Source organism: Somniosus microcephalus, chromosome 6 (assembly GCF_052327205.1).
Source record: "Somniosus microcephalus isolate GS21.2 chromosome 6, FLI_Smic_1.0, whole genome shotgun sequence".
Lineage (NCBI taxonomy): Eukaryota > Metazoa > Chordata > Chondrichthyes > Squaliformes > Somniosidae > Somniosus > Somniosus microcephalus.
In genome coordinates this window covers 247805121-247877209 of record NC_140992.1, presented here as the reverse complement: position 1 = coordinate 247877209, position 72089 = coordinate 247805121, and the positions used below count along the sequence as shown (strand labels likewise).

Sequence of the window (72089 nt, the reverse complement as noted above, 5' to 3'; positions counted from 1 at the left end):
TACAACATTTCTTTTTACTCCCTCCACTTGAATGGCCCCCTGTACCACGGTGCTGTGGCCAGGTTGCTCATCCTCCCTGCAGTCCCCGCTCCCGCCCTCACAGGGAGTAAGAACCTCGATCCTGCTTGACAAGAGCAAGGGCTGCGGCTCCTTCAACACTACATCCTGGATCCCTGTACCTTCCTCACTTGTAGTCACACCGTCCTGTCCCTGACCATGGACTACATCTGCAGTAATTAATTTCATAGGTGTGACCACCTCCTGAAACATAGAGTCCAGGAACTTCTCCCCCTCCCTGATGTGTCGCAGTGTCTGAAGCTCGGTCTCAAGCTCTTTAACATGGAGCTTGAGTTCCTCTAGCAGCAAACACTTATCGCAAATGTAATCAGGAAAGGTGAGTCCAATGGCACATTCAACTATAGCTTGCTGTGCGTGTCACCCCAACCCCCTAACTCTGCCTTCCCAAGCCTACTCCTGCACATCACTGCTCACACCACCATTGACATGCACCCTCATCTTAATGCCACTCCCTCATAGTCACTCTCAACAGATGTTGTGCATCCATCTGCTCCACTCATTCCCTGACTCTCACTCAAAGGTCTCTTGTTTCCCTCCTTGCGGGAGAAGAGAGGACAGAACACCAGGGAGAGGCAGAGAACCAGAGGTGGCCCTCCAGTCATTGCCACGCTCACAGCTGCAGAGGATGATGCACTTGAGATAAGCGGAGTGTCGATGAGCCTGGTGGTGGGAGATGGAGAGATGGGGAGCTCCCAGCTACCTGTTGACAGAATTAAATATCACACAGCCACATTGGATACAATAGTCACTCATGTTGGCTTGAAGTCAGCAGCTAGTGAAATACGATCACGTACATAATGTTAACTTCAAACATTCTTACCATGGCAGTTCTAATTCATGTCTTTAATCTCCCACAGGCCCATCAAATGTCCCACAGGAGGTGATGCAGGAGGAGGAAGATGACTCCTCAGAGGAGGTCGCTAACTCTAAGGGAGCACCATCACAGGACTCATGCATACCAGTGTGGGTGGGCCATGAGAGGGAAGGTGGAGAAAGGGGACATAGAAGTGGGGACTCTGCTCAAAGCGCTTCCAGTTCTCACCTGTTGCACCCCCCCCTCAACCCCCCACCCCACAGTCAGTGCCTCACATGCTGCCTCGTGTCCCGATGGCCTAGTCTGCCCCTGCACAGGTGCAGGTGAAGCAGTCTTTGGCGGGCCCTCACAGGCTCCAAAACCCAGAGGACGTCGACCAAGACCATCTGAGCAGTCAGAGCAGGGATGTGAGCAGCCTGCCTGCACCTCTGCTGAAGCCACAAGGGTTGCAGGACATGGGAGATGTGGAAAAGGAATATGAAAGATTAGTAGTTGCACAAGGATATGCACATGGGTATGTTAGACATGTTACAATGATAAGTTAATGAAGAAGTTTTGAGCCACATATAAAATTATTTCTTTGCACCACTTTCCAGTCTTTTCCATTTTTGCCTGCAGCCTGGTAACTGGGCTTCTCAGTTCTGATGAATGGTAGGACAAGACTTAAATCTGAGCAATGGGTGTCTGTGAAAGGGATGCTTTGTTGATTGCAGGACTGCTTTGTGCTGGGGAAGGGGTGTCAAGTGGGTTCAGCATGTGGCTGCCAGATGGGTACAGTGGTGCAACCTAATTAAATCTTGCCATGATGAGTACATCCTGGGCATCCTGGCCAATGTGCGTCACTGCTGGTGCCATGATCACACGATGTTCCTCCTCCTCCTCCGAAGACGAAGAAGAAGAAGCTGTGCGCTCTGTGCCTTGCTCCTCCTGCAGATCCAATCCTCGCTGTTGCGTGCTGTTGTGCAGCATGCAGCAAACCACAGCACGATGGCATAGTGGTTAGCACTGTTGCCTCACAGCGCCAGAGACCCGGGTTCGAATCGGGCCTCGGGCGACTGTCTGTGTGGAGTTTGCACATTCTCCCCGTGTTTGCGTGGGTTTTCTCCGGGTGCTCCGGTTTCCTCCCACAGTCCAAAGATGTGCGGGTTAGGTTGATTGGCTATGATAAATTGACCCTTAGTGTTAGGGGGATTAAATACGTGGGGTTACAGGGATAGGGTGGGATATGTGTTGGTGTAGGGGTTACGGGGATCAGGTGGGATATGTGTCGGTGCAGGCTCGATGGGCCGAAATGGCCTCTATCTGCACTGTGGGGTTTCTGTGATTCTGTGATTCTGTGATTCTGCTGACCCTGGCTGGTGCATATTGAAGGGCGCCTCCAGATCTGTCGAGGCACTTGAAGCGCATCTTCAGCATCCCGATTGCTTGCTCAATGAACATATCTCGTCATCATATGGCTTGATTGTCACGCTCTTGGGCCTCATTGCTTGGGCTCCTCACGGGTGTCACCAGCCACATCTTAAGTGGATAGCCCTTGTCTCCAAGCAGCCAGCCAGTAATTCTGTTTGGAGGTGCAAAGAGATCAGGGAGGGTGCATCATGGCAGCACCCTGGGAATCTTGCACACACCTGCATAATTGGCCCAGACTTTCCAATCGCAGGCGGAGGACTGCGATCTGGAAAAATCTGCGCCTTTACCTGAGGCTCCCAGGAGGCACAGAGTTCCGCTGCTGGGCCTCTCCAAGCTACCGGTGCACAGGGCCCTCGTATCCCAGAGGCGCAGGTAGTTCGCAGTGTCCCTGGGATCACATGGGCCATGGGGAGCCAATCACAGAAAGGAATCTTCATTCATACATTTGACAGGAAGACCTGTCAAATATATGAACGGAGATCACCCCCAAAAACATAGTAAAACTTCAAATACATTTTTTTTAATCACATTTTTAAAATAACTTGAAATTACATAAATTAACTATTTTAAACAAAAATTTAACATTTTGAAAAAAATAATTAAACTTTTTAACGGGGCTAAAAATAAACTTACCTTTCTTTAAAGTATTTTTAAATGATAAATCAGTGGAAATTTTTTTTTTTTTACATTTTTCAACTCTTATCCTACGCCTGCTTTTACCAGGCGCAAGAATTGTAAGTGTTTTCTGCGGGCGGAGGATCCCCAAAAAGCAAAACTCTCCACCCGCAGAGGCCCTTCTCCAGGGCAGCCAGAGGATCTGTCAAGACCATTCTTGACAGATCGGAAATGCCGGTTTCCAGCGCATGTGCAGTGCATGCCTGAAACCGGCATTTCCGATGTCCCTACGGGTGAGTACACAGCGCGTTCCCACCCGTAGGGATCGGAATATCCGGCCCAATATCTTTTTGTGATTGCAGACGAGCTGCACGTTGATGGAGTGGAAGCCCTTACGGTTCACAAACACTCCTGAGTTATCTGGGAGTGCCTTGATGGCCACCTGTGGGCAGTCAACGGCGCCCTGCACCTGTGGGAAGCCAGCCAGAGCCGAAAACCCGAGCACACGCTCATTCTGACTGGCTTCATTGATGGCAAAGTGTACATAATTGCCTGCCCTGGCAAACATGGCATTGGTCACCTGTGTAATGCATTTGTGGGTGGCTGACTGCACTATCCTGCAAATGTCTCCTGCACATCCCTGGAAGGAGCCTGAGGCGAAGAAGTTGCGGGCGGCGGTCACTTTGACAACCACTGGTAAAGCGTGGCCACCAGGTCCAGTTGGCAGCAGGTCTTGTTCCAGCAGGGCGTAAATGTCTGCCACGACCTGACGCGATACTCTGAACCTCCTGAGGCACTGGTGTTCGGACATGTCAAGGAAGTTGATCCTCTGCCTATATACCCCGTGTATCGCCTCCTATGAGCTTCACCTCTGTGCTCACCCCTCTCTCCTGTGGAGCGGCAGGTCTGTGAGCAGAAGGCTGCTGCTGCTCCTGCTAGTGCCGCCTCTCATAGAAACATAGAAGATAGGAGCAGGAGTAGGCAATTCGGCCCCTCGAGCCTGCTCCGCCATTCAATGAGATCATGACTGATCATCCAAATTCCGTACCCTGTCCCTGCTTTCTCTCCATATCCCTTGATCCCTTTAGCCTTAAGAAATATATCCAACTCCTTCTTGAATATATTTAATGAATTGGCCTCTACTGCCTTCTGTGATAGAGAATTCCACAGGTTCACCACTCTCTGGGTGAAGAAATTCCTCCTCATCTCTGTCCTAAATCTACCCCTTATCCTTAGACTGTGACCCCTGGTTCTGGACTCCCCGACCATTGGGAACATCCTTCCAGCATCTAGTCTGTCTAGTCCTGTTAGAATTTTATAAGTTTCGATGAGATCCCCTCTCATTCTTCTAAACTCCAGCGAGTACAAGCCCAATCGACCCAATCTCTCCTCATACGTCATTCCTGCCATCCCAGGTATCAGTCTGGTGAATCTTCCCTGCACTCCTTCCATGGCAAGAACATCCTTCCTCAGATAAGGCGACCAAAACTGCACACAATACTCAAGATGTGGCCTCACCAAGGCCCTGTACAACTGCAACAAGACATCCTTGTTCCTGTACTCAAACCCTCTCGCTAAGAAGGCCAACATACCATTTGCCTTCTTAACCGCCTGCTGCACCTGCATGTTCACTTTCAGCGACTGGTGCACAAGGACGCCCAGGTCTCGTTGCACTTCCCCTTCTCCCAATCTATTGCTATTTGGATAATAATCGGCATTCCTGTTTTTGACACCAAAGTGGATAACCTCGCATTTATCCACGTTATATTCCATCTGCCATGCTTCTGCCCAATCACCCAACCTGTCCAAATCATACTGGAGTTTCTCGGCATCCTCCTCACAGCACACACGCCCACCCAGCTTTGTGTCGTCTGCAAACTTGGAGATATTACATCTAGTTCCCTCGTCCAGATCATCAATATATATTGTGAATAGCTGGGGTCCAAGGACCGATCCCTGCAGTACCCCACTAGTCACTGCCTGCCACTCGGAAAAAGAGCCATTTATTCCAACTCTTTGCTATCTGTCTGCCAACCAGTTCTCTATCCAAGTCAATACCTTACCCCCAATCCCATGTGCCTTAATTTTACACGCTAATCTCTTATGCGGGACCTTATCGAAAGCCTTTTGAAAATCGAAATACACCACATCCACTGGTTCTCCCTTATCTATTTTACCAGTTACATCCTCAAAAAATTCCAGTAGATTAGTCAAGCATCATTTACCTTTTGTAAAGCCATGTTGACTTTGTCCGATCTGGTCACTTTTTTCCAAGTGCTCTGCTATTACATCCTTTATAATGGACTCTAGCATTTTCCCCACTACCGATGTCAGGCTTACCAGTCTGTAATTCCCCGTTTTCTCTCTACCACCCTTTTTGAACAGTGGGGTAACATTAGCTACCTGCCAATCCATGGGTACTGTTCCAGAGTCTATCGAATTTTGGAAGATGACTAGCAATGCATCTACTATTTCTAGGGCCACTTCCTTAAGTACCCTAGGATGTAAATTATCAGGCCCTGGGGATTTATCGACCTTCAATCCCATCAATTTCCCTAACACCATTTCCCTATAAATACTGATTTCTATCAGTTCCTCCCTTTCATTAGACCCTATGTTCCCCGACATCTTTGGGAAGTAATTTGTGTCCTCCTTTGTGAAGACAGAACCAAAGTATGTATTGAATTGGTCTGCCATTTCTTTGTTCCCCATTATAAATTCCCCTGATTCTGACTGCAAGGGACCTACACTTGACTTCACCTATCTTTTTCTCTTCACATATCTATAAAAGCTTTTACAGTCAGTTTTTATGTTCCCTGCAAGCTTACTCTCATACTCTATTTTCCCCCTCTTAATTAATCCCTTTGTCCTCCTTTTTTGGATCCTAAACTGCTCCCAATCCTCAGGTTTACTGCTTTTTCTGGCCAATTTATATGTCCTCTCCTTGGATCTTATGCTATCCCTAATTTCCCTTGTTAGCCACGGTTGAGTCACCTTTTTTGTTTTATTTTTATGCCAAACTGGGATGAACAAATTCTGTAGTTCATCCATGCGATCTTTGAATGTTTGCCATTGCCTATCCACCGTCAACCCTTTGAGTGACATTCCCCAATCAATCCTACCCAACTCGCACCTCATACTCCTGCTGTTGCCGCTGGTGCTGCTGCTCCCGCTGGTGCTGCTGCTCCTGCTGGTGCTGCTGCTCTTGCTGCTCCTGCTGGTGCCACTGCTCCTGCTGGTGCTGCTAGTGCTGCTGCTCCTGCTGGTGCTGCTGCTCCTGCTGCTCCTGCTGGTGCCACTGCTCCTGCTGGTGCTGCTGCTCCTGCTGGTGCCACCTCTCCTGCTGTTGCCGCTGGTGCTGCTGGTGTTCATATTGGTCCTTATCTGAGGTCCAAGATGAAACACCCATGCTGATCTGATATATGACAGATGTAACGTGGAGATCAGATGCAGAAACCTGCAAAGTAGTGAGAGTGAGCTCCAAAGTATTGAAAACCACCTCCAAAGCTGTAGAAACCACCTCCAAAGTTGTAGAAATCACCTACAAAGTACTGAAAGCAAACTCTCAGAACAAGTACTGTGAGCAAAAGCCTTTCACTAAGGCAAGGTGAGAGGCCTCAGTACTTATGCGATTTTTTTGTCTGTCATTTGTTCAGCCCCCTCAATTGCCGCTGTGCTCTCTCCTTGCTTTCACTGGCGAGGTCCAGGAAGCCCGGGAAACCTGTGCACTCGCAATGAAAGTTGAAAACCTCTGTTAAAAAGCTTTAACTAACTCTTAATGAAGGAAAGATTAGAAGCTTGGTCAAATAGCTAGGTTTTAAGGAGGATTTTTAAAGGATGAGAGGGAGGCTGTGAGGCCGCTGGGATTAGGAAAGAAATTCCAGAGCATGCACCTCGTCAGCTGAAGGCACAGCCACCAATGATACATTGAAAGGGTGAAGGGATGAACAAGTCAGTCCGAAAAACAGAGAGTTCAGGGGAGATGGAGTGCAGCAAGGCCATGGTGGGATTTTAACATAAGGATGAGAATTTTAAATTTTTGACACTTGAAGCCAATGTAAGTCAGCAAGGACAGGAGTGATGGACAAGCAGGGGTTGGTGCAGGGTATGTTACAAGCAGAAGAGTTTTGCATGAGTTGAAGTTTACATAGGATAGGAGCTAGGAGGCCAGCCAGGACAGCATTGGAATAAGCAAGTCTGGAGTGAACAAAGGCATGAGTGAACATTTCAGTAGCAGATGGGTTGAGGTAAGGAGAGAGGCAGGCAATATTACAAAGTTGTATCTAGGTGGTCTTGGTGATGGAGAAGATATGGGGCCAGAATCTCAGCTTGGTCTTGAATATGTTGCAGAGCTTGCAAAGAGTCTGGTTCAGCCTGAGACAATGGCCGGAAAGTGGGATGGAGTCAGTAGTACGGGTATGGAGTTTGTGGTGGGGGCTGGGGGCTGTATACGATGACCTTGATCTTCCCAATGTTTAGAAGTAAAGCTTGATGTCATCAGTGTACATGTGGAAGCTGACTCCAGGTCTACAGATGTTATTGGCAAGCAACAGCATCTAGACAAGGTAGAGCAGGGGGCTAAGGATGAATCCTTGCGGAACATCCTAGGGTCTTAAAAGAGGTGGTTACAGAGATGGTGGATGCACTCGTTTTGATCTTCTAGAATTCCCCAGATTCTAGAATGGTCTCCGTGGGATTGGAAGGTAGCAAATGTAACCCTGCTATTCAAGAAAGGAGGGAGAGAGAAAACTGGGAACTATAGACCAGTTAGCCTGACAACAGTAATAGGGAAAATGCTAGAATTTATTATTAGGGACATGGTAACAGGGCACTTAGAAAATCATAATGGCCCAGAAATTGGTGTCGGGGGCTTCCCGCGGGTGCAAGCCCCCGACCTACACTTACCTAGCGCGCCGACAGTTGAAGCCTGGGCCTGCGTGCATTTCCTCTCTGTGGCCCGGTTCAGCTCCCGGCGCGCTGTGCTTGCGTGATCCAGCGGCGTAGTTAGTGCGATGAGCCGGCTGGGATCACGTGAGCACTGGGCAACCAATCGGAGGTTGCAAAAGTTCATTCATGAGTTTGATAGTAAGAACTGTCAAACTCATGAAAACTCCGGGCGCCCAAAACAGTACTTTAACTTCAAATAAAAGTTTAAAAAACATCCCACTAATTACATTAACTATTAATAACTCTAAAAAACTAATTTAAACAATTATTCAAATTTTTGAAAAAAATAATTTTTTTTAAATCGGGTCTAAAAATACACTTACCTTACTGTAAATTCTTTAAAAATAATAAACCTGTGGGAAAAAAATTCTAACTTTAATTAATAGACCACTTACCTTTTAAAACTAAGTCCTTACGTCTGCTTTTTTCATGCGTAAAAACTGGAGGCCTTCACGCACGGGCAAACCTTAAAAAAAGAAGGAATTTCAGCGCGCACGCGCAGACTCCTGCGCGCACGCGTTCGACCTCTGAACCCCTTGGTTCAGAGGAAAGGAAATGCCGGTTTTCCGCGCATGCGCTGTGCATGCTGAAAACCGGCAATTCCATCGGGCCCATGCAAAGTTAGAGATGTAACAGATTTTAAGCAGGAGCAGAGGCAGGGAAAGGGGGGGGGGGTAGAAAAGAACAAAAGGGAGGATCTGTGATAGGGCGCTGAGCCTGAGCTTCCGGTCGCCTGTCACTTTAATTCTCCACTCCACTCCCACTCTGACCTCTCTGTCCTCGGCCTCTTACACTGTGCCAATGATGCTCAACGTAAGCTCGAGGGACAGCGCCTTCTGGACTCAACACTGTGTTCAACAATTTCAGACTATAACCTATGCCCCCATTTTTTCAGGCGGCAGCTATTGATGATTCTGCCATCCCCATTTGCAACATTTAATCCCTCCTGCCTTCCACCCTATCACAGACCCTCCCTTTTGTTCTTTCCTCCCCTCCCCCCTTTCCCTGCCTCTGCACCTGCTTAAAACCTGTTACATCTCTAACTGTTTCCAGTTCTGTCGAAGGGTCACAGACCTGAAACGTTAATTCTGTTTCTCTTTCCACAGATGCTGCCTGGCCTGCTGAGTGTTTCCAGCAGTTTCTGTTGTTATTTCAGATTTCCAGCATCCGCGGTATTTTGCTACTGTATTCCCTAGAGTTTAGAAGAATGAGAGGTGATCTCATTGAAACGTATAAAATTCTTAAAGGGCTTGACAGAGTAGATGCTGGGAAGATGTTTCCCGTGGCTGGGGAGTCTCGAACCAGGGGTCACAGTCTCAGAATAAGGAGTCAGCCATTTAGGACTGAGATGAGGAGAAATTTCTTCACTCAAAGGGTTGTGAATCTTTTGATTTCTCTACCTCAGAGGGATGTGGATGCTGGGTCATTGAGTATATATAAGACTGAGCTCGATAGATTTTTTGGATACTAAGGGAACCAAGGGATATGGGGACTGTGCGGGAAGGTGGAATTGAGGTAGAAGATCAGCCATGATCTTACTGAATGGCGAAACAGGCTCAAAGGGCCGAATGGCCGACTCCTACTCTTATTTCTTATGTTCTTAACTCCCAAAATGATGGTGCAGGGGTGGGAAGAGAAGTCATTGGTAGAGTTGCTCTAGCTATGATCATATAAGTAAGAGTAAAACCAACTGATGCCAGTCCCCCTGAGCTAGACAGTGGAGGAGAGACGTTGGTAGAGAATGGTGTGGTCGGCCATGTCAAAGGCCGCAGAGAGGTCTGAAAAGCAAACAAAACCCATGGAGGCCGAATAAATGAACACCAGTAAAAAGTAAGAATAGGTTGAACAAAGTAAACAAGTTTCCCTGATCCTGCTTGCCTCATGGCGCTTCCCTGCGCTGCTTGAATGTCCTCCGTGTGTCTCAGGACCAAACTTGGACTTGGTACTCAAGGTGCAGTCTGACCAACGCTCTCTAAAGGTTAACATGCATGCAATGAAGATAACAACAACTGAGGTTTGTACAGCTACTTTCATGTAGAAAATGTTCCAAGACAGAAGGAGGAGAAAACAACCAAATATATTCGATAAAAAGAATAAAGGAATGGACGTCAAGCCATGGTGGGAGCAGTAGGAGGCGTGATGGAAAGATTGGCTTAAAATATGTATTTTAAGATGGATGAGAGGGTGACGTAGGGAGTGAGACAGGTGATGTTCTGGCTATGGGAGTAAACGGATAGGATGAGGGATTTGAAGCTTGGCTGTGGGTCAAGCAGGCCATTAAGGTTTTATATGGCCTGGTCAGCCTGAGTGAATGGTTGGAGAAGGGGATGGAGTCAATGACACAGGCACGGAATTTACGTCGGGGGACCAAAAACAATCTGGATTTGTTCTTCCCAATGTTCTTTGAGAGAATTTTGATTCATATACAAATTGATATCAGACAGGCAATCTGAGAGGTACCTGTGGGGCTGAGGAAAGTGGTGGAGAGGTGGACAAGATCACTAAAGCACCCTGAGTCCCTGAGATTTTATATTTAGCTCCTTCACATTATCAGGCATACTAACTCCTGCATACCTGTACCCAACCGCCTCCCGCAATTATATAATCTGCATCTATTGCTTTTTTTGGGGTAAAGATTGATTTTTTTTAAGGGACTATTGGTGAGGCTCGCTCGTTAGCTTAAGTGCAAGTGCCGTTTAAAATGTGAATGATAACTTTTGTCATTCATTATTTTGCATTATACCCTTCATAAAATATAATATTTCAAAGAGGAAAAAACTGACAAGAAAGGTTTAATAATAACCTTGCACACCAGAGAAAACAATGGATACCCATTAGAGAATAATGAGTATTTGGGAACAATTACAAGACAATAATCTAATCTTGGGACTCAGGTGACATCATAAACAGTGACAGCCAAGCTTGACTGGTTTGTACTAGTATGTGAACCCTAACATTGGATTAGGGCACTGTGAACGCTCCCTGGTATCTATTCTTATTCAGAATATATATTCTGTTCCAATTTTATATAGAGGCTGTATTTTGTGTCTTGGTCAGTTTTTGTGCTAGCAGTTCCTGTCACGATACTCTGTGTCCTTGATGAATGATGACATTCACACACCAGGATTAATGATTGTGACGCCAATACTGCAGGTTTATCGAGAAGTAATTTGCTGTTGATTGCTGGGAAATTCTGAGTACATATTAAAAGAAATAGCCAATTCGACAGGCGCATTCTTATATATGGACAGAATTTCCTCCTCGAGATTAGTCACACTGATCATGCAGCTAGTTAATGCCAGTAAAATATTTATTGTTAAAATTCCTGGATTGTTTTCATAGTGTGAGCTGTGATATTTTAACAGCTGTCACAAGTAAGTGCACTCGCTGTAGTTTCATCATAAATTTCTTAGTATTTTAAAATATGATCAAAATGGATGATACAGTATTAGTGTAAATATTGTCTGGGCATCTTTATTTACTGAGGTATGTGGATTCATTTCAGTCTGTTTAATTTTTGTAGAGAATATGTGGAAGATTTTGAGAAAGGCATAAGTACATTAAAGGGCTTATTCTGTAAATTTGCTTTCTTATTAGTTTTGAAAAACTGTCTCCGTAGGGCAAACAAAAGAAAATGCTGTCTCTTTCAAGGGGAGTGCCTCCTTGAAAAGATATGGAAGCACACAGAAATATGAAGGAACTAGCTCTCCAGAGCATTTTGTAAATATATACATTGATATTATTACATTATAACAAAATTCTTTAGGGGTTTTATATTTTACCATTTATTTGTCATGGGAAAAGTAGTCATAAAAGTATTATGTATACATAAAAGACTATTTTTAACAAAAATGTCAAACCCATTGCTTCCAGTTTTCTTCTTTACCAGAATTCCCTGCAAGGAATTCTCCACTGTGCCCTCCAGGATTCTATTGCAACACATGCTTTGACAATGCTAAATATCTAGTCACGGCAATCCATTATTGATTTCCCCAAACAGGTGCACAGAGAATTGGTACCTGAGTTGCAAAGTACCCATCCTCATGCCACATCCAGGACGTGTTCTCTCATTGAAACTAATGAAAATATAAAGGAACAGTTAAAACAATGGCCTGCTTAGAGTAGTATATCTGCCATATGTGAAGCAGCACCCAATTGTTAACAACGGGCGAAACAAGTCATCACATAAACTCTTCTATAGTCAATTCACTTTTCCGTAATAAAATTTTTTAAAGTCACTTGAAAAGGAACATTCTATTTTGTTAGTTTACCAAGAACTGAATATGATTTGCAGCGATTTGCATCAAAACATTGAATCAAAAAAATCTCACTATTATTATGTGATCACTCAGTGAAAATGATGCATGGCCATTCCAGTCATTCATTCTCTCCGCAATGTCGGCAGTACCCTTCAAATTTTAAATTCAACTTTCATTCTAACTGAAGCTCCATTAACCCTTCCTTGGCAGTGAGTCAAATATACTCTTTTTTTTTATCAGCATTCAAAGTCTCTTGTGGCACGGAAAGAGTTAAAGTCTATGGAGTTTGACCCCTGATAGGATAAACATCATTATAACAAGTACCTGCTTACAGCAAACAGATTAACAGGCCTCACAGCTCCATTTTTTGAGGAATATTAGCCGCCAGTGTCACAAATCATTCTGCTGTAAATCTCCGGGCACTCACAAAAAGTGCCTGATGCAATCAAAACTTCAGAGCTGTGGTTCATGAACGTGGGAAACAGCCTCGACACTTCATTTTATTCACCAGCCTGTCGTCAATGAGCGTAGTCAGGAAAAGAGCTCAAACCTGGGTTTTAGCTATAAGCAGATTTATATCAAGTAATATTATTGTTTGCAGCTGTATAATCAAAGATGATTATAAACTGAAGTGGTGAGACATACATTTGAATAAAACATGAAGGCAAAGAATCAAAAAGCAAAATTAATCCAAAACCTTGCAGCTGAAGGTTTATTGTTAACTAATGATTCACTGGTAGCTTTCATTGTAGGGTTCTCAGTTTAGCGCAAAGATACACTTGGATAATTCAGCTGTATTCCTGCACTTTTCTTTTATGTAGCTGTTTTGCAATCATTGACTGATTAAAAAAATGATGTAGCACGGATTATTTCAACCTGAAACCACCGTTAGTAGATCTTTTCACATCCTTTCTGTAGCTGAAAATCTGCCAGTCACAGTGATGGATGTGATATGAAAATAAATCCAGTGGTTGATGATTTAGGGGAAGAATTGCCTTTTTTTTTTGTTGGGGAATATGTGAATGTGTGTAATCAGCAGCCAGCTGCCCCATTGCAGATCATTTATCCAATATCTGCATCGGAGGATGACAACATGATGAATGGCAAACAAATGCATCTTTTATTGCCTGTACTTTTCGGCAGATTCCTGGACAGCTGGATACAGGAATTCATAAAATTTGTTCTGCTTCTTCTTTTCTTGTGTAATAGGATCTGCAGAAATAATTCAAAGGCTGAAAGGTAATTTACTAGCCTTTCACAATGAATGCAAGGTGCCCTCGAGATGAACTAATCACACTTAAAACATTATATCTGTTTCTAACACACAATCTTTTGTGGATGTTTCAAATTTTGGTCCAAAAAGGTTTGCACAAATAAGGTTGTGCCTTTTCCGTCAATATTTTTTGACACCACTAGCTCTGTTAAATTCTGCCGTTAGATTATATAGGGAAAACGGTTGAAACATAAAAGATTACAGTGGAACCGTAATAAAAATCATTAACGTTTTCTGACAAAAGCTTGATCTGTGGTAAAATAATAGAGTTCTTTAAAGACAACTACGAGGAATAATGTACATACATGAGGGAGTTGCGAGGCAGGAATATAATTAAGCAGTTCAGATGCCGTCATAAACAACAAGAGTACAGATTGAGTGAGCACTTTATACAAGGTAGTTAAAGCAGGAGATTGTATCACTGATTTTAACTCCCAACTACTCATCAATTTTTAAATATAATTATTATACCTGGGCTTGTTTTTGATACATAAAAATTGTAAATTAATAGCAATTTGCCATCACTGAGAACTGTTGTAGACCATCACGGATTAATGTCAGTAAGTACATGTTACAGGAGCTATGATGTAAGTAAATACATGATACCAATTATGAAACCAAAGGTCACCTCCACCCTCCACAAGCTGCATTTGAATTTATTCTTCAGCTCCCACAAACACCTGTGTCCTACCAACCAACCTGGATGCCACCTCAGGCTAAGCCCAGGAGTGTGAAAACTTGGTGTAGTGCACGACCTCAAGCTCAGGTTTCTTCCCCCATATCTGATCCATCACCGAGACTGCTTTCTTTCATCTCAATAATATCGGCCATCTCCACTGCTATTTGTCCCCCTCTGCAGCTGAAACTCTTATCCAAATCTTTATTACCCCAAGGGTCACCTCCACAAGCAACAGTTTATACAAATTGCCATCGTCCTTGTCCACACTCATACCCCCATTATCCCTCTCCTCGCCAATCTGACTGGCTCCCTGTACCCAGCAAATTGACTTCATGATGCTCAACCTTGCCTCCAAATTACTCTTGCTTTATCCCACCAAAAAGTCAATGATCTTCTCTAGCCATACATCCAGACATGCATCCTCCACTCCTCCAACACTGATCATGCTCCTTTCTCCCTTGGTGCTCTGTTCCACCTTCAGTTACTATTCCCCCATCTTCTGGACCTCTCTCTGTCAGCACTTCTGTTTTGTCCCCCACCTCCCAACCTACAAAAGCCTCTTTAAGACCCTTCTCTTTAACCATGCTTTTGTCGCCCCAAAGCCTCTTTTTCCCTTCCCCCTCCTGCTCATTTGTACTCTTGGGCTGTGCTTTTCTGCCTGGAGGCGGGTTGGCGTTGTGAACGGTAGTGGGCGAGTTCCGGTTCCATTGCTGGCCCCAGCCAGCCTGCTGACACAATTTTTGGCTAATTGGGCTAGTTAAGCCTGCCGTTTGAGTTACCCGCCCTGATCACAAGGTGCGGGTCTGGTCAGCTGCTCTGCTGACGCGTTTGCAGCTGGTGTATTTAAGGGGGCCATTTCCCCATTAGATCTCAGGTGGTTTCTGGTGCTTCTGACTGCTGCTTCTCACCACGATGTGTGCAGAGAAACAAAAGTCAGCTCCCCGCTTCAACGATGACTCCCTCCATCTTCTTTTGGAGGGAGTCAGAGGATGTCGGATGGTCCTATACCCAGGTGATGGAAAAAGGAAACGTCCTCAGCAGACAAAGGCAGCCTGGCTGCGAATAGCTGAGGAGGTCAGTGCCAGGTCCATGTTCAGATGCACCTGGGCCCAATGTAGGAAAAAGTTCAATGATCTCCTGTGCTCTGAGTGAGTACAAAAGCACACTTATCTTAATTCTGCTGTGCCTGTCATCACATCCCCATCATTGTGCATTGCCAACCCTACTCCTGCACATCCTGACTCAACCCAACAGCCCTTGCACCATCCCTTATCCCTCTCTCCCTATGCACAGATTCACTTCCCCATCTTACTATGCACCCCTCACACCCACCCTCAAGGTTATACACTGACAACAACTAACAACTCAAAAGGAGGGAACTTCATATTGAGAACCCACTCCTTCACAGTCTCCCTCTAAACATCTATCCTATCCATTCTTTACACGCATCCCATCACTCTCACTGAAACTCCACTTCTTTCCCTCATTGCAGGAAAAGAGAAGCCACAATAAGAGGAAGAGAACAGGAGGAGGACCACCATCCTTATCACAGCTGACCAACACTGAGGAGGCTACTCTGGATATTGTGGGATCAGTGGAACAGCTTGAAGTGGGGGACTGAGAGACGGGCTCAGCTGAACAACCTAGTGACAGAATGCTTCTCCATCCATCTTATCTGGTTTTCATGAGTGACACATAAGTCATCTGATGTCAATAGAAATTGAATGCTCATCATGTGCACAATGGGATGTGTCTGCAATCTACATATCACATGTGTAACTCATGTCTTTACTCTCCCACAGGACCATCAAGAGGCCCCCTCCCTACTGTCCAGGAGGAAGAGCAGGAGGGCTCCTCAAAGGATGCTGCATCCTCTGAGGGAGCAGCATCAGCAAAAATGAGCGCACCCAGCACTAGCGCAGAGGCACACACCTCGGTGGGTCGTTGGCGAGATAGAGTAGTGTTGTCACCTGGTGTATCACAATGCACGAGTGAGCAAGAGCAGATGCTGGAGACAGGGAGAGCAGTGGAGAGTCCTCGTCGGAGGCCGCAGGACACTCCTAGCTCTGCTCAACTGCATGTAGATGCTGAGCCTCAGGGGCCATCCAGAAAGAGAGCGGTGCTGGAGTTTCAGGCACAAGCGCCGGAGGCTCTGACAGGGTTTACAACCACGGTGACTGCGAGTGTGCAGAGAATGGAGGAGTCCATCTCAAATATGAGCACTGCCGTGGTGCACACATTGGCGAATGTAGGTCCAGCCATGGAAAGAATGGCAACCTCCATGGAGAACATAAATCAGCAGACTCAAATGAACATAGTGACTCTTCTAAATAGATGGTCAGCTATGGAGGATAGATGGGCATCTATCATGGAGAGGAACCAGAAGTCCATGGACGTCCCCATTATGAGGACTGTCAGTACAGAGACGGGTCCTCATGGCCCCACTGATGTGCAGCAAGGTGCTCTCCAGCTACTTGCTAGCAGAGAAGTGTGGGTGGCCCATGAGAGGGATGATGGTAGGAGGCGACATGCAAGTGGGGGCTCCTTTCCAAGCGCTCCAACTTCCATCCCCTTGCCAACCCCTCGGCCAGAGTTCCAGAGGACTGCTGGAGCAGTGATGGCCGAGTCTGCCCCTGTGCAGCCGCAGGAGGAGCAGACTTTGGCGGGGCCTTCAAAGGCTTCAAAACCCAGAGGGCGACTGCCAAAGGTGTCTAAGTAGGCGCAGCAGGGAAGTGAGCAGGCTGTCTCTACACCTGCTGAAGCCACAGTTGTAGCACAATGTAGAAGCACACGTAAGAGAAAGCTGACACATAAATGATCATAAGGGTACTCACTTGGGTGTTCTGATAGAATTCAATGTTAAGTTTCTGTTCTTTTATTATGTCGGAATAAATTAATGTTGTATGAATGTTTGACATCGTTGCCATTTGTGTGCTCACAATTTGAGGTGGCACAGTGAAGGGTGAGGACGCCTTTTATGTCCAGCAATGCAGGTGACAGTGGATATAGAGTTAACACCAGACACTTACAGCCTCAAGACAGAATGGCCTAGAAATTCGGTTTTGGCGCAGCGAGGGCTTTAGCGCCGGAAGTTAGTGCCGGCGCTAAGTCCCCCTGCGCGCGCCAAAAATTCAGTAGCGCCACGCCCAAACGGCTGCCGGCGCTACTGAGGGGTCTCAGCGCCTCAAAACTGGCGCCACGCGCCGCATTGCGGCGCTATTCCGGCGCTGCGGCGCCCGCTGCGGTGCGGCAGGCTCGGGAAGTGCAGGCCTCCTCCTTCCGTTAAGGAGGAGCTGCCTGCACCCGGCCGCGGCCCGCGATAATCTTTTTAAAAATGAGCCCGGCACCTCGGACAAGTGCCGGGCTTGCTTCTGTTCCGGGGGGGGGTGGGGGGAAGTCCGGGGAGGGAGCTGCGGCCAGGCGGCCGGCGGGAAAGCGGCCGGCCGCCGCGGGGCCTTTAATGCGCCGGCGCAAAGTTCTGTAAGGCACCTCTGCCAGAACGTTGCTTGCGGCTGCCACGGGCGAGGCGGCCGCAACTCAATTTCCGAGTTCGGGCGGGTTACCATGGCAACCGGGACGCTGCGCACACCGATGACGTCATCGGTGCCGGCGCAGCGCTACCGGCCTAACGCCGATTTAGGGCCCCTGTCAATTTCTAAACTGGCCATAACTTCGGCGCTAGGCCCTCTAGCGCCTCAAAAGTGGCGCTAAGGCCAGTGAATTTCTAGGCCAATGTGTCTTCCAAATCGTTAAATCAGCAACCTCTGACTTGAAATTGAGCAGATGTGAGAGTGCAGCTTTTAGACTGCAGTTGCAGCTGTGAAGTTTCCAGCTCATTGGTCCTCCCGACACACTTACCTGGCATGATCTCCGAACGTCGTGAAACGCGATTAAAATGTTGGGAAATGGGAAAAGGCTCTCAAAATAGCAGTTAACAAGCACTTAACAAAGAGTTAAGTGCCTTAAATCCCTTACCCGCCGCTTGGTGTCGGGTCTATTGTGAAATTTGAAACTCACATGGAGGCGGGTTCGCAGTGGGTTTGCAACCCACCGTCAATCATTGCGACTTTAACACCTGACCCGCCTCTGAACCCGCCCTCTGAGCGCTGGCAAAATCGCGGCCTTGGCCTGCTGTCAGGTAAAGTCTTTCAAGAAATGCAAGTTGTTGTTGAATGTGATGTTCAGAAAAGTAGAGTCTCTATGCGCCATTGCATTAGATTCGATTTTTATGGTCTACACTCATAGATGTAGGCTTCTCAGCAGCCAAATTGCTAAATTAGGGTCACATATAAGACATGTGGTATACTGTATATTTAGAATCTTTTAAATTAAAGGTGTACTTACACTAAAATCTCACATCAGAGGAAGAAGTCTGATTACATTTTGCTTTGTTCTGCAGTCAGGTTACAGGTATAACTCCAGTTTTACACTGCATGAGCTTAGCATTCACGAAGCGAAACTGAAGCTAACCCTGTAGTATAAATGCACCCCTCACCTCCCCCCACCACACCACCCCGCGCCTCCCCCACGCCCTGCAGATTCAAATGGCCTGTACTCAGGGGACGGAGTAACACAACGGGTGAGCACGCAACCCTTTTCCCCATGGAACTTGGACGGAAATCCAAACTAGATTTAAGGAGTGAAAGACTTTTCCTTCTTAAAGCTAGAATAGATGTACGTAAATAATTTGGGAAACGTCATCCAATTCAGATTGGATGAAGGTCCACAGAACCAAAACGCCCCACAATTAGGCATTAACAGATACTAAAGGACAGAAATTTCTCTGCGCTCTATTTATAAAGAATTAGTTAATGGGAGTGCTAAGCGGTATAAATTCATTTCTGTAGGCCCCTACAAGATCCGTTTACTAACCCCACTATATATTCCTGCACAGAGAACAGATACAAGAGGAAAGGTGGGAGCACACCACCATCTGCTGCAGGTGCCATAAGAGACACAATCCACCAACATTTCCAGAGAAAGTAGGATCGTACCCATGCCCCTTTGCCTGACTATCCCCTTCCACATGGTCTTAAAGCATGTAAAGCTAATGTATTAATGAAAACCAATATTAAACAATTAGTAATCAGTTTTTTTGTGGCATTCAGCAGTCATTAGGGCAAAAGAACCTCTTTGCCTTTTCCCCAGAGATGGGATGGAACTAGGATTTCCAAAGACAAAAGCTATAAGTGTAAATATGATTATTCAAAAAGTATTTGTTTGGTATATTTCCATAGCTTTTGATAATTCTTTTGTTAACACGGCATTGATTCAGCAGTTGATCCAGATTATGCAAGAGATGAAGATAGTGAGAAATGGTAGAAGGAATGTAGGAATCCTCAAAAAAAGGTTGATCCTAAATGCCAAAGTAGTCACCATCAGTGTTCTAGGAAACCTATATCAGCTCAGGGATTGAATATTGTTATACTTTTACCAAGACGGGGGAAAATGCATTTATTGCTCCTGAACCGGTATAGCCAAAAGACATTAAGACCAGTGGGCTAGAGGAGAATGGCCTACTCCAAAGCAGAGACCACCCTACAAGAGTGAAGATTGTCAGCCTCTAGAGGATCGTGAACAGAGGAAAGAATTTAACTTCAAGAACACACAAGCTGTTCAACAAGTCTGTACAAAATAGCCCTGACTTCCCTTGCCTGCGGAGCTCTTTCGGTGACAATGTCATCAACTGGAATCCCTTCTCTACTATGTAGATTTAACCCTCACTTGCTGAGCCAAGTTTGTGACCACATGAATGATGCTATGGGAAAGATCTGGGTTGCTTGCTGGTAGCCCAGTACAAATTTACAAGATCTTTGTGTGCTCTCAATAATCACTAGGATTAATGTCATGAGACATCTATCTTTGTTACAGTTGCCTCCAGAACATAAGAAGAAATTCTTGATATAAGCACGTTTTAAACACATTTCAGAAACATTTGCAGATCAGAGAAAAACAAACTGCATTTCTGAACATTTTCTGTAAATATTAATTTGATGAATTTTTATAGATGTTTTATTCATAAATGGTGTGTTTACAGATCTCTGATCCAAATAATGGAATGTTTGGCGCATACTGACCTTTACTAATTTAAGTTGCTTCTTAAAAATTATTTTTATTTTTATTGTATTGCTTGAAAACGTTTTTAAAATGGACCATTATGAAAGCACAGGACACTTTGTTACTCGCCATTATATCTTGCGAGCTGTCTCCTACCTGTCTGTAGAGGAAGCTAGCCAACTACTTAATAATCCTCCAACAGGGAATTAAGTCTTCAATTCCCAGGATCATTTCAGCCTTAAACACGATGTGATTTACCAGAGAGTCACAGGGCTCATATGAATGTTTAGCTCCATAGCTCAATATAAACACACACAAACTAAATATCTGTTGAAATTTATCATCAGTTATATTGACTTGAGATAGTGAAGTGAAACTCATGCAGAAGTATCCCAAAGGTTTGAAAAGAACCTGAGGCAAAAGATAGTTAGCTACTGGCAATGGGACAACTTTGCTACTAGTCCCAGAGTCCCTGCAACTAAAATCTGACATCTCCAGTCTCCTGGCAGCTTTAATAATTGGAATCTTTGAGTGATGGCCACAAATACGGCTTGTTTTCACAGTAAATCACAGAGCCAATATGCTTTTTTTTCTCTCTGACACAATGTAAGTGCATGTGCGAAAAAAATCTGTTGAGAAGCACCATTGTCTGCTGCAAAAGTAAACATTTTTGTTTGACACTTTAATTAGAGAGCAGGCTTTAATTGTGGTAATTCAAGAGTTTCTTGCACTTTGGGTAACATAGGAAGGGAGGATGGAGCCCCTGTGGTGCTCCTGGCCATGCACTGTATTCCAGGGTGATACATTATGTTAATAGCAAAATATATTATGTGTTAGATAGTCCAAGTTACTCTGTAGTGCAAGAAAACAAATGCAGGATTTTGTGGGGAAAATGTCTCCCATTTTCTCCTGAAGGTGATAATTGTTACTAGGGTGTTCTTCTATAGGCACTGAGAGTCATCCAGTACCTTACCCAAAGGACCAGTCTTCATGTGTGAGTAATCATTGTTGGGCCATCACAACTGAGCCCAAGCTTATCCTCACTTTTCTTTTTATTATTCATTCTCACGCTATGGATGTCGCTAGCATTTATTACTCATTTCTAGTTGCCCTTGAGAAGGTGTTGGTGAGCCTTCTTCTTAAATTGCTGCAGTCCCTGTGGTGAAGGTACTCTCATAGTGCTGTTTGGTAGGGAGTTCCAGGATTTTGACCTGGCGGTGATGAACGGCCATATATGCCCAAGTCGGGATAGTGTGTGACTCAGAGGAGAACTTGGAGGTGGTGGTGTTCCCATGTACCTGCTGCCCTTGTCCTTCTAGGTGGTGGAGGTTGCGGGTTTGGGAGGCGCTGTCAATGCACGTGCATTTTTCAGCAGGAGTCACTTGATCGTGACCAGGAGTGTGAACCCTGGCTGATTTTTCCACTCCTCAGCCCAGGGATGCTGAAACCAAATGTAATACTCGCTCACCACCCTGACTGAGGTCAGCTAACTCAGAATAGACTGATGATTGAGCCTGGTACCTTCTTGCACTGTATGATTCAGTGCTACAACACACAGTGCCCTTTTCCACTGAGCCATCCCTACGGAGGACTATATGAAACCAACAGCTTTGAAATAAATAATTAAAAACTTAGAGATTTAAATTAGCATTAGAAATAAATTGCAACTTCATTTTATTGAAAAACAAATCTGTAATGTAGCAATTCTAAAGTATCAGGTTTACTCAATCCTGTTAAGTTCTCTACCAAGTAGTGCCCTCTTGTTTTTCAAATGCCAAATGTGCCACCTACTCTTTAGTGTGCTGAACTATAAAAGGTCATCCAACAGGCCTCTTGGCCCTGGAGACCATGTTGACCTTGGCAATTGAATCCTGCCAGATCTTGTTGCAAACATGCTGTGGTCTCCCTGGGATATCCTAATGCATATACGTCTAAACAGTTGTCCCTCTGGCTAGTGACCTCAGAAATTAAGATTTTTAGCACATCAAAGCTATATTTTGGCAGGCCCTGTCTTCCCTGTGGCTCCACAGCCACCGTATAACTGAAACCTGCAGTATTCCTGCAGCACGCCGGTTTAAATTCTCATACAATCTTCATTTGAATGTTATTAACATAGCCATTATTGTCCAATTTCCATTTGCTTGCAAATCCCAGATTTTTTTTAGCAAAACCTTTATGAAATGAAATCCTTTTGGTATTAAAGAAGGGTTCCTCAAACCTCATTCACTCCAAAAATAGTGAAATCCTTAAATAATAGCTTGGTGCCCCTTATAATTCCTTTTAGAATCCACTCCAGAGGAAAGCATATCTGATTTGACTGCAATGCCAATATGTCAAACGACATCTTTCTTCTATCATATGGAATTATAGCTGCAAATATAAAAATCTTACAATATCTTATTTGAAACTAAACGTTGCTTATTTATTTTTAAATGCTCAGCACACTAAATATCGTCAATCTGTTACCAAATTTCAACTACAGATCGTAGCGCTTTTTACTTTCCATTGACCAAAGTTTCTCTTCATTGACAGTGCTGTTCTTGTTTAGATTGAATTGTTGAATTAATTATTAAATGGACTGTGCTAGAAATATCTTTAAGCAGTAATTTTTTTATTCTTATCTGGAGTTGGTACAAAATATTTTGGCAAGCTAGTTATTAGAATTCAAATCTATGCGCGTCTATTTATATATAAGCAACTGGTTTGTCCATCTCAACCTATTGTATGTAACGAGGTTCCAGTACAATTGCTTGGTGCACAACTGAGGGGCATACTTGAAACCCCTGGAGACTATTATCCTGTTTTACTTCATCTTTGTTCTAACCTTGAATCTATAAACCTCATCAAATTCCGATGTCATACATCTTGAATTAGTTTGTTAAAGTCGAATTGCCACAACTGAATAAAGCACAGTAGTTGTATCTTCAAAAGATGTTTGTTTAATTTATGTGTAAAAAAAACATGGTATAGAGCACATTAGATTGCAGTAACGTGGCTGAAGGTTCAGATAATGTTTTAAGCTGTGAAAATGAAGCTGAAGCCGTTTTTCTTTGTCACCTGAACCCCAAGGTGTGTTATGTCCTTGAAACAGATTTCAACCCATTACAGTATATAATGTGTACAGATTGAGCTCTTAGGCTTTTTTCATTCCGCTTTGGTTGATGTTTCTTTTGTCAGCAGGGTGTGGGGTGTGGGTGTCTTGGAGACAACAATGGACTACAGGCTCCTTTGAACAGTTTTTTAAAAATAATATAAGTATAAACTGTTATACCTTTGCAATGAGTTGACTGTGTTCACTTTTTTTTTGTTATTTGAAGAAGGATATTGATCTATTGTAAAGTTAATTTTCTAAATTATCAATTGCATTCACATATGCATTACATTACAAATTCATTCTTGCCTTGTAAGTTTCAATAAGTACTAAAGGATGATTAAATATTTTTGTTAGAAAGCTTATTTTTCCTTTTCTGTGGAATATATATATTTTCAATATATGCAAGAAGCAGATATTTTAAATTTTAGAATATACTTCCAAACCAATTTTTCCTACCACGGTGGCTCCTTTTGTCATAGGGAGCAATGTCATTAGCAGTTCTGGAATCAAATGAAAAATAGTTCCAGTGGATGACCTTTGATCCCTCTTAAATTGCAGTGTATACTCCATGGTTATGAAGCAGGGAAATATAACAAAGCATTTTATTTAATTGTGTTAGACCATAAAGGTTTTCTAACAGATTTTCTACTTACGAACCTAAAAAAAATTAAACGTTTAGAACAATTCTCATATTGTACTATTTGCAAGTCCCTTTAATACTTTCAACATTTAACACCAACCTGCCTTTGTCCCTGTGGTAAAAGCATGATAAAAATGGCCCAAGGTATATTCTTGCTGTTTTTTGATCAAATGAGAGGCGGCAGGAGCTGAAGCCTTTCAACACAGATGCTGAATGGCTGATGCAGACCTAGCTAACAATTATTTTTTGTTTAAACTATTTTTGGCGAGATAAAATGGTGCAAAATAAATTGTAAAAAATAGATTTCATCCAAATTATTCCATTTTGCGCTGATTTATTTTGACCTAGCCTCTAGAAAATATTTATTTTTCTGCTTCATAATTGCTAAAGTAGCTGTTCAGGAATCAAATACAGCAAAATATACACATTAATTGGAAGACAAATACAGGAAAGTATTGTTTGTCATTAATGTGGTCTCATACCAATGAGTTGTATCACTGAGTCGTGCAATATGGGTTTATATTTGCGATTACCCAAACTGATTCAGCAATCTCATCTGGAAGTTTAGGAGGGAGTGTTCAATTTAGACATCGTGCTTATTCTACGCTGGCCTGTACAGTTAGAGTAGAAGTGCTTTGCTGTTCAGCAGCCATTACCTTTGGCCACTTCTGCCTCCAGCAGCCGGTATTCACATTGGCATCGGAGGTGGCCCTGCAATCCGAAGCATGGCTCAAACTGCTTATTTTGTGGCACTTGACACCTGTATACTTTGGGAGTTTACACCTAAAATTCAGAGGTGCCTTCAGCAGAAAACATAAATGTGTAATCATTCATACGTTAAAGCTAAATGTGTTGAAGTTTAGATCCACATTCCTATAATTTCCCACCAACTCTTTCTTCAGCCAGAGCCAGCACGCACACCGACATTCATGGCATGGACACGATGGGCCGAATGGCCTCCTTCTGTGCCGTTAACTTCTATGAACATTCAGAAGACAGCTAGAAAGATTAATGTTCAGAAAAAAGGAACCTGAAATGTCAGTGTCAAAAATTTGGTACTGAGGGGAAGAAAATATTTATGCGGATTTATTAGTCATCAATGGTTTTAGATAAAGGTATTGAAGTTTGGTATATGGGGGAAAAGAAGCAAGGATACAGCATGAACGACCACATAATATGTGACTGAACATCAAATAATAGTCAAAGCAGAAATTAAAGGGAGATGTTACAACCTGATTTAACAAATAAAATCTGCTGTTTTCCAGGTTTCATTCTGCTGTTCCTCGATGGCAGGTTCACAATCTCAGCTAAACATAGAGAGAAGCAGTGGTCAAACTAAGGGAGGGAAGCAATTTTAGAAGGTGAGTCACCTCAGGCCAATCTCACACACCTCCAAGTGGCCAGTTACAGAACTGCACTGACAGAGACTTCAGAACAAATTGTCTGAAGCCTCGCAGTTGGTTAAGTTTGAGGAAAGGGACAGGATTAAGGAAGAGATCTTTCCCTGGAAAAAAAGAAAAATAGGAAGCTCTTAAAAGTTATGAGAGCAAAATGCTACAATTTCCAGTAAATCAGAAACACAATGGGTTGATTCTTTACCATGCCTCTAAATGTAGGTCACACACAATTTATACTCAGTGGGACTTGGATATGATTTATATAAGTCCTTGAAAATACTGGGAGGAAATTACATTCAGGTGCCCCCTTTTCATTTAATAGCATAATTGACTAAAAATAATGGAATACTTGTGTAGTTGATTAATGGCTAATTAAATAATTGTTGAGTTTATGCTTGATAAAGAAAAATTTCATAATGTATAATGTTATAATGATCAACAAATCAGCCTGTCCTCACAGCACACCAGCTATGCTATAAAAATGACATTAAAAGGAAATTACCTTCAGAGGATTAGAAAAATGTAATTAGCCAAACTATATAGTAAAAAGAGTACGGAATTTAAATTCATATTTCTGTAAACACAACATTGATAAATGTACCAAACTATATTACCAACATTCTTATAGAAATTATAATCATGGCTATTGATAATTATCCACTTCAAAGTGACAGGTAATTGTTGAGGATACAGTGTTCTCCATTTTACTGGTATGTTGTTTATTAAGCTAATTTCAATTAGAATAACTGATTTTTTGATTACTACTAAAATCAATTTATGTTTTTTTGCCATTTCCTTGAAACAGGTTTTAGGAAATGCTGGGCGCTAAATGAAAGCTTGAATGTATTAGAGTGTCTGCTCACCTTTATTGTTATCTGCAGTTTGCCATCCTAAGCCATGGCAACAAGCAGGAAGCGATGATAACTGGATGTATTTTAATGTATTTTCTTCCAACAAACATCTAAGGCGATGCATTTTGCAATAAAATAACTCCAAGCTGAATCAATCCCTTTTCACAATGTACCCTAGTGCAATGTTATGGAGATTTGCATTACAGCGTTAATTTTACTGGAGTTAGGAACAATTGCATCTGACTAGAGCGTGACAAAATTGATAAAATATATGTATTCAAGATGTTTACTTCTTATAACAACGTTAAAGCAGACAGTAATTTACAATTTTCTTTAAATGACATAATGAATTTAAAGAAGTACTCCAGGACAACACTTTACAGCAGCTTTATCCTTAAGTTCCATTTGTAAAACATCCCTGTTAATTAAACAAATTGTATAAGTGCACAAAAATGAGAAAGAAAGAAACTTGCGTTTAAAAAGCTTCTCATCCTTATGACATTGAAAATACTTTGCAGTCAATGAGTTACCTTTCAAATACAGTCACTTGTATTGTAGACAAACACAGCAGCCAATTTTTGCACAGCAAGGTCCCACAAACAACAATGAGATGAATGAGCATAAAAACATAGGAATTAGGAGCAGGAGTAGGCCATACAGCTCCTCAAGCCTGCTTCAATAAGATCATGGCTGATCTTCAACCTCAACTCCACTTTCCCGCCTGATCTCCATATCCCTTGATTCCCCGAGAGTCCAAAAATCTATCAATCTCAGCTTTGAATATACTCAACGATTCAGCAGCCACAGCCCTTTGTGGTAGTGAATTCCAAATATTCACAACCCTCTGAGAAATTTCTTCTCATCTCAGTCTTAAATGGCCTAGCCCATATCCTAAAACTATGTCCCCTAGTTCAAGACTTTCCAGCCAGGGGGAAAAACCTCTCAGTATCTACCCTGTCAATCCCCCTCAGAATCTTGTATGTTTCAATGAGATCACCTCTCATTCTTCTAAACTCCAGAGAGTATAGGCCCAATCTACTCAATCTCTCCTCATAGGACAACCCTCTCATCCCAGGAATCAATCTAATGAACCTTCATTGCACCGCCTTATCTTTCCTCAGATAAGGAGACCAAAACTGTGCACAGTACTCCAGATGTGGTCTCACCAAAGCCCTGTACAATTGTCCTTACTCTTGTACTCCAACCCCCTTGCAACAAAATGTAAATCTGTTTTTGGTGGTGTTGATTGATGGAGAAATGTTGGCCCTGCTCCTTCAAATAATGGCATGAGATTTTCCATGTGCAGCTGAAAGGCCAGTCAGGGCCTTGGTATCAGAATATTAGATATTTCTCCCTGAAAGATGGCATTTCCAACATTGCAACACTACCTTTGTACTGCAATAAAGTGCCAGCCAGCATAAAGATACAATGGCATATTTTTATAGGTCAAACTTTCAAGTATAGGAAGACAGTAGAGCGATCTTGATGGGTATCGCTTCAAAAAAAATTCGTTATATTAATTAGGAATTTTAATAAAAGACAACCAAAGGGTTGAGCACCATATTGAGCTTGAACACTGCCCAATCACCTCTGGGGTGTCTTTTGAACCCACCAACATTGTTTCCTTTACCCAGTTCCAACATAATATCAATATTGCATCTTGGTTGGAAAAATGGATGTCATGCCATGGAGGACTGGATGGAATACTTTTTGCAGTCAAAGCTTGAAGCAACATTCGTGGTAGGTTAGCATATTGCCTTTCACCCTTGGAACATGGGTTTGAAACTAGCTCACAGCCAAAATCTCTGCTGGCTGTAGGTCCCTACAGGAAATGAAATTAGGCAGTCTCAGTACAGTTCCTATTGGACAAAGCCCACAATTTGGTAGAAGTTTGCAACCACAATATGGCATAAACTTGCACATTCATTCAGAGAGGCCACAGAGATGGATAGTATGGGAAGTGGAAATGTAACATTAGGAACACTCTTCTAAGGTTGAGGCTGAAGCACATTGTTAAGAGCTTTACTAAGCTACTGTCTGTATTTTAGTATACCAGAGAGGTGGAACAGGGTGCTTGAAACAGCAAAGTGTTCCATTCCCCAGTGTTAACAACCTTCACATTAATGAGCACAAAAATCAATGTAAAAAAACTTGAATGGGACCTTTTGTGTAATTCAGAAGTAGAATCAGGAGTCTTTTGACTTTTCCTCCCTTTTCAAGCATTGTTCCTTCAGCTGTTATATTTCCTATTCCATCATCTAGTGCTGTTATTAGAAAGGAGGGTTCCTCAACTATTATGATTTGGCAGATCAATTGGAAGTACAGTTAGAAGACTTTCTGCTGTTATTGACTCACTGTCATTTGGAGAACTCTTTCCTGACACTAGTGTTTAAAGATAAAGGAGACACAGAAGGTCCAAAGGAAATAATTTGGGCCTCTAAGTGCCACTTGGTGACTAAAGTAGTTTTCCTAAAGTTGATATTGATCTAAATTTGGCAGCTTATTTTTTCCATGTCTTCATTTTGACCTTGCAGTTTTTCTTTGTAAAACCTTTGAGGTATCATGCTTCAAAAAACTTCAATGAGTGTGGAAGTCACGGTTTCCGCTATTTGAAATGATGTTGAAAATGTCTGCTTTAATTTTGGGCTTTTAAAATTTGAATATGTGAACTGGCGCTGAAAATGTCTAGCAAATCTATATTGCCATGTTTATCAATCCACAACCTTCTTTTTGGCACACGTACTCTTCTCTGAAAAGATCAAAAAGGCAAATTCACATGGCATTGTGCATTATTTAGCATTTTAATTGTCATTTTTATTTTAGAACAATGAAAGGCTAAACAGGAAATCAAGCAATGCTGATTTCTAAATATAACTGGGATATTTAACCACAAAAAAGGCATACACTTCTTGATGAAAAGATTAATTTCAAGGACAGTGCAGTAAGTTGGTACGTTAATCATAGAATAATACAGCACAGAAGGAAGTCATTCAGCCCATTGTGCCTGTGACGGGTCTTTGGTAGGGCTATCCAATTAGTCCCAGTCCCCTGCTCTATCCTCACAGCCCTGTATTTCTTTTCCCTTCAAGTATTTATCCAATTCTCTTTTGAATGTTACTATAGGATCTGCTTCCACCACCCCTTCAGGTTGTGCATTCCAGATCACAACAGCTCGCTGGGTAAAAAAATGTTTCCTCATGTCACCTCTGGTTCTTTTACCAATCACCTTAAAACTGTGTCCGTTGCTTACCGACCCTTCTGCCACTGGAAATAGTTTCACCTTCTTTACTCTATCAAAACCGTTCATGATTTTAAACACAGTTATCAAATCTCCTCTTAACCTTCACTGCTCTAAGGAGAACAACCTCAGCTTCTCTAGTCTCTCCACATAACTGAAGCCCCTCATCCCTGATACCATTCTGGTAAATCTCCTCTGCACCCTCACCAAGGCCTTGACATTCTTCCAAAAGTGTGGTGCCTACAATTGAACACAATACTCTAACCAGTGTTTTATAAAGGTTTAGCATAACTTCTTTGCTTTTGTACTCTATTCCTCTACTAATAAAGCCAAGGATCCCATATGCTTTTTTAACAGGCATCTTAACCTGCCACCTTCAAAGATTTGTTTACGTACAACCCAGGTCTCTCTGTTCCTGCACCCCCTTTAAAATTGTACCTTTTAGTTCATATTGCCTCTCCTCATTCTTCCTACCAAAATTAATCACTTCACACTCCATTGCATTAAATTACATTTGCCATGTGTCTGCCCATTTCAGCAGTCTGTCTATGTCCTCCTGAAGTCTGTTACTATCCTCCTCATTGTTTACTACATTTACGAGTTTTGTGTCATCTGCAGACTTTGAAACTATGCCCTGTATACTCAAGTCCAGATCATCATTAATATATATCAAAAAGAGCAGTGGTCCTAATACCGACCCCTGGGGAACACCACTGTATATCTCCCTCCAATCTGAAAAACAACCGTTCACCACTACTCCCTGCTTTCTGTCCCTTAGCCAATTTTGTATCCATGCTTCCACTGTCCCTTTAATCAGATGGGCTTTAGTTTTCCTAACAAGTCTATTATGTGGTACTTTGTCAAACGCCTTTGAAAGTCCATATACGCAACATCAACTGCACAACCCCCATCAGCCCTCTTCATCAAAGAACTCGATCAAGTTTAACAAATCCGTGTTGACTTTCATTTATTAGCCCATACTTTGCCAAATGCCAATTAATTTTGGAAACCAGATGTTTCTCTTCGGGGATAGAAGGCCATCTACGGAACAAATTAACATAGGGTCGTTCTCATTCTCTTTCTAGTGGCTTACCCAACAGTGTCATTGACAAAGGCATGGAGAGAGGTTGCCTCTTCAACTTCACAGAAGAAGAATGGTTATAATTGTGGGGGAGGATCTAAATAGGGAATTAAAAATAGTTGCAAGAAATGTTTTCTTTTGAAAATATTAAATTACATTATTATATTGAGTAGCTTTGACTTGATCAGAGTCTATAAGGTCCTGACATTCCAGCATAAGTAAAATTTAGCTGTTGGTTAGCAAGTTATCTGGCATTCATAGAAACCCCTGACCATGCTTAGGAATCTCTAATCCAAGCTCCTGAGATATCCACACTGGTAAAGTTTCTGTTTGCCCAAAACAGAGTGCACAGGGTAGATTTTCCTCAATGTAGTGTCTGGGGAATGCTCAGTTCCCAGATAGAGCATAGAGGAAAAAGGGCAGGAGATCCATTACATCAGGTCTTTGCACTCACTGCACTATGCTGGGATATCATGAGGTTTCTTTGATGAGTCTGTTGTAATACAGGCCCTGTATAATGATTTAAATGATGCAGGAAGGGGCGTTTGTGGCCTCCTGCTTCACTTGCCTCATCATTGGATGCCAGGTGCAGGGGCGCCCAGAGAAACCAGGTGTACTCCTTGCTGTTGCTATTAGAACCTTCTAGTTGCTTTCCAGCTTTCCTTGATCTATGAAGAAAGCAGATAATGTATCATGAATAGATAATTATCCATTTAGGTACTGTATTATCATTCTTTACGTTATTATCCATTTGTGTATGATCTGGGCATATGGAAACATTGATGTAACATGCCCTCCAAATCATAGAATATTTGATTAATTTACTGCCTACCACTAGTTCTACACTCTCCTTCAGTCTCATTAGCATTTTACTTCTGGGCTTGGCATCCAATGTGAGGCAGCGGAGGTGATGAGGACCCGCGTGATGCCATCTCAACTCGTCTTTAAAGGCCCAATCCAAAGATGAAATTTGGATAAGTTGCAGTTGGAAACAAGAGAAGACAAGGTGTGACAATGGATGCCAGATGGACAAAGACTGCGCCGCGGTTCAGTGACGCCTCACTTGATGTGCTGCTGGGGGCTGTGAGGAACCAGAGAGAGATGCTCTTCCCCAGCAACAGGAGGAAGAAACCTGCTGCTGACACCAAGAAGGCATGGCTGGAGGTGGCCAGGTAGGTCAGCAGCAGGAACATAGTGCTATGCTCATTGATTCAGTGCAGGAAGCCCTTTAATGACCTAACCAGTTTAGTTGCACAGTCACCTACATCATGCTGTGTGCATCACCCCACCCCCTCACTCTACCTTCTCAAGCCTACTCCATCACATCACTCCTCACACCCACTTACCTTGCACACACACATCCTTCTCTTTCTATGCACTTCCTCAAATCGCCATCTATCCATTCACCACTCCCACTCACCCTCATCCTTGTGCAATTTCATGCCTGTCCCTTATAGTCACCCTCACCAAATGCACTGCATCCATCGGGTGAACACATGCCATTACAGTCACTCATAGTTCTGTTCTTTCCCTCTTTGCAGGAGAAGAGAGCACAGAACACAAGGAAGAGGGAGAGAATCGGAGGTGAGCCTGCATAGATTTCCCAGCTCACAAATGCAGAGGAGGAGGCACTGGAGATCAGTGAAGTTTCGGTGTCCCTGGCCATCAGAGACAGGGACCTCCCAGCTACCGGGTGACACAATTAAATATCTGTAACTGCATAGTCTGGCATAACCCTCACTCTACCATTACCATCAAAAGAGGCGACCAACCCTGGTTCAAAGAGGAGTGAATAAGAGCATGCCAGGAGCAGCACCAGGCATACCTAAAAATGAGGTGCCAACCTGGTGAAGCTACAACACAGGACTACATGCATGCTAAACAGCAGAAGCACCATGCTACAGACAGAGCGAAGAGATCCCACAACCAACGGATCAGCGCAAAGCTCTGCAGCCCTGCTACATCCAGTTGTGAATGGTGGTGAACAGGAGGGTGTAGCTTCACGAACATCCCCATCCTTAATGATGGCGTAGCCCAGCATGTGAGTGCAAAAGACAAGGCTGGAGCATTCGCAACCATCTTCAGCCAGAAGGGCCAAGTGGATGAACAAACCCTTTCCCACTAGCAGGTAAGAAAGCAGCTGTGAGTACTGAGTATTTATTGTGGTATTTCCACGGGTTTGATTTAGCCCCCTCAATTGATGTCATGTTCTCGCCTTGCTTCCACTGGCAAGTTTCAGGAAGCCCATGAAACCCATGGATGTGCCATTAAATTTGAAAGTGAGTTGAAATATAGTTCCAATTGAGCGATTACCATATGTTAATAGCCAACCTTTGTCTCCCGAGCAAGCAACCTAACGAGCTTGAGTTAAACACGGACGTCAGTGGGTTGGAGCCAGCGTGAGTTAAACACGGACGTCAGTGGGTTGGAGCCAGCTTCCCGATGCGCTCGCATTTTTGCTGGTTTTAACCCCCCTCCACCCGCACCCAAACCCACACACTCCTGCAGGTTAAAATTCCCACCATAATATCTGGGACACCACTACCCGTTTCACACTATGCCCTCCTGTTATGTGGCACTTTTATCTTTAAATATAAGAGCAGTGGGAATTGAATACTGTGGCTACAAGAGCAGGCCAGAGGCTGGGAATTCTGCGGCGAGTGTCTCACCTTCTGACTCCCCAAAGCCTTTCCACCATCTACAAGGCACAAGTCAGGAGTGTGATGGAATACTCTCCACTTGCCTGGATGAGTGCAGCTCCAACAACACTCAAGAAGCTCGACACTATTCAGCATAAAGCAGCCCGCTTGATTGGCACTCCATCCACCACCTTCAACATTCACTCCCTCCACCATCGGCGCACTGTGGCTGCAGTGTGTACCACCTACAAGATGCACTGCAGCAACTCGCCAAGGCTTCTTCAACAGCACCTTCCAAACCCGTGACCTCTACCACTTAGAAGGACAAGGGCAGCAGACGCATGGGAACATCACCACCTACAAGTTCCCCTCCAAGCCACACACCATCCTGACTTGGACCTGTATCGCCGTTCCTTCACTGTCTCTGGGCCAAAATCCTGGAACTCCCTTCCTAACAGCATTGTGGGTGTACCTACACCATATGGACTGCAGCGGTTCAAGAAGGCGGCTCACCACCATCTTCTCAAGGGAAATTAGGGATGGGCACTAAATGCAGGCCTAGCCAGCGACGCCCACATCCCATCAATGAATTTTAAAAAAATATGGTGATTTGGGATATATAAGTTCTTTCCTGTAGTATATCCTGTCGATGATCATGGTGTTTATGATGTAATTTGTATAACATTTCATTTCTAATGCCTTACTTGCTGCTTCCTTGCTAACATTTCTGAGTCAGTGCACTGTTTTTATAAATTCTTAACAACTATCATTTCCATATATGGCCTGTGCTGCTAAAATCTACCTTTGTGCTCTTCTTTATGTTGTCCAGTTTCTTCTGGATCTCCAGCCAGGTTCTCTGGGTGGTTGACAAAGTGTTCAATTTGTCAGTGACATATTGCCATGCTTGCCGCATTTTTGCTCCATTCCTGAGTTCACCGGCACTTGCAGAGGTTTGACGTTAAATTAGCTTTCTTCGGTTGTCATTCAGCTATTTTCACCAAAAATTGTGCACTTCACAGCTGGATTAACACATTTTTTAACATTTATACTGGTCAAGCGGCTCATTAGCTGCTTGAGAAGCATTAAAGGATCATTATTGCAAGGCACTGTGCTTGGCTCCTATTTTTTCATTGCCGTTATCAAATTCAGAAATCATACATTCAAAGTTGCATGCTCTGCGGTTTTATCAGTAATTCGACACATACTTTCCTTCCTTTACCATTAAAAGAAGAATGCCACCCACCAAATGTTTCGTAATTAATTATAAGGGCCGATTTTAACTCGGAACAGGTATCGTGCGTGTGGGGGCAAGCCCTCATGACATTGTTGGAGTGAGGCCCAGACCATTTTAACTCCCATGCCTCCTTTCAAGCAATTTCTGGTATCTTCCCCAACTCTACTTAAAGCGGGATGCACCTCCTAAAGCAAGGTTGCATCCCCTACTTGCATTTTTCATTAAAAAGCTCTGGAAGACTTGCTAGCTGCAGCCGTGAGTCCACGGGCTGCCACCAACTTACCTGATGCATCCCTGTAGGTCCTACTGGAGAAGTGAAGGCCAGAAGGGAAGTACTGTTCGCCAGTGTCTGCAGGAGCATCTCCAGGGCCACTGTCAAGCAGGCCTGGACAGAGGTGGCTGAGAGGGTCAGTGCCAGCAGCATCACCCCCAGTAACTGGGTTCAGTGTAGAACGAGGTTCAATGACATCAAAAGAGCAGCAAGGGTGAATAGACCTTTTCATCTCTCCACCTCTCTGAACACCACCTGACAACACACCTTTCAACCCCTCCCCCATCACTCTCAACTATTATTTCCCCTCCATTACATCTTTCAACTTACAATCGGAATGGAACACTAAGATACCTCTCTTGATCATTCCAAACACACTCACCTCTTCCTTTCCTCTATTCATACCACACAATAACACGTTGTAACATTTGATCAACCACCAACAGCTCCCAGCACTCCTTACTTACTTCACATCACACACACTTATCTTAATTCCCTCCTATTTCTCATCTACAGGCTGCCCCTCGGCGACATCATCCGAAAACACAGCGTCCGTTTCCACATGCATGCTGATGACACCCAGCTCTACCTCATCACCACCTCTCTCAACCCCTCCACTGTCTCTAAATTGTCAGACTGCTTGTCCAACATCCAGTTCTGAATGAGTAGAAATTTTCTCCAATTAAATATTGGGAAGACCGAAGCCATTGTTTTCAGTCCTCACCACAAATTCCGTTCCCTAGCCACCAACTTCATCCCTTTCCCTGGCAACTGTTTGAGGCTGAACGAGACTGTTCGCAACTTTGGTGTCATATTTGACCCCGAGATGAGCTTCTGACCACATATCCGCACCAACACTAAGACTGACTATTTCCACCTCCAGAACATCGCCCGACTCTGCCCTGCTTTCGCTCATTTGCTGCTGAAACCCTCATCCATGCCTTTGTTACCTCTAGATTTGACTATTCTAATGCACTTCTGGCTGGCCTCCCACTTTCTAACCCCCGTAAAGTTGAGGTCATCCAAAACTCTGCTGCCCAAGTCCTAAATTGCACCAAGTCCCGTTCACCCATCACCCCTGTGCTCACTGACCTACATTGTCTTCCGGTTAAGCAACACCTTGATTTTAAAATTCTCATCATTGTTTTCAAATCCCTCCATGGCCTCGCCCCTCTCTATCTCTGTAATCTCCTCCAGCCCTAAAATTCTCCTAGCTATCTGTGCTCCTCTAATTCTGGCCACTTGAGCATCCCCGATTTTAATCGCTCCACCATTGGTGGTCATGTCTTCAGGCCAAGGCCGTAAGCTCTGGAATTCCCTCCCTGAACCTCTCCACCTCTCTTTCCTCCTTTAAGATGCACCTTAAAACCCACCTCCTTTACCAAACTTTTGGTCATCTGCCCTACTATTCCCTTATGTGACTCGGTGTCAAATTTTATTTGATAACGCTCCTGTGAAGCGCCTTGGGCCGTTTTACTATGTTAAAGGTGCTATGTAAATACAAATTGTTGTTGTTTATATTCATCAGCTTCCCATCCTCATTCCATCTTCTACAGCTCTCAACACGTCCACTATATGCACAAGCCCCACTCATCTCCACTCAACTACTCAACGCACGCTCACTCTCGCCCTCTCTTTCTGCAGGACAAGATATAATGCCAGGGAGAGGAACAAGATGGGTGGAGGAGTCCCCAGCATCATCACCCTTGCACAGGCAGAGCAGAAAGCCCTGGAGATCAATAGACCAGGCAGGGTCATGAGCATCATGACATTCAACTCAACACAGATACAGCAAGCTTATCAACTTCAACCTGCATTCTCCAGACTGTTACCTGATCATGTGGAGCTTCTCTCTCTTACATCCTAACTTTTCTCCCTTCTCTCTTTCTCCTAGAACCTTCTCAACACCAAGAGGCTCCTACAGAAGAACAGACCTTAGAGGAGGACAATCACTCTAAGGTACAACATCAGGCACTCCATCTCTCCCAGGCACCAGCTCAGACATTGGCACTCCACGTGAGATGGATAGCGAGCTAGAGCAGCCTGCATGTGGAAAAACACCCAACACCAGTGGACTGCAGCAGCAACCGATGGCAGAGACATCACAGGATAGATCTCGCCGGAGAACAAGGCCCTCTCCAAGCTCTAATGAGGATGACAGAGATGAAGACTTCCAGGGCCCAGCCATGAGAAGAAAACTGCAGGCCTCACACAGATAGCTATACAAGGTAATGGAAAGTGTGCCAAGGAGTTTGACCACTATGGCTGAGAGTGTGGAGGAGTCATTCCCGTCAGATTGGGGGGATGAAATCGGCCCTCTAATTTCACAAACAGGTATCATTGTAATTGATTTAAATATGTACCTAACTGCTTTCTTAGAATCACATAATAGCTGGATTTTGGCACGAGCAATAGTGTAATATATGAATTAATTAAATCCTGTCCATCTGTTTATCCGTCTGTTCTGTCCTGTTGAAGAAGGTGTGCAAGCATATTCCATAACATACTTCTCTAAGCAGCCAGTTGGTTCCATTTCCAGTTACACGTGTCTTTTCCATCCAGCACATGCAGGGTACTTTTCTACACTGAACTCCATGAACAATCCTTTATGGAGTTAGCATTAGTATTTGGTTACCATCCATTTGCAGGATGGGACCTGTTTGTAATGCTGCCTATCTAAGCTGATTTTACTTGCAGGCAGGTGAGATTTTTTCCCCAACTTGCTAAAGCTGTAAAGTAACTTGCCTCAGGCAGTTTGGTGAGTGATGTTTTCCATCCTGTTTTAATTAAAGCAGTGAAAATCATATAAAATTCAGATGGCTGATAAGCTTTTTCTTTCCGAAGTTTCGTCTGAGTTAGAAATGTAAATAGATAGTAGCAAGATAGGCAGATATAACTGTCTGATCTTATACAATATAACTCTTCAAAGTTTACATTGTAATGGAAAGCTCTTTTCTTTCAAACAAACCTACATTAAAATAGAGCTGCATTTAATAAAAGCTGACATTTGTTCCATTGAAGGGCTATTAGTCCTTAATTAAACTGTTGGTTCAGGAAGCCCATACTTTCTCTAATGTTCAAATGAAGAAAAAGTTCATATTTTTAATTATTTTTACTGTGTTAAAGCCATTTTGTAATCTTCAAATTTTACTATTTACTGATAAAGTCCATCTATCCCTTTGTCGGTTGACCTGTCTGTTTAGAAAGATAAAAATGTATTGATGACCATTTATGATCATTTAATTTGGGGTCTTCTAATTAAAAATATGCAGATTCTAACATCTGCCTTATCTCAGGCAACCTATTAAAATGCCCTTTTGACTTTTGATCATGAATAATTTATGAGATCTAATTTATCTATTTTTACAATGCCTGACTGGTTTTAAAAGGCATAACATTTTTGATTATTTTCATCTGAGTGTTTGCAACAGTGTTCTAGGTATCCATGAGCCTTTAAAATCTAGGTTCATTAGCATTTAATCTTTATGCATTATAGCACATAAGTTAAACTTTTTGCATTTTAGTTAATGTTATTTTGATATTTGTTTAATTTATTTTTATAGTTATACTTCTAATTTATGTGCTCTGACGCACACGGCAAAAGGAATCCATAACATGCTAATTTACACTATTCAGGTTCCCCTTCTATTTGAAGCAGTATGAAACTTACAATTTAAGTAAGAAATCAATAATAAATACATAACTATTTCAGAGTTTACTAACAATCTTGTGAATAAATCTTATACAAATAAAATGACTATTGTAACATGCAATAGAATACAGCAAGGTAGGTATACTTGACCATAGAATGCCCCAATTTTAACTCTAGGTCAATTTTCAATAGGTGAGCCATAAGTGTGAGTAAGAATCTCATCCACTGCTCCAGAGATGAAGCTGGCCACTGTTCGTCCCCCTCCTGATTACCTCCCTCCATCCCAGACTCACCTTAGGTCCTCGACCAGCATCCCAGCTGGCTGCGCTTGCTGCACCCTGCGACATGGCAAGCTCCCTCTGGCCGTCTAAAGAGGCCGTCAGCAGGACTATGGCAAATTGGTTTGCTGGACTTATTTGTTTCTAACCAATGAGCTGCGGATGCCGGAGCTGCACCCGGATCAGGCCTCAATTTGGCGCTATCCAATTTCTAGGCTTATGTATTTGCACTCGTAGGCCTCACTGGCATTATGTTCCTCCATAACCATCAGGTGGTGAATTGGCGCATTTTCCATTCTGTTTCTTTGTGGCATCAAATTTATCCAAACCTTCTCTCCATCATTTGTGTGCCCCATCCATGTTGGTGGTCATTTACAATCAAAATGAATCAGTTATAAAAAGAACTTGTATTTATATGGCACCTAATTACATCCTCAGGGCGTCACAGCCAATGAATTACTTTTGAAGGAAAGTCACCGTTGTCATGTAGGCAAGTGAAGGAGCCAAAATTGCGCACAGCAAAGTCCCACAAACAGCATTGAGATAAATGAACAGTTAAAATCTATCTTAGTGATGTTGGCTGAGGGATTAATGTTGGCCGAGAAACCCCTGCTCTTCGAAAAATGCTGTGGATCTTTTACACCCACTTGAACAGTGCAGACAGAACTTTGGTTTCATAATTCATCTGAAAGGTGGTGCCTCCAACAATGCAACATTCTCTCAGTACTGCAATGTAGTGTCAGCCTAGATTATGTGTGCAATTCTTGCAGTAGAGCTTGAACCTCAGAGGCACGAGTACTACTACTGAGCCAAAATAATATTTCTAAGACAAGAAAGGAAAAAGTGGTTAAATAAAGAGAAAAAGAGAGAGAGTGGAAAATAGGGGTCAAGAGGGGAATCTCCCCATCTCCAGTAAGAGTAAATATAAAATGGCCTCCACCTTTACTTCTATGCTTTCTTATCCTTTCATATGTAGAAGGGTGAATAAATAGAAAGGCAAATAAACAGGTCTCGGCATATGCAATATTCCAATTTCATGTATCTGAAAAAAATTGGGATTTGTTTTGTATCTTCCTTTGTAACTACTTTTTCTCCGACTATCTTCTTTCATCCTTCTATTTTAGGAATCATGACAGTGCACGACATCAGTGCAACTGCAGTTTGAAATGTGTGATAATGCTGGTACAAATTCACTTTGTAATCCTTCGTGCTTTTTTCATCACCACAAAGAAGTCTTACTCATAGTGGCTTTAAAAATGACATCTCATGGGTTAGATACACCATCTTCAAATGCTAACAATACTGCAAAATGTAAAAAAATATTGTACTTCAACACTGCCATTTTCCATGAATTTCTAAAGTCGTTTTACAATGAATTATTTCAGAATAACAGTACGATCTGTTTTTCATTTAATCTTCAGTATAACTGTCTTGGACAAAGGAATGACAGATCCATCACTTATTTAATACCAAGCTACATCACCCTAAACACTAATTGAAATAAATTTGGCAATCTCACTTTGATAGTTTGCAAGGATAGAAAGGAAAATCACCCTAGTGAGGATGTTCTTCAGAGACAAGCTTCAAGATGTGATAGTGGAAAGCCTTGCATTTGCTGTAATGTTACATTTTGCTACTTGCTGTGATGTGGGAATTTGTTTCACACTGTGCAACTGTAATAGTTACTAAAGATTGCCTTGCCGTGTAGGTAGTTAATTTGTTAATATTCAGTTGGTAGAGAAATACCGAGAAGACAAACATTTCAGCATTCTGCTACGATATTAAAATAATAAAATTAAATATGGGCTAATGTTGTTTTTCTACAAACTGACAGCTTTTCAGTGCTGCAGGGAGCCATGATTACACTGCTCGTTTGCATCACTATAAAGTGAGGGAAGGCACAGTCCCAGGGATATTTATTCCAAATCACACACCATCCTGACTTAGAAGTATATCGCCGATCCTTCATCGTCGCTGGGTCAAAATCCTGGAACTCCCTCCCTAACAGCACTGTGGGAGTACCTTCACCACACGGACTGCAGCGGTTCAAGGAGGCGGCTCACCACTACCTTCTCAAGGGCAACTAGGGATGGGCAATAAATGCTGGCCTTGCCAGCGACGCCCATATCCCATATACGAATAAAAAAAACACACACAGGCTTTTCCTTTCTAACATTTAATTGAAATTAGTTTCTTCCAGTTGGGAAAAAAATGGTTGAAATTCAAAGGCACTTGCTATACTTTAATGCTTTAATTTTTTTTTGAATAACAAGTTACAAAGTGGGCTCTTGGAGGTGCTATTGTTTCCTCCTACATTGATTTGCATCAGTAGTTTTATATTGGGCCTTTTGCAATAACATGCCAAAAATATTTCCACACCGTTGAAATGAAAGGTGCAGTATAAAGACAGCAATAACTGTTACTAATAATTGTTTCCTGTCTTACTCTCTCTTGTATTGTGGACCAAAGGAATTCCATCTCATATTGGGCTGTTTAACCCATTTCTGAAGGCATGTGGGTGAGAAGAAAGCAAGAAAGACCACATTCATTGGTTCAAATGGGTGGAGTCTTTGACTGCAGTAATGAATAGTAAAGTACATTGAACACATAATAGAATTGTTATTTTAGCATTCAGCCTAGTTTTGGCTTAATTAGTGCAAGCTCCCTCAAGCACTACCTCAAAGAGTAAATCCTCATTTAAATTGACTGTTGAGCAGCAGGCCTGACTAAATCAAGCCAACCAACAATTTGTAAGACTTTTAGTGTGACAATTGTGTGTGAGATAAGGAACACTTGAAGCACGGTTTAAGATTTCCCCTCGGTAAGAGAAGTACTTAGTAACAAATTAGCCGAATATATTCTGCAACATGTGAAACTACATTGATTTATAGCATCATTATAATTTGTTAACAGGATCAAGCATGGAGATTTAACATTTGCAAGCACAAAATAACTTTATTAAGAAATTGTAAGTGGTTCATTTTCAGTTGTTAAACTGTTCAGTTTAGATATTTCCATCTAATGCTCAGTTATTTAGCTTAATTTACTGATGAAGTAACTTTACAGTGGTAAACATGCTGAATCGCACATCATCATTTGCACGGTAACTACAGATAATTATAATTTTACAAGTACTGTACCACAAATTTGTAAAACGAAAATACTGCTTTGTATTATTTTTCTAACAGGTTCTCTTATATTTGTATGTTTTTCACTTTTTGTGCTCTCACACTGATGCCATCCACCGTCATGCTTCTTCCATCAAGTCTCAAGACATGAAATTTCCACTGCTGTCAACAATATCATTTTGTTATCAGGTAAAAAGAGATACTTCTGCGAGGCAGGACTGTGCATCCAATTTTCTTTTCTCTCAGTTGGATCATTTTGCCACTGTAAAGCAGTTCATCGAACAGCCTGAATGAGAATTTGTGAAACTCATTCAAGGCTGGTTATAAAGTTTGAATGATTTCTGAAGCGGAGATTCAATTCAGGATTTCTGGTTAAAAATCCAATGCTTGACTGCTTGGCCTATTGGGTCACCTAGATTTCTTCACTCTTCATATGAAAATAAGTAATTCCCCTGTGAAGAAATAAAAATGATTTAAAAATACAAAACGTGCTGATATTTGAAAGATTATGCATCTTCTGTATCATGAAAATTAATCGGAAACAGGAACTAATCAAAAACCTTTGACAAATATCTTTCAAATGGGAGAAATCAAATCTGAATTTTTTCCTCTCCTCTTTCAAACCCAAATATCACAGATGCCATATGTCCAGAACTGCAAACAGTCCCTGCCGATCTTATTTTGCCCATTTAATGATCCTATATGTCTTTTTTGCACAATGCTATTGATACACAAACAGAGGGAGCAAGTACTTAGTTTTGATTACCATTGACAGACGGCCAGCTTGTCGGGTACCAGATTGCAACTACATGTGACCTAGAAAGATTAAGGTTTTAGAGCTTAAATTTACCTGCAGAAAAAATCACAACCACAGCTGATATTATGTACATATATTGAAATTGAATATTTTTTTCATAATAATTATGTTTCTTCAAGCATTTGAATACATGTACACACTGGTGCATCTGGAGGTCAAAATGCCTGACAAAAAGAAATTTTCTTTAAATAGCAAGTATTAGCAGCTTAGTATGCCAAAGTCTTTTCAAATTCCTGGAGGTTATAGCAGCAGCTTCATTGGCACAATCGTGAGCACTATGGTTGCCAATTGAAAGCATCTGCAACAACAGCCACTGTGGAAAAATAGCACACAGTGGGCCAACCCAACAATAGAGAGTGCTATATTGGGAAAATTGGAGAGATAGCAATGAAGATGCAAGGTCCAGTTGAACAAAAAAGCTGCGCAGACATAGTTGATGTCATGCTGTTCACCCTCTATGGTGTGGAAGATCAATCTACCAACATGCAGATGGTAAAGCACGTGTGGAAGACAATTGCATATCTGACAAAAATGCAAGCATATCTGGAAGAAAGCCTTAAACCTGAAGAAAAATGCAAATTGAGCAATGAGAAAGAATCTGAATCAATGGAGTCATCCATATAAGGAGGCCTCAATATATAGGAAGCCATCATGGCAATCAAAATAAGTTGTGTTAGATTTGGTTGCTCAAGTATTTTTTTTTGCTTGGCCCAAATTGATCTAGTAACCTGATTAAATTGCAACACTTCAGGGATCTAATCAATATTGTTAATAACTAGTACACCTCCAATGAATATTGTTAATAACTAGCACAGCAGGCCAAAAGATTGAATCTAACACATGTCTCCTTTTATCCAGTTGCAGGAGAAGGCTGCAAATAACAGACAGCAACACATTCAGAGCAAAAGGTGTTTATATCATCTAAGGCTGTTAACACTTTATGAGGAGAGGGCCCTGAAGATTCTGGACCGGGATGCACTGGAGGAAAGTGAGGGAAGCTCATAGGTAATATCATTCTTTGTTTTTAATTCATTATCTCCTTACTCACTCATTCATTCACTCCCTCAGACAGGCATATAATGCAACATAATGCAATAGAATGGCTTGACAAGTAAGCTCTGTTTCAAGGGACATCTTATCGCCATCATTCTAAAAGATGTTCTTCTTCTGCTCCTCCTGGTGCCTTACAGGAAGAGATGGAGCCCAATGTCTAGCCTCAATCAGACACTTCACAGTACCCTGCATCACTCACTCCTACAGTGGCAAGCACCAGCAAAGATCTTCTCCATAGAGTCAGGAATTGAGTTACAGGAGGGAGCACCAAGTAAAGCACAGATGTGATCAAGGGCCAGCAATGCATGTGAAACTGAAGGAGAAGCAACCTGCTGCCTGAAGACCAGCTCGAGGGCTTTTTCAGTTGCTGAGCTCAAGGACATGGACCTTACAGGACCTATCTACAAAAACAGTTTGCTAGCTCAGAATCATCTGTTCATACAGCCATTTGAGAGTCTGCTAACCAGCCTGCATAGCTTGGGAGCATCTATGGAGCATCTGTGCAGTGCTGCATAACTTGACTGATCCACAAACCACCATGGAGAACATGACCACTCCTAGGCTCTCTGCAGCCCACCTGGCCAAGCTCTGGCACAGCTTCCAAGGTAACTGAAATGACTGGAGTTCTAGAGACCGTGTGATTTAATCTAAAACAGTCCATCTTATTTGAATTCACAAGATAATTACGGATGAGGGAAGCCATTCAACCAATCTTAGTTCATCCATCCAAAAATATCCTAATATCTCTCCATTGCAGCATTCAATTATTTCTTAAGTGATTACAGGTTTTTGTCTCCAGAACTCTACCTGGAAGTTCATTCCATGTATTGATCACTCTTTGTGTGAAGAAAACTTTCCTCATAGCTGTTCTAACTTTGTATTTTTCTAGTTTGAGCCTGCGATCCATTGTCCTACTCATGCAATTTACTTGAATGCAATTTCCCACATTTATTTTTTCCATACAGTTAACTATCTCATATACTTCTATAAGTTCACTGATTAAACATCTCTTCAAAGATGAAAAGCTCACATTTCTTCAATCTTTCCTCATAACTCAGATGTCTAACATTAGGCATGACTAGTGGCACTGCTTTCAATGCTTGACTGTCAATCTTGTGTCTCAGTGACCAGACCTGGACACAGAACTCAAGGTGTGGTCTGAACAGTTTGATCTTGACTTCCTCTGACTTGTATTCTACTGTCTTGGCTATATAGTTCAACACTTTGTTGGCTTTATTGATTACTGCTCTGCATTGGTGGACATGTTGAGTGTAAAGTATGCCAAGATTCCTCGGTCGCTTCCAAGTACATCCTTAGCTTATTCAACACCAATCATGGAGTATGTGTGTCATTTATTTTTCCTTCGTATATGTAGTACCTCACTCTTGTATGCATTAAATGTCATCTGCTAGATTATGCCCACCTATATATTTTGTCTGAATCATTCTGTAATTTCTGAATTGTCTCCTCCAATTCTACTGTTCCTTCATGTTTGGCGTCATCTGAAAATGTTGACAATTTTCATTGAGTTTCTGCATTCAAGTCACTGATGTACATTATAAGTAGGAGAAGCAACACTGATTCATGGGGCACCCAATTAGTACCTCCACCTCACACCGAAATAACTCCACTAAAAAAATCCCATTGTTGTATACCCTCAGCTTATTTCTTATCCATTATCCAGATTTTTCCCCACAGGTTTGAGTTTGAAAAATAAGTACCTTTTGTGTGGAACTTTGTCAAATGCCTTTTGGCAGTTTAAATACAACATTGTCCCGAGAGTTGATTTGGAATGGTGCAGAATAAGATTGTTGTGGAGAAATGCAGTGGTATTCATAGGTCTTGAGTAAAGTTGAGGGGTACGGTGATGATCCTGATTTTTCTCAGGGTATCGGACATATTTGCAAATGACTGTTGGGCATTGGATGATAAAGTAAAATGCAGCCTGCCTTAAGACTTCTTCTAGGTGAACAGTTGGTTGTGCAGATATCTCTTCTGGCTCCTGGTTGGAGTGTTCTTGTGATGTTATTTTCAGTGGAGGAATCAGGTTGATACAACTATAACACAAAGTTGCAACAACTTCACAGTTGCCCAGTGGTCTGCTTCCACACAGATCTCTGGATATCCTGAGGGAGAGCCCAGCACCAGGGAAATGGGGGGAGTTAGCACAGATGATGGAGGTGTCTCTTAGGCAAAGCCACATCCATTAACTCCCATCCACCATCTCAAATGACTTCAGATTAGGCAGAAAGCGACCAGGCTCGGGCAACTGCTGCATCAATATCCATGACGTTGTAGTTGGAAGGTCATCTACTCACCCACCTCCATTTCTTAAAGACAGCTACTGATATGCAACAGCCAAGGGCCTCACTTCCTCCCACTGGGGAAACACTGAGAAGAAGTATACAGTTTGGAAATGGAAGACACACACCATACCCTGTCACAAAGAGGAAAAACTGGGGCAAAACACAAAGCTAGGTGGGAGGCTGCACAAATAGGCTGCAAAGGGCTATAGACCAGTTAAGTGATTGGGCAAGAAGGTGGCAGATGGAGTATAATACGGGGAAGAGTGAAATTATCCATTTTGGTAGGAAGAATGGAAAAGTAGAATACTTTTTAAAAGGTGAGAGACTAATAATTGTTGGTACACAAATCACAGAAAGTTAACATGCAGGTACAGCAAGCAATTAGGAAGGCAAATGGTATGTTAGCCTTTATTGCAAGGGGGTTGGAGTATAAGAGTAAGGACGTCTTGCTGCAATTATATTAGGCCCTGGTGAGACCACACATAGAGTACTGTGTACAGTTTTGGTCTTCTTACCTAAGGGAAGGATACGCTTGCCAGAGAGGTGGTGCAACGAAGGTTCACTAGATTAATTCCTGAGATGAGAGGGCTGTCCTATGAGGAGAGATTGGGGTAGAAATTCGGTTGTTTGCGCCACCCGTTAGCGCCTAAAGAGGCCGACAAGTGCAGCGATAACCAACGAGCGGCTGGACGCTGCGATCCCTGCGCCTCTCCCCATATTGAGCGGGCATTTAGCGCCGGTGCTAAACCGTTGCGCCCGCTCACCGGCGCAAGCAGATCATGACATCATTTCAGTGTGCAACGCCTTTGGGGCGCCCTGGACCGGAAATTCAGTGGCGCCCCCCTCCGTTCCACCTGGCACTAATAAGGACAGCTTACCTGGAACGTTCCCCAGTCACTGTCGGGCTGGGGGGGCGTTCTTTAAAGGGGACTGCTGTGGTATAAAAGCGGCAGCCATTTTTGGACCACAACTTTTTCGAGAGTTACAGAGCGTTGCTGAGCTGCACACTGAGAGCCATTTCACCACTGAGCCAGCGCTGGCAGAAGAACTTCAGCCTTCTGACCATCACCTTGCTGTTGATGAGCATTTCAAACGGGGAAAGTTTCTTTGCACACTTAATATGGGGGCTGCATTGGAGGGGAACGTGCTGCTGCTGAATCATCTTGAGAGGGCACAGAGATGCAGGGAGAGGGGGGCAGGCATGGCCAGACGGAGGAGGGCCAACAGACGTCGTTACATGAGACCTTACGCTGCCAGGGTTTTCCGACAGCAGTTTTCCTACATGAACATGTCGGAGGAGCAATGTATCAGAAGGCTGCGCTTTAGAAAGGAGGTGGTGACTGAGCTGTGCCACCTGATTCAGCCAGATCTGCAGCCTCAGATAAGGTGCAGGACATCTCTGCTGGTGGCTGTGAAGATGACTGTTGCCCTAAACTTCTACGCAAGTGGCTCCTTTCAGGCCGCAACTGGGGACATAGCCAACATCTCGCAGTTCACGGTGCATTGCTGCATCTGTCAAGTGACTGATGTCCTGTTTAAAAGGAGGCGGCAGTACATCTCCTTCCCAATGACCCCGGACAAGCAGCAGGAGCGCACAGAGGGCTTCGCAGCAATAGCGGACTTCCCCATGGTGCAGGGTGCCATTGACTGCACGCACGTGGCTTTGCGGGCGCCTGTATTGAATGCGGAGGAGTTCCGCAACCGCAAGGGGTTCCATTCCTTGAATGTCCAGCTGGTCTGTGACCACCGACAGCTGATCCTCACAGTGAATGCCCAGTTCCCTGGCAGCAGCCACGACACCTTCATCCTGCGCCAGACTTCTGTTGCAGACCTTTTCGAGGCCCCGGCTCACCCAGGAGGCTGGCTTCTCGGGGACAAGGGCTATCCTCTGTGCCCGTGGCTGATGACCCCGCTCCGTTCGCCCAGCACCCCTGCTGAAGAACGCTACAATGCGAGCCATCAGGCGATAAGGAACATTGTGGAGCACACAATCGGCGTGCTGAAGCAGCGGTTCCGCTGTCTGGACCATTCCGGAGGAGCCCTGCAGTACTCACCTGAGCGAGTCTCCCACTTCGTGGTTGTATGTTGCATGCTGCATAACCTCGCTATCCTACGTACCCAGCCAATGCCACCAGACATTGAAGCACCAGCAGAGGAGGAGGAGGAGGAGGAGGAGGAGGACCAAGACGGGAGGGAGGCACAAACTGGAAGGGCCGTCCGTCAGAGGCTGATCAGAAGTCGCTTCTAGGCCCCTCTCAGGGAATGCTTGCTGCCATTCCAAGAGCAGGAATGGAACCGTTTTGATACCCCAAAGCCTGTGAAGGGCAATGTGAATGTAAATAGCAGACATGGCCATTGTAAATAAAGAAAGTTGTTTATTTTACAAAATGTGCTTCCTTCCAGCATGACAAAGCAATAGCAACAGAAAGCAAAACTAACAGACTGCCACATAAGTGCCTCGCACACCCGGGAGACTGTCCAAAACATCACTAACATTCAGACCAGCATCCTCGGCCTTGATTTCTACAAATAACAGGTATCAGCAGCACCTTCTACTTTTTCCCCTCGATGGTGATCTGCTTCGCTTGCGAGACTGGCCCCTTCCCTCCCTGCAGCTCCTCCGTAATGGGACCCCAGTGGCTGCAGCAAGGCTGGGGGAGGCCTGCTGACTGTCCGAAAGCGCAGATGCCCCTGAGGGACGGCCTGGACGAGCTCTGGGCCTGGAGGGCCCGGCTGCTGACTGCTCCAACTCTGCATGGGTGGAAGCAGTCTGTCCTGCAGTTGGTGGCAGCTGCAGTAGAGACGTGCCAGTGGTGGCATCAGGAATGCTGTCATCCTGAGAGCGGACAGCAGCTCCCTGGTCGGCCGACACACTGGCACTCTGACGGGGCAGCACCGCAGCATTCGCAGCAATCGGCTGGTCCACAGATAGCTGGCCTGCTGTGGTGCTGCAAGGGCCCCGGGTAGTCCTGCCCGATCCAGCGAGGGTGGCAGCAGTCAGTGGTCGTGTGGCCTCAATCTGCGTCTGCATGAGACCAGCGAGTGGCTGCGTGGCAGCACTCAGCAATTGCGTGGCAGGTGCCAATCCTTCGGTGAAGCCCTGGACAATCCTTTCCAGTGCTGCCCCGAAGTCCTGCGCACTCCTTGCCAGTGCTGTCCCGAAGCCCTGCACACTCCTTGCCTGTGCTGCGCCGAAGTCTTGGACACTCCTTGCCAGTGTCTCGATGGATTCAGGCACCCTTGCCACTGCAGCCATGAGCTCAGTGTGCCTCAGCCCAGCCTGGGCGCTCATTTCTGCGAGGGCACGCACCTCTTCTGCGCTCTGTGCAGCAGCACTCGCGGCCTGACTCGCCCTCCGGGGAGACGGCCCCCGAGCTTCCCTACCCCCTTGCGTTGCTGCAGGCCACTGGTTCCTGGAGCTGGTTCCTCCTCAGAGCATTCCCCCCCGCTCCCCTCCAGGGAAGTAGTCTCCCCAGTCTGCAGATGGGCTGGCTTGCCTGAGGGTGGTAGGGATGGTCCGGCTTCCTCCTGCTCGTCGCCTCCGGAGTCAGTGGCAGTGGCAGCTTGAGGGCCCGGCTCCCGAGCTGGTGATGCAGCATTTGAAAGCAGGGAGGTTGAAGAGTGGCTTTAGCGAAAGGACAGTTTGGCAGCAAGGGATGCATGAGTGCTGCAATGCTCTGACTTGGGTCCAGAGTGAAAAAGCATGCTGGTGGGGGGAACAAGTGGAAGGAGAGAGTTCAAAAAGGTGATGACCTTACCATCACTGTGCACAATGGGGTCGGCAACTCCAGTGGTGACGGGACCACTCATCCGGCTTGCAACAATCTGGTGGACTCGCTCCTCGAGGTCTGTGAGGGTCTGCAGGTGAGGCCGGCCTCCTCCAGTACGAAGCTGCTCCCTGCGGTTCCTGGCCAGCTTGGCCTGCAAGGGAAAGGACGGGAAGTGAAGAAACATGCTGCACTGAGCTGACATCACATGCCCCCCATGGTAGAATAGCCCTTACATTATGCACTGAGCTGAATGTGCGTGTGTGTTTCCAGAAAGGGCCATGGGTGCTGGATGACAGCTGGCCATTGGGGCTTTGCTAACCCTCTGGCCATAAAATGAGGTGCAGATGGAGGGATGAAGATGAATGTGAAAAAGGCACTCACCCTAACGACCCGAGTGAGGTCGTTGAACTTCTTCCTGCATTGCACAGGAGTCCTGGGCACCATGTTGCTGGAGGTGACTCTTTGGGAAACCTCCCTCCAAGCTCTGCGGTATTCGGTTGGATTAGGCCTCCTGCCATTCTCCGGGTACAGCACACCTCGCCGGCGCTCCACTGCGTCAACCAGTGCATTCAATGCCCCCTCGCTGAAGCGCTGCGCTCTCTCCCTGACCCTCTCCATGTCTTGGAAGTTTTGGCCGCCACAGGTAGGTCACCGCCAAGTTTGAGGCCTACAAGGTGCAGAGTGTGGCTGCCGATGAGAATCGATCCGCCCCTTTAAGAGTTGGCCGGCGCCAGCGTGTCTGGGTTAATTCGATTATTGACAGCACCTGCGCTGCGCCCGCCCGCGGAGAAATTGAGTTGCGCTGCCGGGTTAACGCCTTAACACTACCGTGCAGCGCCTGATTTAGCGCCGCGATCACCTTCAGGGGCACTACAACCCAATATCGCACGAGGTGGCGTGAATTTGCGCCTGGCGCAAAACTTTGCGCACCGCCAGTACTAGCGCCACAAACGGGGCGCTACCCAATTTTTCCCCCATTGAGTAGAATGGGCCTATACTCTCCGGAGTTTAGAAGAATGAGAGGTGATCTCATTGAAATGTATAACGTTCTTGGCAGGCTTTACAGGGTATATGCTGAGAGGATGTTACCTCTGGTTGGAGAGTCTAGAACTAGGGGTCATAGTCTCAGGATAAGGGGTCGGCCATTTAGGACTGAGATGAGGAGAAATTTCTTCACTCAAAGCGCTGTGAATCTTTGGAATTCTCTACCCAAGAAGGCTGTGGATGCTTAGTCGATGAGTATGTTCAAGAATGGGATTTATAGATTTTTGGGCACTCAGGGAATCAAGGGATATGGGGATAGGGCGGGAAAGTGAAGTAGAAGTTCAGCCATGATCTTATTGAATGGCGGAGCAAGCTTGAAGGGCCGTATGGCCTACTCCTGCTCTTATTTCTTATGGACACATACACTGTTAGGAGTGCATAAAATTTGGTATAACTAGTACCGCAATGTGTCCCGAGAGTTGATTTGGAATGGTGCAGAATAAGATTGTTGTGGAGAAGTGCAGTGGTATTCATAGGTCTTGAGTAAAGTTGAGGGGAACGGTGATGATCCTGATTTTTCTCAGGGTATCGGACATATTTACAAATGACTGTTGGGCATTGGATGATAAAGTAAAATGCAGCCTGCCTTAAGACTTCTTCTAGGTGAACAGTTGGTTGTGCAGATATCTCTTCTGGCTCCTGGCTGGAGTGTTCTTCTGCCATTGATAAAAACTGCCTCTCTTGTCCATAATCCAAAGTCAATAATTATGGCATGAGGCACAACAGAGTACAATAATCTGGCACAGCTCAGCCAGACTGTATAGCAAGACTCTCCCTGATAGGTACAAGTTGCTCAACCTTTGTTTCAACATAACCAATAGTCTGCAGGTGGTTACATGTGCCTCATTGTATCTACGCCATATTAACAGCCCAACAGAGTAAAGCTCTTCCTATTCTTTCCCAGCATTGTGCTTTAACTCCCAACCTAAAAAATTCACCCCCTACTACATTAAAAAATATTTCTATTTCCTCTACTAACTAATCTCATGGCCTCTCTCAGTATGCTAAATTGTGCTGAATTGTGGAGTTTTTGTTCATGGTCATACACCCACTAGAAGGTAGGAAAGAATTACAAAATACATTTGAAATAGTACTCCTCACAGCACTTAGAGTTGAAAAGGCGGTCTTCAACCTACCGCACCACCATAACAGTATTTTTAATTCAATCTCCTTCGATGAAACTCATTTTTGTTTCCTCATTATTTTCCTTCTTTTCTGTGCCAAGATTCAGTGACCTAAATAGAAAATGAGTACTTGACTAAAACCAATACCAGCATTAATTCAGACATCCATTTTAAGGCATGATTCCAATTAAACAGCCCACATACTTTGACTCATGCTCATTAACAGTTGGGTTTCAGTTTGTATAGTAAATGTTTTATTCATGCTATTCATTTCTCTGTAGTAACCATACTGATGTACAAACAGAACTTACAGTAATGAGACACACATGTCATGGCTGTTATTGTGGTTATCCATGCAAACATTTATTCGTTTTCAGTAACACTTGATTCTCATCCCACCCTTTCAGACCACCAACACAGACTGTATAAAAAACATTTCTAAACGCTGTCGATCCAGGCACATTGACAAACATCTAACAATAGATTGTTGGACTGTGCACCCAAAGTAATGCCTGCCTTTCGTATCATATACAAAAATCACTTTGAGAAACTGATAGGGTAAAAACAGTCTCATTACCTAATAGTCCAGTTTATAGGCTGTAAATTATAGCATTACTAGCAGGTGCACTCAGATGCTTCCATGCCTGCCATTGACGAGAGCATGAAACAGCAATGTAGTACAATTGGTATTGCATAATTGAGGTCTTACTTCTGGAAAAACATGGGAAAACTACATTGTTTCTATGGCTGCATTCCAAGAGAGCATGCAATCAAGCTGTGCAAAGCCTAGAGCAAGACATGATATTCCCTAGCACATACATTTAAAGCTCTACTTATTGTTATGCCTGTTTTTGATGAGTCAAGACAAAGCCTGGCTGTTGTGGATCTCCATCTGAATCACATTAAACACCCAGTTACAAATACTGAAGTATTTGGTCCAATTTTATTTTGTTGTTAAAAACTCCCATCACAGTTTGCTATGGAACGGTAAGAAACAAGTTCATGCACAATGAGCTTCTAGGTTTGGCTAATCCACTGGAGTGAGGAACAAAGCATCGTTTAGGTACTTTTATACAATCAATGGATGAGTCACTCAATACACATTCCATACCTCCGAGTGGTTGGCTCAAGAGCTATACTAGCAATGATACAGCCTCCTACCTCCCAGCAGATTATCTGCGTGCCCTCTCCACTGTAGGGGTCATGAATAGAACCTGAAACAGGGGCAGGAGTAGAGAAGGAAAATAAATTTTAAAATGGGATGAAGGGAACTCCTACCTACCACCTACCTTTAGTTGTTTGGGCTGCAAAACAGGTGATTTGTATTGGACTGTCTAAATGGTTGATGTGATCTCCTGCTGTTTCTGCCAGTTAAAAAAAAATCAGTACATGCCTCGGGCAGGTAATTTAACACTTCCCCATGCATGAACTCAATTGGGTCAGCCCTAAATTTGGCACCCTGGGGAATTGTACTGAATTCAGGCTGTTGCGGTCTATATTGAATCCAATCCGTATGAGGCTGCAAGTCTAAACAAAGTATAAAGGAGAGGTAGCTACCCCCACTAGACATAATTGTCCTTCTCAGCTTCCCCACAGGCAACCAGGGGGTGGGGGAACAGATGCAACGTAACCCCTACCAATAATTTGAAATGATACACATCATGCCCCCTCCAAAAAAACTGTTTCCATTTAAGAATAGTGTGTCTAGTCAAGAAGTAAAAAGCATGCAAACAATTATGAAATGTTTAGCCAATGAGAGATTTTTGACAAATTCTAGATACTTTATTATAAATATTTTACTTATGCTAATCAACTTAAATAGAATTGAATCCAGGTCATTATATTCTGAGATGTGGAAAACAACATTATTCTGCATCTGTGTATTGGGGTGCAGGCTCTTTGATGAAATTTAATTTTGGAAAAGTTACCTTAGGATTGGAAAATATTATAATATATCAAGAAAGCTAATTAAATGTTTTGATGAAGAATATTAATATTATTGTAGCACCATGATTTCCACAAGAGAGAAAGTGAATCTCCTGTATTTGCATTCATTTGAAATTGAATTAAATTCCCACAGGATATCATGCATAATATTGTCTTTTGCATAGCAACAGCATAAACTAGGAAAACAGAACTAGGAGATGTATTCATTTTTAAATGTGGTTAAATAGATACCATATTTATTGTTTATTCCTTTGTAAACCAGAGGCCTATCAAGTTATAAAACAAATCTAATTGCCTATTTTGTCAGATTTGATTTGAGAACATCTACAATGCATATTCACCCAGTTCAGTAACCCGAGTGCCCGTGTGAAGTGTTTCCCTGCACATGCACATTCCCCATTGACAGGGTCCCACATGCATATCCAAACCGTGCACAATTTAGAGCAGCTCTTCACTGAAGATGGAGATTAATTAAAAGACAAAGGAAAGTCCCAGAGTCACTAGCTTCTTCCCTCTTTCCAGTTGTCCTCTCCCCCCAGTTGGCTACACTTTCCACATTTAATTCAAGGAGATTCTCTAAGCCAACTCCCGTGTACCACCAGACCCAGAAATCCATATGCAATTCCTTCCATAGGCCACCAGCAGGCACTAATTGTTTTTATAAGGGGAAATAATGGTGTAACCCATTTTGCGGATTCCCCAGCCCTTGTTTCTACTCGCAGTTGGATGCTAAGTAGACCCTAACATCTGCCCAAATCCCACTCCGATTGTTGATATGAACTTGTCTAACTGTAACTCAGTTTAGAATTGGAACCAATCTAAATCCAAATCCAGCTTCCAGATTCACTGCCACATTTATACCATTCCACCCATTTCTGACTGCTGCATCTGTCCCATTCCACCCAAAGGCATTGGTTTTATCCTACCTATCCAATGTGCCTATTAAGGGGGGGGGTGGAAATGTATGTGGCTACATGTGCATGCAACATCTAGCATATGTAAAAACATAGAACATAGAAATATAGAAAAATAGGAGTAGGAGTAGGCCATTCGGCCCTTTGAGCCTGTTCCGCCATTCACTATGATCATGGCTGATCCTCTATTTCAATACCATATTCCCGCTCTCTCCCCATAACCCTTGATGCCTTTTTTGTCTAGAGTCTGAGGTACGTAAAAAATTTAAAATGAGGTTGAAGTTAGTGAATCTGAGCTGTTTAGATCCAGAGGTATAAATAGTCATCAGTTAGTCCACATATTAAACCTGGATTAAAGAACCAAGAACTCAGGCTGCCCTAATGTCTCCTAATAAATAAATGCAGCACATCATGCATGACGGGACATACACACATCAGGAAGGTCCCAGTTCAGTTTCTAGTCTGTGCTGAGATAGCTGATCTTAGGCAGAGTACTGAGTGTAGTGTTGTGATTAGCTTAAATATAGTAGCGAGGAGAGAAAAATCACTTAAGTTTGCTGCTATTGATTACTACCTGGCAATTTATGGTGGAAAATGTGTGCATTTATATGGATGTCAGGAGAAAAAAGGTTGGGACTGATCTGATCCCTATAGTCAACTGGCCTGCTGGCACTCAAATGCCCACTTTTAACCCCCTTGCACAGTGGGAACGGTGCAGGCAGAGGATTAAGTGCGGTTTTCGCCACTTTCCCAATGTATTCCTGCTGCACACCATTTTTACTTGCTTCAATTCAGGCATGGGAAGGCCACCCACACCAAGGGAGCAGGGGCCTAAATTATATGGCAGTGCCATGTCCCAATGAAGTCATGGGGACGCGCACTCTATTTTAATCGCAGGCCCAACTACTTAAGCTTAAGATGGTGGGAGTAAGCGGTCCAGGTAAGGGATTTAAAAAAAATTTTTTTGATTCCTTGTGGGCCAGGAGAAGCAGGAGATACCTTGGGCCACCCCTGCCCTGGGCTTTCCCTGCCCCCACCAAATCTGTACTTACCTTGCCAGGGGCTGTTTCCATGGGTCCCCATTGGCAGTCTGAGCCCCCACCAATTTTGACTCCCACCGCCGGTGATGTCATTTCTGCCAGGAGTCAGAGTTGGGGCATGCAAATGAGGCCCAGGACCAGGACCAGTTGGCTCCAGACCTCATTACAGCCTTGGTCCAAACATGGACAAAAGAGCTGAATTCCAGAGGTGAGGTAAGAGTGACTGCCCTTGACATCAAGGCAGCATTTGACCGAGTGTGGCATCAAGGAACCCCAGTAAAATTGAAGTCAACAGGAATCGGGGGGTAAACTCTCCACTGGCTGGAGTCATAACTAGAAGAAAGGAAGATGGTTGTGGTGGTTGGCGGTCTATCATCTCAGCCCCAGGACATCACTGCAGAAGTTCCTTAGGGCAGTGTCCTAGGCCCAACCATCTTCAGTTGCTTAATAAATGACCTTCCCTCCATCATAAGGTCAGAAGTGGGGATGTTCATTGATGACTGCACAGTGTTCAGTTCCATTTGCAACTCCTCAGATAATGAAGCAGTCCGTGCCTGCATGCAGCAAGACTTGGACAACATTCAGACTTGGGCTGATAAGTAACAACCATGCCACACAAATGCCAGGCAATGACTATCTCCAACAAGAGAATGTCTAACCACCTCCCCTTGACATTCAATGGCATTACCGTCATAAAATCCCCCACCATAAACATCCTGGGGGGCCACCATTGACCAGAAACTTAACTGGACCAGCCACATAAATACTGTGGCTACAAGAGCAGGTCAGAGGCTAGGTATTCTGCAGCGAGTGTCTCACCACCTGACTCCCCTAAACCTTTCCACTATCTGCAAGGCACAAGTCAGGAGTGTGATGGAATACTCTCCACATGCCTGGATGAGTGCAGCTCCAACAACACTCAAGAAGCTCAACACCATCCAGGATACAGCAGCCCACTTGATTGGCACCCCATCCATCACCTTAAACATTCACTCGCTCCACCATTGGCACTCCGTGGCTGTAGTGTGTACCATCTACAAGATGCACTGCAGCAACTTGCCAAGGTTTCTTTGACAGCACCTCCCAAACCCGTGACCTCTACCACCTAGAAGGACAAGGGCAGCAGGCGCATGGGAACACCACCACCTCCAAGTTCCCCTTCAAGTCACACACCATCCTGACTTAGAAATATATTTCCGTTCCTTCATTGTCACTGGGTCAAAATCCTGGAACTCCCTCCCTAACAGCACTGTGGGTGTACCTTCACCTCACGGACTGCAACGGTGCAAGAAGGCGGTTCACCACCACCTTCTCAAGGGCAATTAGGGATGGGCAATAAATGCTGGCGTTGGCCACATCCCGTGAATGAATAAAAGAAATCTCCCGGGCTTCATGCTCTGGAAGCCATATGGTTCACTGCCTGCTTCGACCCCCGCAACCTCGATTCCCGCCCCAAGTGAAAATCGGCCCTTCATTTTCTGGACTTACACAAACTTTGATTGTTGGACAGCTGCTGATGCTTGTGGAATCAATGGGGTTATGTGTGGTTTACATAGCACTAGAGGTGTTTTGGAAGCCCTTGCGATTCATGAAAGCAGCAGGCTCATCTTAAGGAGCCCGCAGGGTGATGTAAGTGCAGTCAATGAGGCCGTGGACTTGGGGGAAGCCTGCAAACTGTGCTATACTCAGAGCCCTATCCTGCTGTTTCTAGTTATCCATGGGGAATGTGATGAAAATGTTTGCTTTAGCAAACATAGCATCAGTCACCTGCTTAATGCAAGCATGAACTGCAGACTGACTGATGTTGCTGATATCCACAAAGGAGACAGAGACAAAGTTGGTAACCTTGACAACAACAGCAATTTGTATTTATATAGCACCTTTAATGTAGTAAAACGTCCCAAGGTTTTTCACAGGAGTATTATAAGACAAAAAATTGACACCGAGCCATATAAGTTGAACAAAAGCTTGGTCAAAGAGGTAGATTTTAAGAAGCGTCTTAAAGGACGAAAGAGAGGCAGAGAGGTTTATGGAGGGAGTTCCGGAGCTTTGGGCCTAGGCAGCTGAAGGCACGGTCACCGATGGTTGAGTGATTATAATCAGGGATGCTCAAGAGGGCAGAATTTGAGGAGCGCAGATATTTCGGGGGGCTGTGGGGCTGAAGGAGATTACAGAGATAGGGAGGGGCAAGGCCATGGAGGGATTTGAAAACAAGGATGAGAATTTTGAAATCAAGGTGTTGCTTAACCAGATGCCAATGTGGGTCAGCAACCACAGGGGTGATGGGTGAATGGGACTTGGTGCGAGTTAGGGCAGCTGAGTTTTGGATGACCTTAAGTTTACGTAAGGGAGAATGTGGGAGGCCAGCCAGGAGTGCATTGGAATAGTCAAGTCTAGAGGTAACAAAGGCATGGATGAGGGTTTCAGCAGCGGATGAGCTGAGGCAAGGGTGGAGACAGGCGATGTTACAGAGGTGGAAATAGGCGGTCTTAGTTATGCCACGGATATGTGGTTGGAAGCTCATTTCAGGGTCAAATATGACACCAAGGTTGCGAACCGTGTGGTTCAGCTTCAGACAGATGCTGGTGAGAGGGATGGAGTCGGTGGCTAGGGAACGGAGTTTGTGGCAGGGATCGAAAACAATGGCTTCGGTCTTCGCAATATTTAAATGGAGATAATTTCTGCTGATCCAGTACTGGATGTTGGACAAGTAGTGTGTCAATTTAGAGACCGTGGAGAGGTCGAGTGAAGTGGTGGTGAGGTAGCGCTGGGTGCCGTCAGCATACAAGTGGAAACTGGCGCCGTGTTTTCAGATGATGTTGCCAAGGGGCAGCATATAAATGAGAACTAGGAGGGGGCCAAGGATAGATCCTTGGGGGACCCCAGAGGTAATGATGCGGGAGTGGGAAGAGAAGCCTTTGCAGGTGATTTTCTGGCTACGATTAGATAGATAAGCATGGAACCAGGCGAGTGCAGTCCCACCCAGCTGGACGATGGTGGAGAGGTGTTGGAGGAGGATGGAGTGGTCAATCATGTCAAAGGCTGCAGATAGGTCGAGAAGGACGAGGATTGATAGTCACAAAGGATTCATAGAAACATAGAAGATAGGAGCAGGAGTAGGCCATTCAGCCCCTCGAGCCTGCTCTGACATTCAATGCGATCATGGCTGATCATCCAAATTCAGTACCCTGTCCCTGCTTTCTCCCCATACCCCTTGATCCCTTTAGCCTTAAGAAATATATCCAACTCCTTCTTGAATATATTTAATGAACTGGCCTCCACCGCCTTCTGTGGTAGAGTTCCACAGGTTCACCACTCTCTGGGTGAAGAAATTCCTCCTAATTTCTGTCCTAAATGGCCTACCCTTTATCCTTAGACTGTGTCCCCTGGTTCTGGACACCCCGACCATCGGGATCATCCTTCCTGCATCTAGTCTGTCCAGTCCTGTCAGAATTTTATAAGTTTCAATGAGATCCCCTCTCATTCTTCTAAACTCCAGCGAGTACAAGCCCAATCGAATCATACGTCATTTCTGCCATCCCAGATATCAGCCTTGTGAATCTTCGCTGAACTCCTTCCATGGCAAGAACAACCTTCCTCAGATAAGGCGACCAAAACTGCACACAATACTCAAGCTGTGGTCTCACCAAGGCCCTGTACAACTGCAGCAAGACATCCCTGTTCCTGTACTCAAACCCTCTCGCTACGAAGGCCAACATACCATTTGCCTTCTTAACCGCCTGCTGCACCTGCATGCTTACCTTCAGCGACTGGTGCACAAGGACACCCAGGTCTCTTTGCACTTCCCCTTCTCCCAATCTATTGCCATTTAGATAATAATCTGCCTTCCTGTTTTTGCCACCAAAGTGGACAACCTCACATTTAACCACGTTATATTGCATCTGCCATGTTTCTGCCCAATCACCCAACCTGTCCAAATCATCCTGTAGCTTCTCGGCATCCTCCTCACAGCACACACACCCACCCAGCTTTGTGTCGTCTGCGAATTTGGAGATATTACATCTAGTTCCCTTGTCTAGATCATTAATATATATTCTGAATAGCTGGGGTCCAAGGACCGATCCCTGCGGTACCCCACTAGTCACTGCCTGCCACTCGGAAAAAGACCCGTTTATTCCAACTCTTTGCTTTCTGTCTGCCAACCAGTTCTCTATCCAAGTCAATACCTTGCCCCCAATCCCATGTGCCTTAACTTTACATGCTAATCTCTTATGCAGGACCTTATCGAAGGCCTTCTGAAAGTCCAAATACACCACATCCACTGGTTCTCCCTTATCTATTTTACCATTTACATCCTCAAAAAATTCCAGTAGATTAGTCAAGCACGATTTACCTTTTGTGAATCCATGTTGACTGTCCGATCCTGTCACTGTTTTCCAAGTGCTCTGCTATTACATCTTTTATAATGCACTCTAGCATTTTCCCCACTACCGATGTCAGGCTTACCGGTCTGTAATTCCCTGTTTTCTCTCTGCCACCTTTTTTGAATAGTGGGGTAACTTTAGCTACCCTCCAATCCATGGGTACTGTTCCAGATTCCATCGAATGTTGGAAGATGATCTGTAATATATATACCTTTAAGGGGGGAACTATCTTTTACAGCTCATGTATACTGCAGTACCAGCAGTGACCACACCTGTATATAGCACTGAGTAGTAATCTGTACAGATCAGTTCCAGTGTGAGCCTCGCTGAGTAAACACCTGTAGTACCGTTCTCCTGCAGTCTGTGTCTTATTATACACGGACACAACATTGGCGACAAGGCAAGTTCAAACCTACCTGCAACTCTGCATCACCTCCCGGGGATTCGTTCCTGGAAATCAGTGGATTGGAGGTCAAGGCCAGAGACTCGGGCGTCGACCACGGGCAACCGCCCAGTCATCCAGCAGAGACTCGAGAATTGCGGGGGAGGCTGTCGAGAGCCAGGCTTGGCTTTCCAGTCGAGGTGGTCCAGCAAAACAGGCTGGCAACAGGTAGTGCGCAGACCCTTCCCGGACAGCGGCGGGCTACAGCTCGGCCGAGCGGCACAGCAAAGGGCCGAGCAGCGTCGACGGGGGAGAGAGAGAGAGGGCAGAGCGCACAGGGCGCAGCCGGTGTTCAATGGCCGAGCAGCGTCAAAGAGAGGGAGAGAGAGACGCGCAGAAACCCGCGAGGCGCCGCCATTGCCACGAGGACTGCCGAGAGCGGCGTTGGCAGCAGCGCAGGAGAAGCGCGCGAAACCTACAGGGCGCCGCCATTGCCACGAGAACCGCCGGGAGCGGCGTTGGCAGCAGCGGGGGAGGAAGGAAAGCGCGGGAGACGCCATTTTAAGCCATTGGGAGACGCCATTTTAAACCACACCCAAAATGCCGAAGAGTGGCAGTATCACCGCATTTGACAATGAAGTCGAAGATTGGACTTCATATGTCGAACGAATAGAGGTATACTGCAAGGCAAATGAGGTGTCAGATGACAAAAAGTGTCGGTATTGTTAAATTTAATGGGTGCAAAGACGTATGGTTTATTACGAAATCTAGTAACCCCAACGAAGCCAATGGAAAAGAGTTTTGAAGACATAGTAACGATACTACAGGAACATTTAAACCCCACACCGCTGCTGATAGCAGAAAGATTCAAGTTTCACAAACGGAACCAGCATAAGGATGAAAGCAATGCTGATTATTTAACAGAACTGCGCAAACTATCGAAACACTGCCAGTTTGGAGCGGGACTGGCAGATACCTTAAGGGACAAGTTTGTGTGTGGGCTTCAAAGTGAAGAAACCCAGAAACGGCTTTTATCTGAAAAGGACCTTATGCTGGAAAAGGCTTTCAGCATTGCGGTATCATATGAAGCAGCAGCACGGGGCGCTGCAGAGATACAACAGAGACCGCAAGAATATGGCACAAACGAAATGTCATATGGAACAGAGAAGTGCTATCGCTGCGGCAGAACAACACATGACCAGAATGATTGCTGGTTCAAAGACAAAGTGTGCAGACAGTGTGGAAAAGTAGGACACATAGCACGAGTCTGCAGGTCAGGAAAGAAAACCAGCAATAAGAAACCTACCAGAGAAAAGTACAAGAAGGTACATAAGATGACGGAGAATAGTTCAGATGAACAAAAGAGTGATAACGACTCCGAAAGCAGGGAACTGAGTTGTCTGAAACGACATAATGTGATCACAACGGAGGATCACCAAACCATTTGGGTCACTCTCAAGATAGCAGGAGTCCAGGTAAAGATGGAATTGGACACAGGATCAGCCCTAACAGTCATAAACCAATGGGACTACGAGCGGCTATTCTCACACATACCCTTGAGAGACACAAAAATTATTTTGAAGACGTACACGGGGCAAAAAGTCTACCCCAAAGGAAAAATAAGGGTGACCGTTATATATAACGGTAAGGAAACACCAAAACTAGACCTGTATGTATTGCAAAATGGAGGACCACCATTACTGGGGCGTGAATGGATCCGGAAAATACAACTGGACTGGCATTCCATACAGGCACTGACTGTGGCTGACAAAAAGGATGACGACGTCACACCTGGCCGACTGTCAAAAATCCTAACTGACGCGAAAGAAGTGTTCCAGCAAGGACTCGGAACACTAAAAGGCATGACAGCGACGATTAAAATTGAAGAAAACGCAAGCCCAAAATTTTTTAAGGCCAGACCGGTACCTTATGCGATCCGCCCAGCCGCCGAAGCACAGCTGGAGAGTCTGGAACGTTCAGGTGTACTGTCCAAGGTAGACTGGAGCGAGTGGGCTACACCCATCGTCCCTGTGATGAAAAAGTCGTTGAGCAGCACGCCTGGGGAACCAAGGAAGGTTCGCATCTGTGGGGACTTTAAGGTAACAGTGAACCCGGTCCTTCACACCGTACAATATCCACTTCTGTGGATTGAAGATATTTTCGCCTCGCTATCTGGAGGGAAACGCTTCACTAAGATTGATCTGGCCCAGGCGTATCTGCAAATGGAGGTAGAAGAAGCATCAAAAAAATACCTCACAATCAACACCCATAAAGGTCTCTACCAATACAACCGGCTGGTATTCGGGGTAGCATCAGCTCCGGCTATTTGGCAGAGGGCAATGGAACAAGTCCTGCAAGGGATCCCAGGGACCCAGTGTTATTTGGACGACATCCTGGTCACGGGCGAAAATGACAGTGATCACCTTGCCAACCTGGAGCAGGTGCTCACTAGATTGCAGGAATATGGGCTCCGAGCTAACCGCCCCAAATGCGAGTTTTTTAGAAAACAGATCTCGTATTGTGGCCACGTTATCGATAAAGAGGGGTTACATAAGTCCCCAGAGAAGATTGAGGCAGTAGTCAAGGCTCCAGCACCGGAAAATGCGTCACAGCTGAGGTCGTTCCTCGGGCTGGTAAACTACTACCATAAGTTCTTGCCAAATTTGTCTACAATACTACACCCACTGAACACCCAACTGCAAACTGGGGTGTCATGGAAGTGGAATGATGAATGTAGACGAGCTTTCCAGAAGAGCAAAACACTAATCACATTGAAAGAGGTATTGGCCCATTACAACCCAGCATTACCAATTCGGTTGGCATGTGATGCGTCACCCTACGGCATTGGAGCGGTGCTGTCGCACAAATTCTCGGACGGCTCAGAGAGGCCAATAGCCTTTGCGTCACGATCACTAACCTCAGCCAAGCGTAACTACGCCCAGATTGACAGGGAGGCCCTCAGCCTAGTGTGGGGAGTGAAAAAGTTCAATCACTATCTGCACGGGCAGAAATTCACCTTGCTGACTGATCACCAGCCTCTTGTCTCCATTTTTAATCCGACGAAGGGCGTTCCGGTGATGACTGCGCAACGACTACAAAGATGGTCACTTTTTCTAGGGGCGCACCACCATGAGATTGAATATAAGGGCACGAAACAGCATGGAAATGCTGATGGGCTATCACGCCTGCCACTGCCTACTGCGGAGGAAGCACCAGCAGTGGATCCTGTCGAAATATTCCATTCGACTACAGTTGAATACCTACCGGTAACTAACGCTTGTATCGAAAAGGAAACCCAAAATGACCCGACACTGTCTCGGGTATATGATTTGACGGTGAAGGGATGGCCAGCACATGGCGACTCACTGTTGCCAGCATTCTCGACAAGGAGAGAACAGCTGTCAGTGTGCCGGGGGACCTTGATGTGTGGATCCCGAGTGGTAATTCCACCCAAGTTAAGGGATAGAGTGCTCAATGAGCTTCATGAGGGTCATCTGGGAGGGATAAAAATGAAAAGCCTAGCCAGGGCTTATGTGTGGTGGCCGGAAATCGATAAACAAATCGAGGACCTGACCAAGAGCTGTTCAGGATGCCAGAAAGTCCAAAATGCACCACCACAGGCCCCTCTACACCCATGGGAGTGGCCCTCATCTCCATGGCAACGGGTGCATATTGATTTTGCTGGTCCATTCATGGACTCAATGTTTTAATAGCCGTGGATGCGCACTCGAAATGGCCTGAGGTCATCAAAATGTTCTCCACCACCACGGGGAAAACTATGGCAGTCCTACGGACCATTTTTGCCAGGAATGGCTTGCCAGAACAGATTTGCTCCGACAACGGACCACAGTTTGTGTCCGAAGAGTTCCGGAGGTTCTTGAAAAAGAATGGGGTAAGGCATTACACATCCGCCCCGTATCATCCAGCCACAAATGGATTGGCTGAGAGGTTCGTACAAACCTTTAAGAAGGCAATAAAGGCTATGTACAATGACAACATTCTGCTGCAGCACAAGGTGGACAATTTCCTGTTCGCCTACCGGAATGCGACACATGCAGTCACCAACCAGGCCCCAGCCATGATGTTCTTTAACCGAAGGTTAAGATCTCGCCTGGATTTGCTCAGACCAAACGTACGAAGAGATGTTGAGAGTAAGCAATTCCAGCACATCCATGAGAAGCCAACAAGGAGCTTCAATGTAGGGCAACCAGTCTTGGCCTGCGACTACCGAACAGAAAAATGGCAGCCAGGAACGATATGCACACGGCAGGGCCCACTAATGTACACAGTGGACGTTGGGGAGAGCATCGTGAGACGCCATGCTGACCAGATCCTAGAATCACAGGAACAAGTCAACCCCATGCCTCACCCATACGTACCTGGTGATGAACCCGACGTACAGGTAGCATCTACCCCAGAAACAGTAGCATCGGAAGCTGATGAACCAACCAACGACAGGGGGCCAGAATCGCCTCCGCACCAAGAGCAAGACACTCGGGAAAGGCGCTATCCAGAAAGGATCAGGAAGCCTCCCCAAAGACTGAATATATAAATAGACTATTTTCAGCTAATGTTGCATGTTAAAAGTGTTAATTGTAATTAGTTTGATATTTAATTGTTAAATGAGTGTTATGGTACTGTTAATCTAAAAGGGGAGGAATTATAATGTATATACCTTTAAGGGGGGAACTATCTTTTACAGCTCATGTATACTGCAGTACCGGCAGTGACCACACCTGTATATAGCACTGAGTAGTAATCTGTACAGATCAGTTCCAGTGTGAGCCTCGCTGAGTAAACACCTGTTGTACCGTTCTCCTGCAGTCTGTGTCTTATTATACACGGACACAACATGATCAGCAATGCATCTACTATTTCTAGGGCCACTTCCTTAAGTACCCTAGGATGTAGATTATCAGGCCCTGGGGATTTATCAGTCTTCAATCCCATCAATTTCCCTAACACCATTTCCCTACAAATATTGATTTCTTTCAGTTCCTCCCTTTCATCAGACCCTATGTTCCCCGGCATCTCTGGGAGGTTATTTGTGTCCTCCTTTGTGAAGACAGAACCAAAATATGTATTTAATTGGTCTGCCATTTCTTTGTTCCCCATTATAAATTCCCCTGATTCTGACTGCAAGGGACCTACGCTTGACTTCACCAATCTTTTTCTCTTTACACATCTATAAAAGCTTTTACAGTCAGTTTTTATGTTCCGTGCAAGCTTACTCTCATATTCCATTTTCCCCTTCTTAATTAATCCCTTTGTCCTCCTTTGTTGCATCCTAAATTGCTCCCAATCCTCAGGATTATTGCTTTTTCTGGCCAATTTATATGTCCTCTCCTTGGATCTTATGCTATCCCTAATTTCCCTTGTTAGCCATGGTTGAGTCACCTTTTTTGTTTTATTTTTATGCCAAACTGGGATGAACAAATTCTGTAGTTCATCCATGCGGTTTTTGAATGTTTGCCATTGCCTATTCACTGTCAACCCTTTGAGTGACATTCCCCAATCAATCCTACCCAACTCGCACCTCAGACCATCGTAGTTTCCTTTATTTAAATTTAGGACCCTAGTCTCTGAGTCAACTAATTCATTCTCCATCTTAATGAAGAATTCGATCATATTATGATCGTTCCAACCCAAGGGGCCTCGTACAACAAGATTGCTAATTAATCCTTTCTCGTTACATAATACCCAGTCTAAGATGGCCTGATCTCTGGTTGGTTCCTCAACATATTGGTCCAGGAAACCATCCCGTAAACACCCCAGGAATTCCTCCTCCACAGTATTGTTACTAATTTGGTTAGCCCAATCTATATGTAGATTAAAGTCACCCATGATGACTGCTGTGCCCTTATTGCACGCTTCTTTAATTTCCCTTTTAATGCCATCCCCAACCTCCACCTTACTGTTTGGAGGTCTATATACCACTCCCACAAATGTTTTCTGCCCCTTGGTATTTCTCAATTCTACCCATACAGATTCCACATCATCAGAGCTAATATCCTTCCTTACAATTGTGTTAATCCCTTCTTTAACCAGTAATGCTACCCAACCTCCCTTTCCTTTTTGCCTATCTTTCCTGAATATTGAATACCCCTGGATGTTGAGTTCCCAGCCTTGGCCATCCTTGAGCCACGTTTCCGTAATCCCAACCAAATCATATTCGTTTACTTCTATTTGCGCAGCCAATTCATCCACCTTATTATGAATGCTCCTCGCATTAAGACACAATTGGCCTAGAAATTCAGTTGTTTGCGCCAGCCGCTAGTGCCTTAGGAGGAGGAGAAGTGGGGTGCTAAGCGGCTAGCACCTGGGCGCGGCGCGATCTGCGCCTCTCGCGAACTTCAGTTAAGATTTAGCGGCGGCGCAAAACCTTTGCGCGCGCTTAGCTGCGCGCGCAGATCCTGACAGCATTTCATGGTGCAACTCCCTTTGTGCGCCCCGAACCGGAAATTCAGTGGCGCCGGCCTATTGTGCGCCTGGCGCCCCTAGCGACTGGTAGAGGGGAACGGTTCCCAGTTGCTGCGGGGTGCGGGGGGCACTAATTAAAGGGGACTCCTCCTGCAGAATAAATGGCAGCCATTTTGCACCACTCCTTCGTTGTGAGAGACGGATCTTTGGAGAGAGACAAAGGTAGAGAGCTTTCTGGTTTGGCTCAACACTCGCACAGGTACTTGTGGCTTCAGGCCACAGCTTTGCACTTGTCTTTAACTTCAGTGTCATAGCATTGATTGGAAACATATAATGGGGGCTGCAATGGGTGGAAACGTTGGGCTTCTCCATTGCATTCAAAGGGCTCAGAGACGCCAGTCATGGCCAGATGGAGAAGGGCCAACAGGCGTCGGCAAAGGAGGCCTTACCCACCCAGGGTATACCGCCAGCAGTTCTCATATCTGAACATGTCTGAGGAGCAGTGTGTTCGGAGGCTGCGATTCAGAAGGGCGGTGGTCACTGAGATCTGCCACCTGCTTCGCGGAGATCTGCAGCCACAGCTGAGGAGCAGGACGTCTCTGTCGGTGGCAGTGAAGGTGACGGTGGCTCTCAACTTCTATGCCACCGGCTCCTTCCAATCCGCTACTGGGGACATTTCCAACATCTCCCAGTTTGCGGTACATTGCTGCATCCGCCAGGTGACCAATGCCCTTTTCAGAAGGAGACGTCAGTTCATCTCCTTCCCCATGACCGTTGACAAGCAGCAAGAGCGTGCAATGGGCTTTGCAGCATTAGCGGGCTTCCCCATGGTGCAGGGCACCATTGACTGCATGCATGTGGCTTTGCGGGCACCTCTAGAGAATGCCGAGGATTACCGCAACCGGAAGGGCTACCATTCGCTCAACGTGCAGTTGGTGTGTGACCACAGGCAGCTCATCCTAGCTGTCAATGCCCGCTTTCCAGGCAGCAGCCACGATGCCTTCATCCTGCGCCAGACTTCTGTGGCAGACATGTTCGAGGCCCAGCCTCACCCACGAGGATGGCTTCTTGGGGACAAAGGCTATCCTTTGTGCACCTGGCTGATGACCCCGCTCCGTGCGCCCAGCACCCCTGCTGAAGAGGGATACAATGACAGCCATCAAGCAACCAGGAACATCATTGAGCAAACAATCGGCGTGCTAAAGCATCGGTTCCGCTGTCTGGATCATTCCGGGGGAGCCCTATAGTACTCGCCTGAGCGAGTCTCCCATTTCATTGTCGTGTGCTGCATGCTGCACAACCTGGCTATTCGCAGGACTCAGCCACTGCCAGCAGACATTGGAGGACCACCAGAGGAGGAGAAGGAGGAGGAGGAGGACCAGCACAGGAGGGAGGCAGAAAGTGCAAGGGCCGCCCTTCAGCGGCTTATTGCAAGTCGGTTCTAGGCCCCCTCTCAGGGAATAGCTTGTGCCAATGGCAGAAGATGAATGTAGCCGCTCCACAAGCCCTCAGCCGAGCAGGGCAACCAGGACTTCCAAAAGAAAGCATGGACAGTGCGATTTAAGAAATTTTTTTACTGTGATACCTCTGTGCCTTTCCCACATGACAAACTAATGGAGAGAAACCCCCCCCAAAAATACAAATACACCAGTCTCGGCCTTTACAAGTAAAACAAATATACCAGTCTCGGCCTTTAAATATGAAACAAATACAGCAGTCTCGGCCTTTATATATGAAACAAATACACCAGTCTCGGCCTTTATAAATAAAACAAATACACCAGTCTCGGCCTTTATATATAAAACAAAACATTTGGCCACACCTTCTACTTTTTCCCCTGCGAGGGTGATCCGTTTCGCTTCCGTGACTGGCCCCTACCCGCCCTGCAGCTCCTCCTCAATGGGACCCCAGTGGCTGCAGTAAGGCTGGGGGAAGGCTGCTGAGGGTCAGATGGTGAGATGGCAGATGCCCTTGGGGGTCGGCCTGGACCAGCTCTGGGCCTGGAGGGGCCGGCTGCTGACTGCTCCAACTCTGCTTGGGCGGCAGCAGTCTGTCCAACAGCTGGTGGCAGCTGCAATGGAGGAGTGACAGTGTTGGCTGCAGGAATGCTGCCAACCTGACAGATCACAGGCACTCCCTGGTCGGCTGATACATTGGCACGCGCACGGGTCAGCACTGCAGCATGCGCAGCAATCTGCTGAGGCACAGACTGCTGGGCTGCTGCGGCACGGCAAGTGCCCCGGCGATGCCTGGCCGATCCAGCGAGTGTGGCAGCAGTTAGTGCCCATGTGGCCCTGGTCTGTGTCTGCATGACAGCAGCCAGTGAATGCACGGCACGACTGAGCACTTGGCTAGAAGCCGCCTGTGAAGCAGCGAAGTCCTGCTGACTCCTAGCCTGTGCTGCCGCGACGTCCTGCAGACTCCTGGCCTGTGCTGCACTGAATTGTTGCAGACTCCTGGCCTGTGCTGCACTGAATTGTTGCAGACTCCTGGCCTGTGCTGCCACGACGTCCTGCAGACTCCTGGCCTGTGCTGCCCCGAATTCCTGCACACTCCTTGCCAGTGACTCTATGGAGTCAGGCATCCTTGCCACTGCAGCCATGAGCTCAGTGTGCCTGCGCTCAGCCTGGGCGCCCATTTCCACTAGGAGCCGCACCTCCTCTGCGCTCACCGTAGCAGGACTGGAGGCCGCACTCACCCTCCGGGGAGAAGGCCGCCGAGCTTCCACACCCCTCCTGCGTTGCTGCAGCCCGCTGGTCCCCGGAGCTTCACTATCCTCTGACCCTTCCCCCCTGCTCCCCTCCAGGGAAGACGTGTCACCATCATGGCCATGGGCTGCCTCGGCTGAGGGCTGGCTTCCTCTTCCTCCTTCTCTATGTCTGACTCGGACACAGTGCCAGCTTGAGGGGCCGCCTCCTCACCTGGCGATTCACCATCTGAAAGCAGGGAGGCACAAGAGTTGCTTTAGAGTGAGGACAGGGCGGCAGCGAGGGAGGCATGAGTGCTGCTGTGCACTGCATTGGTTCGATAGTGGCAAAGGATGCTGGTGTGAGGCGCAAGTGGAAAGGGAGAGGTCAAAAAGGTGATGACCTTACCATTGGTGCCCAGAACAGGGTCAGCATCTCCAGTGGCGACGGGGCCACTCAGCCGGACTGCCATGATCCGCTCCACTCGCTGCTCGAGGTCGCTCAGCTGTTATGCGCCAGCTTGGCCTGCAAGAGAAAGGACAGCCTCTAAGTACAGTGTCAAGCCCTGATCTTGCCCGCACTGCCTCCCATGGTTGAATAGCCCTGACAGTGTCTAAAGTCCTGAATGCGCAAGTGCTTTTCATGACAGTTCCATAGCTGCTGGATGAGGGCTGGCCATTAGGGCTTTCAGACCCGTTTGGCCATAAAGTGAGGTGCACATGCAGGGATGAGGAGGATACTGGAAAGGGTACTCACCCTGACAACCCGAGTGAGGTCGTTGAATTTTTTCCGGCACTGGGTTGGTGTCCTGCCAACCACGCTGTTGGACGTGACCCTGTTTGCCACATCCCTCCATGCTTTCCGATATTCGACGGGCAGCGGCCTCCTGCCACCCTCAGGGAAGAGGATATGGTGCCTGCGGTCCACTGCGCCAACCAGCAGCCTTAGGTCACCCTCGCCGAAGCGCTGCACTCTCTCCCTGGCCTTCTCCATTCTCCTGGGTGTGGAGCTGTACCAGAAGCAGTGTTCAGGCCTTGCCTTAGGGTTGCAGTGTGCAGGGCATGGCAGCCAAGCAATTCCACCCTCCCCCTTTAAGTGCTGACCGGCGCCTGACTGTCTGCCCTCAATGAGCAACTCGCCGCACCTGCGCTACACCCGCCTTCGGTGTTTGCGCCCCGCATCGCCGGCTTAGCGCCTAATGATAGTCGTGCATCGCCTGCTTTAGCGCAGCAGCAACCTCTTGGGGCGATGCAACTGAATATCGGCGAAGGTGGCGCTAAGTTGCGCCGGGCGCAAAAGTTAGCGAACGCCATGCAGTAGCGCCCCAAACGTGGCTATACTGAATTTCTAGGCCTTAAGCCTTCAGGCTTATTTTTTTAACGCTCTTAGAACTATTAGAATTATTATTTACTGTGGCCATGTTTGATTTAAACCGTTGATTTCTCTGACTGCCACTTTTGTTTTTCTCCTTCCTTCCTTTTGCTTTTATCCTTGTTTCCCTTTCCTCTGTCCCCCTGCTCAGGTTCCCAACCCCCTGCCATCTTAGTTTAAACCCTCCCCCAGTGCACGAGCAAACACTCCCCCTAGGACATCGGTTCCAGCCCTGCCCAGGTGCAAACCGCCCGGTTTGAACTGGTCCCACCTCCCCCAGAACTGGTTCCAATGTCCCAGGAACTTGAATCCCTCCCCGTTGCACGATTCCTCTAGCCACGTATTCATCTGAAATATCCTTCTATTTCTACTCTGACTATTCAAACATGGGCACGGATTTGGGAGGCGACAGCACGTTCAAGGACTTTGGAGAAGAAAGGGAGGTTGGGGGTGGGGCGGTAGTTTGCAACGACGGAGGGGTCAAGGGTTGACTGCAACAGTTAATGCAATGTCAGCTGCGAGAGTGGGTTGCAGGTCTCATTGCAGGAGGTGGACAGGGCATCAGCTCTGCCTGCCCGATGACGTCGGTAGCTCACTGTTTGGGAGGGCAGGAGTACTAATAGGCCTGCCACTTCTTAAAGCCAGCATGCAGCTCTTAAAGCGGAGGCATTGTTTTCAGCGGCAGTTAGTGGACAGCATGCCACTAGCGCAGCAGGATAGGGCATCCTAATTTTCAGAAACTGCTGTGTAGGTCCTCGTGGAACAAGTGAGGAACAGAAGCAGCTCCTATTTCTTTCACGATAGCAAGACGACGGGTCTTCGACCTGAAACGTTGACTCTGTTTCTCTCTCCACGGATGTTGCCTGGCCTGCTGAGTTTTTCCAGCGTTTTCTGTTGTTATTTCCTATTTCTTTCAGTTGGGCAAGGGGTGCTCCAGCAAATTAGCCAGCAGCAGTGGAGATTGGTGGCTGGGTAGATCAATGCCAGCTTCATAGTTCCTAACAACTTGCTGTAGTGCAGGAAGAAATGTAATGACCTTATCAGGATTGGTAAGATAAGACTCCTTGAAGGAAAAATTGGGTGCCGCTCATTTTGCAGTGCTAAGGTCACCGGGGCACTAATTTTAGCGCCCCGATAAAGTTAGTGCCCCTCCGCCGTAAATTCAGTAGTAGCGACCCAAGCAGGAGGTGGGGT

The 72089-nt window shown here is 45.1% G+C and overlaps 1 long non-coding RNA gene across 1 annotated transcript; it reads left to right on the top strand.

The window, feature by feature from the left end:
- Nucleotides 1-36223: 36223 nt before the first annotated feature.
- LOC147116637 (uncharacterized) lies at nt 36224-45036 on the top strand. Its single transcript, XR_015078846.1, has 4 exons — nt 36224-36805; nt 41774-41824; nt 43311-43457; nt 43643-45036. It is a non-coding gene; the product is annotated as an uncharacterized LOC147116637 (long non-coding RNA).
- The last annotated feature ends 27053 nt before the right edge of the window (nt 45037-72089 follow it).